Source organism: Cibotium barometz, chromosome 3, assembly GCF_041138505.1.
Source record: "Cibotium barometz isolate CiBa-2024 chromosome 3, ASM4113850v1, whole genome shotgun sequence".
Classification (NCBI taxonomy): Eukaryota; Viridiplantae; Streptophyta; class Polypodiopsida; order Cyatheales; family Cibotiaceae; genus Cibotium; species Cibotium barometz.
This window is the reverse complement of record NC_141048.1, coordinates 55,956,051-56,017,687: the sequence shown is the minus strand read 5'-3', so window position 1 is coordinate 56,017,687 and position 61,637 is coordinate 55,956,051. Positions and strand designations below refer to the sequence as shown.

The 61,637-nt window shown below is 42.8% G+C and overlaps 1 protein-coding gene across 1 annotated transcript; it reads left to right on the top strand.

The window, feature by feature from the left end:
• The first annotated feature begins 908 nt into the window (after window positions 1-908).
• LOC147640283 (putative histidine kinase 6) lies at window positions 909-33,266 on the top strand. Its single transcript, XM_086778859.1, has 11 exons — window positions 909-2,211; window positions 3,020-3,256; window positions 3,355-3,524; window positions 27,530-27,742; window positions 27,848-28,034; window positions 28,169-28,220; window positions 29,757-29,986; window positions 30,100-30,198; window positions 30,393-31,105; window positions 31,707-32,207; window positions 32,613-33,266. The coding sequence occupies exons 1-11, from the start codon at window positions 1,753-1,755 to the stop codon at window positions 32,842-32,844; spliced, it is 3,093 nt and encodes a 1,030-aa protein (XP_086634985.1). The 5' UTR covers window positions 909-1,752; the 3' UTR covers window positions 32,845-33,266.
• The last annotated feature ends 28,371 nt before the right edge of the window (window positions 33,267-61,637 follow it).

Sequence of the window (61,637 nt, the reverse complement as noted above, 5' to 3'; positions counted from 1 at the left end):
ATAACCTGGGACCGAGGAGGGGAGGCCGTAAAGAAGACGTCTCTGCCCGAATTGAAGGAGGCGACTCTGCAGGAGCGGTGGCGGACCTGCAACTTGCGACAGATATTGCATGGAGTGAAGGAGGCGGGGCACCCTCAAAAACTTCTGACACATGGCGGGGGCTTTTTAGCCGTGTTAAAGATTAAATAGATGTGGTTGAGAAATAGAATAATGAATAATAATTGTTTTTTCATTTATGGAAAACGATTAAAAATTACAAATATGGTTGTATGAAGGTTGTCACCACCGCAATTGAGAAGGGGACGTGGCCAGAGGCCACCTAGGAAAAAGAGCGACGCAATAGATGTCCAAAGCGGGGACCACAGGCTTCGTAGTCCAGTAATTTAATTATTTATTAGTTTCCAGGAATCTTTTATCCATAGTTTTTCCACAAATTTTAATTTAGGCTTTCTGCTGCATTCTTCTTCTGTATAGCTTTGAGTAAAAACCCTAACTAATTTGAAGGTACTGTTTTTTCCTGTAATGGAATCCCTGGGAACCCTAATTTCTGCTTTCCTGCACCGGTGAACCCTAATAACTGCTTTCCTGCACTGGAAACTGTAAGCCTGGAAATTCTAATCTCTGCTCTCCTGGGACCTGCACTCTGTGTGCTTGCGTGCGTGTGAAATCTGCATTTGTTTGGCACAGGGGGGACCCTTCCCTCTCTCTCTGCGACGCAGTGTCGCTTGTCTCCCACACACCGTAGTCCGGCCGCACGTGGAGGCTTTCTCCTTTGTACAGGCGCACTTTGCCTGTAAAGCAAGCACGTCATGTTGAAGTCTGTACACAGAAAGGAACTCAATAACCAGAATCTCTTATGTCCAGAGCAGAACGCCTATAAAGAACCTTCTTCAGCATGACTCTTGAATGTACGAGCATTACCTCGAAAACACCCCACCTTTGCCTTCTTCAGCTCTCTCTCTCTCTCTCTCTCTCTCTCTCCCCCCCTCCCCCTCCCCACCCCCCCCAGCAGAGACTCTTTAGCACAGTGGGGTTTGGCTGTTTGAATTATTCTCTGCCCACAAGACGTCACTGAACATTGGTCCACACCATTTATGTACCTCAGGCGTTGAAAGAACGAATCCAAACCTCGCATGCTAAGAAGGCACCTTCATAGTAAGTTAAGGCTGCAATACAGAGGTTCTGCACATACAGTCGAGAAAGAAAGGGTTTCTACGATATCTGCACAGTGTGCTGATAAGGCTAGAGTTTCTGCAACAGTAAGCTGAGCAGGCAAGGTTTCTAGAATTTCTGCTCAGAAATCTGAGAAGCAAGAAATTCTAGGGTTTCTGCATCAATAAGTTAAGAAGGCTAGGGTTTCTGCTTGTTCACAATCACCTCTTTCATGGGAAGGTTCATTGGGCCTGTCAAAAATGACATCTATCATCACAAATGCTGTCTGCCATCTTGCAAATACAGATTCATGTCATCCTTATTTGCGTATTGTGACTCTCATCATGTGATCTTCTAGTTTACATTCCCGGCCCATGGAGCCACATTTAGTATCTTTGACATTTGCAATGAAGAGGGGCATCCGAGCAGATAGGCTCTAACAGTGTACCAGATTACCACTTTATGCTCACCTTAATGATCTCCAGCAAGTTCTAAACTTGAAGAAGGCCTCATGTCTTCTTTGTGAGGAAGGAAGGGGTATTTGTTATGATGTCTTGTTGAGCAGTGACATACAAGCTCACAATCTTCTTCAGGGCTCCCATGATGTGTAAAGAACCATATAGACATGCCTCCATAAGAACTATGAAGTATCTGATCAATGGTGCACCCATGGAACAAAACACTCAAACAAGGAATGAAAATGGATGCAGAAGCACTCACCGCACGACCCATGGAAAATTGGGAGTACGATGGTGGGGCTGTTCCGCGAATTCAAATCACATGCTGTCTCTGCCTTCCAAGGCCAAGTATTGGGGCTCATTCAACATGATGACATTAGTGTGGCTTCTTGCCGCTGCTGGTGTAGTTGTGGCCTTGATTGTGTATGAATTTTTCAGCAGGCAACATTATCAACACTATGAGGTTGTGCTGGCAAACATGTGTGATGAGCGAGCAAGGATGCTACAGCATCAATTCTCAGTGAGCATGAATCATGTCCATGCGCTTGCAATTCTAGTCTCCACTTTTCACCTTGGAAGGCATCCAACAGCACTTGATCAGGTGAAAATTTGTTCTCTGTTCTCCGTGTGTTCATGATTTTCAAGCGGGCATGGGAATGCACACCCTGGGGTAGTATGTTCTTATTATCAACTCCTTTTCTGTAGCTAGCATTGAGACTTACACATGCAGTAACATCTAGCTCATCTTATTATCACAAGTGTTGCATCTATGTAGCATAACTAGCGTGCTTTTCTGCACCTCCCATACCATGATCTGCTACCTGCACAATTGTCATCATACACTCTCTTGCATACGAGACATGAGATTTGAGTGGTTCTGCTGCTTTCCCTTTCTAACTTCCCTTCTTGCAATGCCCTTTGTAACAGTGTTTACATAGAGTTACAAGGCAACTGTGGATACATTTAATTGTTGCTGTGTTTGTACTTTTCTGCTTTTGATTTGGGTTCCTTGTAGCCACTAGATGAAATTAATTTCATTCACTACTGTGCGGGTAAGTGTTTAAGCATGGAATATTGAGGCATGGTCACTGCCTTCTGGAGTTGTCTAGGAAGACTTCCCACTGTTCAAGGGTCTTACAAGGATAGCACAAGTGCTTGAGTCATGTTGAGTATGCATTGTCCCCTGTGATGTATGGTCTGATGACTTTCTCTGGAGCTTTTGAAGTAATTCCATCAACAGTATCCAATGCAGATTAGCCTTGTTCCTCAGTTTTCTGCTGCTCCAGCATGCCTAGGCAATGTAAAGTACTTACGATCTCCATCAGAATATCCTTTTTTGATGCAGAGGAAATGCCGTGAACAAAGTCTAGGAAAAGTATAAAGTTCTCTATGTTTCTTGTTGGCTGCAGGACATATTTGCGGAATACACGGCAAGAACTGCTTTTGAGAGACCTTTGATGACTGGAGTAGCATATGCACACAGGGTTTTTCACAATGAAAGGGAAGCCTTTGAGAGAGAACAAGGTTGGACCATCAAAACTATGCATTCGAAAGAACCAAGTCCGGTGCATGATGAGTATGCTCCAACCATATTCTCTCAGGAAACCATCGGCTACATTGTTTCGCTGGATATGATGTCTGGAGAGGTAACACGCTTAATTTTCATAGTTCTAGGTCCTTGTTAGTAGTTGCAGGAAGGGTTTTTGTTGTATGGCTCTTTCTAAAGTGCTTCTTTCCCATGCAGGAGGATTGTGATAACATTTTACGAGCTAGGGCCTCTGGCAAGGGTGTCTTGACAGGTCCATTCAGGCTTCTCAAGTCCAACCATCTTGGTGTTGTTTTGACATTTGCCGTGTACAAGAAAGAAGTTCCTCCAGATGCCACGGTTGAAGAGAGAATTGATGCAGCTGTCGGGTCTGTTTCTTTTTTGCTATTCTGTATATAGATTGTACTAGTAAAGGTAGTTTGAGCCAGCCGGCTGCCCTTGCAAGCCCCTTCCATCTCCTCCTCTTCTCCTACCTCTTCCTCTCCTTCCTTCCTTGCCCTCACTCCTTACTCCCTTCTCCTTCTCCCACTTCTTCCCCTTTTCCCCTCTTCTCCCTTCTTCTCCTTCTTCCACTTCCTCCCCTTTCCCCCCTCTCCTTCTCCTCCTTCCCTTGTTCCACTTTTCCCCTTTTCTTCTCCTTCCTCCCTTCTGCCACTTCCTCTCCTTTTCCCCTTTAATCCCATAAATCTTAGATTCTAATTTAAAATTGCACAATGTCTTGCCACTGCTGACACCATATTCATCCGTAAGTATGGGATCTCGGGCACCAAATGTGTAGTGTGCAAGTATTGTGGAGATGCCTTGCGGGGTAGTAGCACCCGCACAAGAGCTTATTTCACATGGAAGGCAAGCAAAGATCACATGGATGTTGTCCTGTGAGTGAGGCCTTTTTTCTTGCTCATGGTGGTTGTCGTTTTATCTTTTAAGTTCTTCTTAAATTGTGTGTGTGTAGAACACTTGCGTGCATGTGCTAGGGTTTTCCAGAGATATAAAGAAGAGTGCAATGGAATCACACATACAACAGACATCGAATCCTATGTATTATGTACAAGAAAGAAGTAATACAACTTAAATTCAAGTACAAGATGTGGCTGAGAATGAAGACGTCAAATCACAGCCCTATGACCTACTGTACACTCCTAGCTAGCACTGAAATGCTCTATGAGGTCCGACATTGAGCAAAGCAAAAAAATACGACGATTTGGCTATCCACATATATATATATATATATATATATATATATATATATATATATACATATATATATGTATATATATATATATATATATACATATATATATATACATATATATATGTATATATATATATATATATATATATACATATATATATGTATATACATATATATATATATATATACATATATATATGTATACATATATATATGTATATATATATATATACATATACATATATATATGTATATATATATATATATATATATATACATATATATATGTATATATATATATATATGTATATATATATATATATATATATATATGTATACATATATATATGTATATATATATATATATATATATATATATATATATATATGTATATGTATATATATATATATACATATATATATGTATATATATATATATATATATATATATATATATATAGTGCACCAATGCTCCTAGTATGTGAATCCATGACAAATACCTAGTGGTCAAGGACCGGGTGGGGGGTTTCAGCCCTACACGATGAGGTAAGGTTTGGTGGGGCAAGAAAGCATAATATACCCCAATTAACCCAGGTACAATGAAGAGGACCCAAATATTCACTTTACCCAACCTGAACTTGTGCCATGACTGGTGTAATCAGCATTAAATGCTGAATTATGCATGGGCCTTGCCTTGTCTAATGGTTGACTACAGTTTGGGCCTGGACGACTGCTGCCCAAGCCCTCACAATGGCTGCCAATTGGGTATAGATGGTGGCGAAGGTATTTAATACCTTTTTCAAGGCTGACCCTCCTTGGGTAGGCCTTGGGGCTGGCCTTAGGGCTGGCCCCTACTACATGGATGCAGCTATAATGCTTCTGATGCAATCTACTCCTAAGGCTGACATCTACATGTGCCTACATGAAGACTACTTGCTGAATTCTCCAATGTGGGTTAAAAGGACTGACCTGACAAACTTCTATGGTTCGGAGACTGACCTACATAGCTCATGCCTTACATGTCCCAGACTGGGGCTCACAAAGGGGTCACAACATACGACAAAATATCCTAAGAAGGTACTACTTTTGTACATGTTTCTTGCACTGTTGATGAGCCAATTTGTGACCATGTACCACAGTGCATGGCCCTCCTGCTTAGCTTGGCGGAAGATTCATGGCTTTGAGGTAGTCCGCCAATAACTGTGGATACCCAAGGAAGAATTCTTCATCCAGCCAAACAGCTTCATGGGTCTCTCAATCTTTGAGCTTGCTATAAAATTGGCGAAGTCATTGTCTAGAGCTGTGCTTCCAACGATATAGAAGGATCTACTCGAGCTCTCACTTTTGCTTCATCAACCATTTTTGGTTGCTGCTCTTTTGGAACATTCTGTAATGAAAGTCCAATATAAGAAGGCTTTAACCAAGAGACGTGGAAGACATTCTGCATCGTCCAACTGTCTCGCAATCTGAGTTGCATGGCGACATCACTGAACTTCTTGATGATGGGAAAAGGACCAAAACTCCTGAATGACAACTTTGGACAATGCTTGTCCACTTGCTTGAGTCTTTGCTTCATGATCCTTAAGTATACCCGATCGCCCTCTTTGAAGTTGACGTCTCTCCTTGACTTGTTTGCCCGTCTCGTATAAGCCTCTTGAGCTTTGGTAAGACGTTCTTTGACTGACTCAATGATGGCTGAAAATGTTCCTGATGTCTTGTTGGCTTCCAAGGAGGGAGACATCATCTGCGTGAGAAGGGATGAAAATCTTCGACCAAAGGCTGCCTCATAAGGGGTTTTGCCAACACTGGATGAGTGTGTGTCATTGAGAATCACCTGCATCAATGGGAGATAAAGCTCCCACTTTGACTGTTGATCATGGTAGTTGCAATATTGCTGGTGCTTCGGAAGTCGCTTTTTGCAGAGCAAAGAACGCCTCTAAAGCCTTTCCTGACTGAAACTTTTTGTCTTCTAGTCTTCTCTCCCTTGAGCAAATCTGTCAATTGTGCTGCAAGGTTAGAAAACCTATCTATTTATGAGCTATATGCTTGGCAAAGGCCCACGAAGGGTTGTATCTCTTGGGTTGTCTTTGAAACGGCCCAATCGAGGATTGCCTTTATCTTCTCAGGGTTAAGGCAAATTCCGTCGGAACCGATCACGTAGCCCAGGTACTGGACTTCTTGAACTCCAAATATGCTCTTCTTCACATTGATGTAGAGTTTGTTATCTCGCAAAATCTGCAATACCTTCTACACATCCTTCTCGTACTGTTATGCAATGGTTGAAAAAATAAGAATGTCATCCAAAAAAATGCGAGGCATCATCTTGTTGACGGTCGCTGGTGCATTGGTCAAACCAAAAGGCATGATGACCTCATTCTGTTCGAAAGGTTGTCTTCAGGATATTGGCTTCGAAAATTTTGACTTGATGATAGCTACTTTTAAGGTCGATCTTGGTGAAATACTCAGCACCGTTGAGTCTTTCGAGGATGTACTCTATCCTTGGCATGGGGAATCTTGATTGTCAACTTGTTCAAGGCTCGGTAATCCACACAGAGACGTGTGGTCTTATCTTTCTTCTGCACAAAAAGAATCGGTGCAACAAATGGAGAGGATGAAGGCCTGATGAAACCAGACCTAAGCAACTGTGCTAGGTGCCTCTCCAACTCAGCTTTGAACGCCTTGGAAAGACGATACGGAAACTTACTGGGTGACTGATGTCACCAATTGGCCGACCATTTGGTCCATTCCTAGTTTTTGCGTCTCGTTCACTTGAGGCCAGGCCGGTGTCTCGTGTGAAGAGGCCAGTATTTTGCTGACATGGACGGGAGCCAGACTGGTGCCACCCGTGTGTTAGCAGGATGGTGTCGTATGGACGGGAGCCAGACCAGTGCCACCCGTGTATGACCTGGACTGTGTTCGATCCATGGGACTGTCACGCCATGGAAGAGCCAGTATTCGTGCCGTGTTTTACCTATGGGACTGTCACACCATAGGGAAACTCGTGCCTGGAACTGTGTCTTACCTATGGGACTGTCACTCCATAGGAAGACCAGGATTTTATGTTTTTATGTCGTGCCAGTTTTGTGCCGACAGATATTTTGTACATGTTCCATGAACGGGAGATATGTCCATGTTATTATTTGCACATGCACACATGATTTGTATGCTTGAAACTGTTTTCGCATGATATGTATTCGTGTGTTTGCCTGCCTGACGTGTTACTTACTGAGCGGGGACGCCTGCCAGTGAGTCGTGAAGTCTGCCCTGTATTCTGACAAGTTTCAGTGCATGTGAACAGGTGGTAAGTATATGGTACATGTTGTTTTAATATTTTATCTCTAACCCCTTTGTTTTATAAGGTGAAGTGTTCACATTCATTTAAATGTGGGCACCACTTTGGGCACCCACTTTGGGGCCAAGGTGGGGAGCCCCATTTAAGTGAGTGTGGGGGTGGGCAAAGGCACCTACCCAAACTCCCCCACCCTCATGCAAGCGTGGAGTTAAACTCCACATTAATTTTATTAAAAGAAAGGGCCCCCTTCAAGCGTAGGAGGAATCGCTTCCTTCTGGCGTGGATTTCCCATCAACCGGCGATCATCCTCTCTGGCGCCTGATTTTCCCCAGCCGGCTGGCTGCAACTGTTTCTGTACCCTCTGTACTGCAGGCTGTACCCTCTGTACTGCAGGCTGCGTACTTTCTATATTGCAGGTTGTGTACAACATCTCTCCCTTAAGCTGGCGGCTGTCTATCTTTACAGGCGACTGCACCTGTGGATGCTGGCTGCGTTTTTCTGAATAACCAGGCGGCTATCTCATCTAGCTACGCTGCTTACCACAGCAGGCAGCTGTACGATCATCACCAGTAACTGTACCTCAACAGTTCAGGCGGCTGTATTGGTGGCTGCGCATGTTCTCTCCTGCACCCTGCTCTTCCGCCTCACAGGCTGCTGCCCCTCTCATGCAAGCAGCAACAGGCAGCTGTACACAGAGTGTGTGTGCTCTCCCGCAAATGATGCGCTACAGGCCGGTGGCTGCAAGCTGTTTTCTCTTCTCCATGTAGCCTGGCAACCATACAGGCTGTGTGTCTCTCGTACACGAGACTACTCCTTCTTCAACAAGGGTGGTTTCAACCTCAGCAAACCACAAGTATTGGTTTCCTATCAACCATCTACAAGTAAGTGATTTTCAGATTTGAGTAAAGAGTTATATGTTTAAATCTGATAAAAAGATTCGTCCCGCTCGGCCTACACCCGTTCGGTGCCGGGTTGTCCAAGCTGTATTGGCGAACCTCGGTCCAAAGGTGCTGAGATCGGGAGAGCCAGGCGTTAGTACGAGAGCGCCTGTCTGTGCGTGGTCTCGGAACACCAGTGTGGTGCTCTCCGCGGAGTCCAGTGAAAGCACAGGACCGTAGCGATTGGACCACACCAGTGGTCGATCTGCTTCGAGTTTCTTCATCGAAATCCGAGCCTACTTGTTTGGTACTGTTTTCATATGTACATGGACATTATCTGGTTCTCAGAACCCATGGAGCATTGTATTCATTAAATACTCCCAATAAATATATCATATATTGAGGGGGGGGTCGGCCCGTTCCGGCCCCAGTGCTGGTGTCCATTTTTCCATTTCTGTTCATTTAAATTCAAGTTGTTTTAAAGTTGTCCATTTCAAATTTGTGGTTTTTTAAAGTTGTGCTTTTAAGCGTGTGGGTGTCCAACGGAGTCTTTCCCACTTGACGGGATCGGTTTCATTGGTATCAGAGCACGGTTGTTTCTCTCTTCCTAGTGGGGAAACGAACCTGTGTACTGGACATCCCGCTTTTAGCAAACTTAAAACACAATGGACAGCCAAGGAAACCCTTTGGAAGTACCAAATTCGAGGGGTCCATCTAGTGCTTCTCGTGGGTCTGATGCCCTGCGTGGTAGGCACAAGCCCCTTGAAAGGGTTATGGATAGTGAATCCAAAGGTCAACTGTCTCCAGGAAAGACAGTTATGCTTGAACAAGACCCTGATGCTATGAGAGCTGAAATGGAACATATGAGAAAACTTTTGCAGGCTCAAGAGCAAGAATTAAAGTTTTTGCATGAAGATCCTCATCTACAAAGTGCTATTGAAGCCAGGAAGGCTGATGCTATGGTTGATGTAACCTTTGAATCAATGGCTCGTGAAGTGGGCAAGAAACCAAGGGAGTTGGCACTTGCCTATCTCCTTCGCAAAGGTGATATCAAAGAGGGGGATGACGGGGAGCTGATTTTCAGAAATCCACCTCGTTTGAAGCATGGAGATCCCGCATCCCAGAGGCTGAAATCTTATATGCAAAAGGAAGAGGTGACTGTCACCTCTCGACATGCATCCTCTCCCCAAGGCACTAAGCCTGACAAATATATGTATGCCAGTGCTCATGGAGGGCACGAAAGTCACATGCATGCAAGATATGTATCTCATGGTGACAGGTCTGCTTCCAGAAAAATTTTGCCTTCTGAGTTGTCTCATGGAGAGACAATGCCATATGCAGGTAAGTCACATGCATCTGAGCTTCGAGTTCGTGGAGCACATGCCACCGTGCCCCATGAAGCTTCTATGACGGCCCATGGAGCCCATGCAGACAGGGCTACCCCGTTGGATAAGGGGAAAAGAAAAAGAGAGGACCATGAGCCTCATGCCAGGAAGCTCAAGGAGTTCAAAGCAGGTGATAAATCTGTCAAATTTGATGTCTTTCATGGTGAACATGATGCTTCTAAGGTGTTAGCGTTTGTCGCACAGTTCGACATTGCTTTTAGCGATGAGGACTTTACAGAAAAGTCGAAGGTGCGCCATGCTAGCATGTTTCTGAAAGGCACTGCTGCCCATTGGTGGATCACCGAAAAGATCACCAAGGATCCCATCTCTACTTGGAAGGAATTCAAAGATAGATTTTATGCTCAGTTCTTGCCACCCAATGCGGAGCAAACTCTCACTCAAAAGTGGGACAGGCTAGAACAAAAAGATAATGAGAGTGTGCAACAGTATGTTAACAAATTTTGGAAAGTGTTGCTGGAAGTGACTCCCTTCATGCTAATCTCTGAGGAGGAAAGAAAGAGGAAGTTTCGTTCTGGATTGCAACCTGCATATAGATCGGGTATTGAATTGCACCCAAAACATACGTTGCAGCAACTCACAGCTTCTGCCCTTGCTACGGAGCAATTGGTGCTCAAGATCAAGCAGGATCAAGGAGGTTCCAAGGCGAAGGACAAGGCTGCCCCAAATCAGCAAAAGGGCGGACAGCCATCTAAAAAGAACTTCCGGGAGTCCTACAAGGGTGGTAAAGCTGAAAATAAAGAACAGGGCCCAAGAAAGAACAAATTTGGCTTAACCCCGGAGCAAAAAGAGCAATTTGCTAAGGATGGAAAATGCTTTTCTTGTGGTAGCAAAGACCACATGTTTCGGCAATGCCCAGATCGCAAACCAAAGCACGAGGATAAGCACACCAAAGCAAATGTTCATGCAGTTCCTGATGTGCAAGGTAATACAGGTCATGATGCAAAAGAGCGTATGGTTTGCAAGGCTTGGGGGCAAATCAAGGATCAGCCCGCACTATTCATGTTTGATGACTGTGCAACTGACAATTTCATCTCTATGCAAATGGCAGCTGCATTGGGAATTGAGGTTGAAAGCATGGAACCTCAGATTGAAGCCGAAGCTGCATTTATTGGTAAAGAGGTGCAGGTTACCCCTTTGATTGGGAAGTTGCGTATTCATATACAGGGCTATCTTGATAATGAGCATTTCTTAGTTGCTCCTTTGAATGGATGTGATGTATTGTTGGGCAAGCCGTGGCACCATAGGCTTGAGCCCCGCAAAGACTACAAGTCCAATATGATTTCTTTTATGCATAAAGGCCGCATGCACTTTATTGATGCTGGCAAAGAAGGGGATTCTATCCCAGTTGTATCACACATCCAAATTAATAAAGCAATGAAAAAGAGTCTTTCAGCGTACTTGATTTTTGTGCGTGATAGTCTTGTGCCAAATCATCAAAATGTGGATGCTATGTCTAATGATAGGCTGAATTTTCTCAATGCATTCAACGACTGTTTTGCTGACTCATTGCCAGGTGAATTACCTCCCCAAAGGCCCGAAGATCACCGTATAGATCTTGTGCCAGGTAGTTCTCCACCTAACAAACCCGCATACCGAGTGAGTGCTGCACAACAAGAAGAAATTATGAAGCAGGTAAATGAGCTTTTAGAGAAAGGTTTGGTTCAGCCCAGTTCCTCACCTTACTGCTCTCCCGTGCTTCTAGTTCAAAAGAAGGACGGATCATTCCGTATGTGTGTGGACTACAGAGCTTTGAACAAGCTTACCATCAAGAACAGATTTCCTATTCCACGTATTGATGATATCTTGGATAAGCTTGATGGTTCAGCTTGCTTTAGCAGACTTGATTTGAAGAGTGATTATCACCAGATACGCGTGGTGCCACAAGATGTCCATAAGACTGCATTCAGGACAGCCTTCGGATTATATGAATTCTTGGTAATGCCTTTTGGTCTCACCAATGCTCCTGCTACTTTTAATCGTATGATGGATAGGATATTCCGACCCCATCGCAAGTTTACAGGAGTCTTCTTTGATGATATCTTGGTTTTCTCCAAGAATGAGCAGGAACACAGAATTCATTTGGTCACAGTGTTCGAAGAGTTGCGGAAGCACAAACTTTTCGTCAATGCCAAGAAAAGTGAGTTTTTCCTTTCAGAGATTCATTATCTGGGACATATTGTATCCAAGGATGGAGTTACAATGGATCCTGCAAAGATAGAGACTATTCGGAATTGGCCCGAATTACAAAACGTACATCAAGTACGTAGTTTTCTGGGATTATGTTCGTACTACAGGCGTTTCATAAGGCATTTTGCTATGATTGCCACTCCTCTACATGATCTCACGAAGAAGAAAACTGTTTTCAAATGGACTTCAAAGGAACAGGATGCTTTCTCGCAGCTCAAGCATGCGATCATATGTGGTCCAGTATTGATTGTTCCTGACTTGCACAAGTCATTCGTGGTCGAATGTGATGCTTGTGGTGATTGCATAGGAGCTGTCCTAAATCAGGAAGGGCATGCAGTTGCATACGAGAGCCGTCGTTTGCATGATGCTGAGCTTCATATGGATATCTATGAGAAAGAGCTCTTGGCTGTAATTCACGCCTTAAAGATTTGGAAACATTACCTTCTTGGGGCTGAATTTGTAGTCAAGACAGATCATCAAAGCTTGAGATACTTTCTATCTCAAACCAAGCTTTCAGAGAAGCAAATGAGAATGGCAAATTTTCTTTCCATGTTTCATTTTCAGATTGTGCATACTCCAGGAAAGAAAAATGTGGTAGCCGATGCACTATCTAGGAGGCCTTATATTGCTGCAGTCTCAGTGGCCTCTCATGGAGATCTATCTGCTATGAGAGATTTGTATCATTTGGATGCTGATTTTTGCCATATATGGACTGATTTGATGGCTGGTCATTCACATGCCTCTTATGTTATCAATGAGGGTTATCTCATGAAGGATAATTGCCTATGTGTGGTGAAGGATTTGCGTCCAAAGGTTATGGACGAATGTCACGCTCCACCTTATGCTGGTCATAGAGGTATTATTGATTGGGTATTGCTGAAATTTGAGAAGGCTAGGCTTCGGGAGAGGCCAGGACGAGAAGGATCATATCCTAAGCTTTCTCCTCGCTATTATGGACCCTTCAAAGTGATTCACAAAATCAATGAAGTATCCTACAGACTTGCTTTACCTAATCATTGGAAGATTCACAATGCTTTTCATGTGAGTCTATTTCGGAAATATGTGGGGCCAGATCCTGATGAGCCTGTCACAGAAGATCCGCCAGAGATTGAAGAGCTTGAGGAGATCCTCCAGCCAGAACAGATTGTTTTTCACAAGGAGAGAAAGCTACCTGCAGGAAAGCTTTCCAGGAGATACCTTGTGAAGTTTAAAAATTATTTGCCTATTGATGCCAAATGGGTAAATGAGGATTACTTTGCAGATTATCCGCAATTGTTGCAGGTATATCTTGAGGCTTTTAAGTTGAGGTCAACTCTTTAGAAGCCCGGGGGGATGTCACCAATTGGCCGACCATTTGGTCCATTCCTAGTTTTTGCGTCTCGTTCACTTGAGGCCAGGCCGGTGTCTCGTGTGAAGAGGCCAGTATTTTGCTGACATGGACGGGAGCCAGACTGGTGCCACCCGTGTGTTAGCAGGATGGTGTCGTATGGACGGGAGCCAGACCAGTGCCACCCGTGTATGACCTGGACTGTGTTCGATCCATGGGACTGTCACGCCATGGAAGAGCCAGTATTCGTGCCGTGTTTTACCTATGGGACTGTCACACCATAGGGAAACTCGTGCCTGGAACTGTGTCTTACCTATGGGACTGTCACTCCATAGGAAGACCAGGATTTTATGTTTTTATGTCGTGCCAGTTTTGTGCCGACAGATATTTTGTACATGTTCCATGAACGGGAGATATGTCCATGTTATTATTTGCACATGCACACATGATTTGTATGCTTGAAACTGTTTTCGCATGATATGTATTCGTGTGTTTGCCTGCCTGACGTGTTACTTACTGAGCGGGGACGCCTGCCAGTGAGTCGTGAAGTCTGCCCTGTATTCTGACAAGTTTCAGTGCATGTGAACAGGTGGTAAGTATATGGTACATGTTGTTTTAATATTTTATCTCTAACCCCTTTGTTTTATAAGGTGAAGTGTTCACATTCATTTAAATGTGGGCACCACTTTGGGCACCCACTTTGGGGCCAAGGTGGGGAGCTCCATTTAAGTGAGTGTGGGGGTGGGCAAAGGCACCTACCCAAACTCCCCCACCCTCATGCAAGCGTGGAGTTAAACTCCACATTAATTTTATTAAAAGAAAGGGCCCCCTTCAAGCGTAGGAGGAATCGCTTCCTTCTGGCGTGGATTTCCCATCAACCGGCGATCATCCTCTCTGGCGCCTGATTTTCCCCAGCCGGCTGGCTGCAACTGTTTCTGTACCCTCTGTACTGCAGGCTGTACCCTCTGTACTGCAGGCTGCGTACTTTCTATATTGCAGGTTGTGTACAACATCTCTCCCTTAAGCTGGCGGCTGTCTATCTTTACAGGCGACTGCACCTGTGGATGCTGGCTGCGTTTTTCTGAATAACCAGGCGGCTATCTCATCTAGCTACGCTGCTTACCACAGCAGGCAGCTGTACGATCATCACCAGTAACTGTACCTCAACAGTTCAGGCGGCTGTATTGGTGGCTGCGCATGTTCTCTCCTGCACCCTGCTCTTCCGCCTCACAGGCTGCTGCCCCTCTCATGCAAGCAGCAACAGGCAGCTGTACACAGAGTGTGTGTGCTCTCCCGCAAATGATGCGCTACAGGCCGGTGGCTGCAAGCTGTTTTCTCTTCTCCATGTAGCCTGGCAACCATACAGGCTGTGTGTCTCTCGTACACGAGACTACTCCTTCTTCAACAAGGGTGGTTTCAACCTCAGCAAACCACAAGTATTGGTTTCCTATCAACCATCTACAAGTAAGTGATTTTCAGATTTGAGTAAAGAGTTATATGTTTAAATCTGATAAAAAGATTCGTCCCGCTCGGCCTACACCCGTTCGGTGCCGGGTTGTCCAAGCTGTATTGGCGAACCTCGGTCCAAAGGTGCTGAGATCGGGAGAGCCAGGCGTTAGTACGAGAGCGCCTGTCTGTGCGTGGTCTCGGAACACCAGTGTGGTGCTCTCCGCGGAGTCCAGTGAAAGCACAGGACCGTAGCGATTGGACCACACCAGTGGTCGATCTGCTTCGAGTTTCTTCATCGAAATCCGAGCCTACTTGTTTGGTACTGTTTTCATATGTACATGGACATTATCTGGTTCTCAGAACCCATGGAGCATTGTATTCATTAAATACTCCCAATAAATATATCATATATTGAGGGGGGGGGTCGGCCCGTTCCGGCCCCAGTGCTGGTGTCCATTTTTCCATTTCTGTTCATTTAAATTCAAGTTGTTTTAAAGTTGTCCATTTCAAATTTGTGGTTTTTTAAAGTTGTGCTTTTAAGCGTGTGGGTGTCCAACGGAGTCTTTCCCACTTGACGGGATCGGTTTCATACTGAGCTCCAGGTACCAAATCAATACGATGCTCTTCAGGATGAGAGGGTGGGGATCTGGGTGGGAGATAATCCCACAACATGATGTCTTGAAATTGTTGGAGTCATCCTGTCATTTGTGGCTCTAATGGAGCTGCTGTGGATGTCGATAGCTGTTATGGGTTGACATAGATCATTGCACACTCAGCTCCCTTTCTGATAGCTCTACTAGCCTGGAGGTGAGAAATGAGTGGAATACCCTGAATGCCCCGATCCTTGTGGATGATAGTAGGCTTCGACACGATCGTGAAGGTGTCCTACGTCCAATCAGGAATAGGCGCATACTGGCGGAACCATTGAATCCCATGTTAGGAAAGTGAATGCTGCGAGAATCAAGAGAGAGAGAGATGCACACAGATAAGACACGGGTGAGGCAACAGCAACTGTACTCAACAGGGGAAGGCTACAAGGATGGGCGTCCAGGAATCAATCCCAAAAGGTAAGAACAACTGAAGAGGGAGTGGCCTATAAATAGGCCTCAGTCAAGGAGGTCGGCCCTGAGCAGATGGCCGACCAGATCTGGTCGGCCCCTTACTGAAGGGTGGCCGACTGGTCCTAGCCCTGGCCCAAAAAAACCGTCTGGAAACAGCCTCCAGAATGGCCCTAAATCTCATAGAAACGGAACCAACTGTGGACCTCTCACTGGCCGGGCACAGCCACAAATAAGCCCTCTCTCAAATAGAAAACCATGAGATGCCCTAAATCTTAACACCCTCTCTGCAGCTCATGGTGAGCAACACATCTGAATACACCATCCGATGAAGATGCCGCCATGAACGCCAAAGAAGAAGGGTACACACAACTCTTTCCCAAGCTGATGATGTAGGTCCCTGCCTGGAGAATGTTGGCTGGAACACACCAAAGCCAAAATCCTCCCAGAGAACTCATCCCATAGCGGAACCTCTGACTTCGAACGCTAGACTCACTAGGTCCATAGTCGATGCACAATCAAGCAATGAACGCAAACACGACTGGTCCATAACGCAAAAAAACTGTCGCTGCTGCCTGCCAGAATGTCAACTGATAAGGGTCAGAAGCAACCCATCACCCTGCCTCCCACTTGCCCTCTCTGGCTGTGACATCGTGGAAGGGGGAACCTGCCCTAGAATGGGGCAACAGGTGCCAATTCAGCCCTCAAGGAACGGCCACCCTTTGCGGAAAGGTCGGCCTCGGAATCAGATGACGAGCCAGCATCCTTCTTGGTTTTGCTATCTCTCGCCAAGTGTCCTCGTTTCCCACACTTGTAACACCTGCTTCTGCTCTTCACGTTGTCCGGCAACGGCACGTCCTGCGCCACCAGTTGTCCTCCAACACAACCCACATGACTGCAGACAATATACAGCGCCACCATCGCCACCGCTACTGCCTTCAGTAAATCGCCTCTTTCAAGTGCCCTCACTGAATCCCGAGCCAACCTGGCTCTGATACCATGTTAGGAAAGTGAATGCTGCGAGAATCAAGAGAGAGAGATGCACACAGATAAGACACGGGTGAGGCAACAGCAACTGTACTCAACAGGGGAAGGCTACAAGGATGGGCGTCCAGGAATCAATCCCAAAAGGTAAGAACAACTGAAGAGGGGGTGGCCTATAAATAGGCCTCAGTCAAGGAGGTCGGCCCTGAGCAGATGGCCGACCAGATCTGGTCGGCCCCTTACTGAAGGGTGGCCGACTGGTCCTAGCCCTGGCCCAAAAAAACCGTCTGGAAACAGCCTCCAGAATGGCCCTAAATCTCATAGAAACGGAACCAACTGTGGACCTCTCACTGGCCGGGCACAGCCACAAATAAGCCCTCTCTCAAATAGAAAACCATGAGATGCCCTAAATCTTAACATCCCAAGGATCATGTTGCACCCAAGAAGGGGTGAGACAATGAAATCCCTCTGAAATTAGGCCTTCTGGACTATGAAGGCAAACTGTTGAGCTTTTTGGGTGATATGGGTACGCAGGCCGGGAGTGAACCTGTCGACGTCCAAATAATAAGACACTAGGGCACCTCTCATCTTGGTCGCCAAGTGTGGAGAGATGGCATCTTTTGAACTGCCCATGTCGAAGAGGACAACAAATTGTTGCCCCTTCGCTGTGCCATAAGCTCTGATAAGACCTTTTTGAAGCTCCTCAACTCCGCCCTCTTGCTTATCATTGAATACTAGTGCAGGTACTGCATTCCAAAGCAGGCAAGAGCTGAACAACATTGGTGGTTGAGGGCAGGGATGGAGGATGTCAAATCCCCACGGATCTCCTTGTGATCCTTCCTTGTACGAGACTCGAATCCTGCAAACAAACGAATAAACAACAAGGGGTGCAGGCTTGACTCACCTCCCAACCATGACAATCGCGGGCAAGCCCACAGTCTTGGCTGTCCCCACCGAGCCACGAGCTGAGCTAACTAGGTTGACGTACCGACCAATCTCCTCCTCGCGACGTCCCATACCGCCACGAAGCTGCCCTCGCGGGCCTCGAGATTGCTGCCGGCCTCGTCTGCATAAAGCAGGTGCATCCAGGCTCCAAGACCATAGAGCTCTCACAAACTCGCGAGACTCTCTATATCCCAATAACTAACATTGGCCACCCTTTGATAGGCTCTTGGCCGGTCGAGTCAATGTCTCCCATGTAGCGTCCTCCTCAACACGATCCTTCCACTTGATCTTGTATTCCGTGATAAGCGTATTACGCAATCTTCTTTCACGAAATCCAAGAATCTTTTCAGGTTCGTGCGGAACAAATGTCATGTCCTCGACATCTATGATTTCTTGAGGAGTAACTAACTGATCTGTTCCACCCAATACTTCCTTAAGTCTACTGACATGAAATACAGGATGAACTTTCACATGAGAAGGCAAATCCAATTCATATGCAACTGAACCAATCCGTCGTGTAATACGAAATGGTCCACAGTATCTAGGGGATAATTTCGGAGATCGAACTGCCCGTAAAGTCTCGGAATCTTTCGGAACTCGCAAATACACCATCGTTCCTTTAGAGAACTCTCTGGGTGAACGATGTCTATTAGAATAAAACCTGTCTCGGTCTTGAGCACTTCTAATAGATTCCTTCGCAACTTGTAACATTTCTTGCATATCTTACAAAAAATTAGGTGTTGCATCATGTTGAAGTCTTGAGAATCCTACTGTAACAGGTGATCTGGTTGAAAACCATACATAAGCATGAAAGGACTAAAACCTGTACTCGTATGTTTAGTACTGTTATATGCAGATTCTAACATAGGAAGATAATCCTCCCATGAACTCTGTCTTTTGGATACATATGCTTAAAGCATATCCTCCAAAATCTGATTCACTCTTTCAGTCTGGCTATCAGATTGAGGATGATCAGAGGAACTCAAATTCAAAGTTGTTTCCAACTTCTCAAAAACAAGTTTTCAAAAATCACTCGTAAACTTAGAGTCCCTATCACTGACTATGTCCTCGCGGTAATCCGTGCAGTCTAAACAATTGCTCAATAAACTGCCGTGCTAATTGCGTAGCTGTAATAGTCTTCTGGGTCGGTAAAAATTTAACCATTTTTGTCAAGTGATCCACCACAACCCAAATAGAATCGTGGCCTTGATGTGTTCTTGGCAATCCGGTAATAAAATCCATGGAAATACTTTCCCATTTATTGCTTGGGATTTGCAAAGGATGCAACAACCCAGCCTGTCTAAAGCGTTCAGCTTCATTTGCTTGACAAATCTGACACTTGAGAACATAATCTTCTACATATCCTTTCATCTTTGGCCAATAAAAAGTGTGTTTCACTAACGATAGTGTCCTGTGTACCCCAGGGTGCCCAGCAGAAGGGGCGTTGTGACACTCCTTAAGAATCTTGGACCTAATGTCCGGGATCTGTGGTACACAAATTTTGTCATTACGGAATAGTAAACCATTCCGAATCATCCACTGGCCTCCTGCAGCCTGAATGGTAGACTGCTCAGTCATGGAGTCTTGGTCAATCAATGAGCTCCCGTCCTGGATCTTCTGCCAAAATAGACCAAAATAACTATCAGTCCTGCAAAGCCCTCTCAATGACTGAAATAAGTCAGTAGAAATCTCGGTGAACGACAAAGTATTCACCTCTCTAATTCGACTAAGCGCATCTGCAACACTATTCATGGACCCTTTCCGATAACGGATCTCAAAATCAAAATCTTGCATTAACTCCTCCCAACAAGCTTTCCTTCCTCTCAAATCATCCGCATCACGCACATACTTGATTGACTGATGATCAGTCAATACCACAAACTTGGAGCCATATAAATAATGTCTCCAAACCTTGAGAGCATGAATCACAATATAAAGCTCCTTCTCAAGGGTTGGCCAACGAGATTGAGTGTCGTCTAGCTTTTTACTTTCAAAAGCAACCGGTCTACCATCTTGAAATAGAGCAACCCCGATAGCATAGTCACTGGCATCAGTTTCAAGAACATAGGGCCGACCTTTATCTTTCAAAAGTCTGAAGGCCATATCCAAATCGTTATTCCAAGTGATAGGCTAATTTGATTTACGTCCACGACCTTTCAATAAGTCGGTCATCGGTAGTGTGAGCTGAGAGTACTCCCGTACAGATTTCCGAAGAAAAACAACAAAACCGAGAGAAGAACGAAGTTGTTTCACTGTTCGCGGTATAGGTTAGTCCAGAACCTTCTGAACTCGGTCATAGTCAATGCTCAATCCATCATTAGTGATCTTGTGTCCCAAGTAAATGATTTCGGTCATAAAGAACTCACATTTACTTAACTTAGCATATAGTCGATTCTGTCTTAAAATAGATAAGACAATCGTGAGGTGTCTGACATGATCCTCAAGAGTACGACTATATATCAAAATATCATCCAGGAACACCACCTCAAATTTTCCCAAATGTTCACGAAAAAGATCGTTCATCATTTGCTGGAAAGTGGCTGGAGCATTGGTTAACCCAAAAGGTAATACGAGAAACTCGTAATGGCCATACCTAGTCCGAAAGGCGGTTCTTTCGACATGCCTTTCATGAATACTTATCTGGTGATAGCCAGTACGTAAATCTATCTTCGTGAAATATTTCGCTCCTGCTAACCGGTCAATCAGGTCATCTGATCTAGGGAGAGGATAATGGTTCTTAATGGTCAGCTTGTCAATCTCTTGTAATCTATACATATTCTCCAGGTTTTGTCCTTCTTTCTCCTAAGCAACATAGGTGCATCCCAAGGTGATTTACTTGGACGGATCTGGCCCATCCTTGAATAATCTTCGAGTTGTTTAGCCAACTCATCTTCCTCAGCTTGGCTCATCGTGTAAGGTGGAATACTGACAGGATGGGCACCAGGGATCAAGTCAATATGATGATCTACTGCCCGTTCAGGTGGTAAACCCGATGGCAGTTTCTTAGGAAATACGTCTTGAAACGAATCAAGTATCTTCTGTAATTCTTTGCTTTCAAACACACTTAATTCATTTACATCCATGGAAGGTATGAGAAATGAAGAAAGTGGAATCAATACACAATGGAAAGCGGTATACAAAGAAGAATCCATTATATTTCCAAAATCAATTGTATTTACAAGAGGTCCCTGAGAGGGATGAATACAATCACCTAAAATACTATACTGGGTGTCCCTATGCTGAAAAAAAAAATGACTAGACCAATCTATCTGGACCTGAAGAGTCTTAAACCACTCAATCCCTAATAACAAGTCTACATTCTCTAGGTGCATTACATAGCATTCTAGAGTATCTTTGTAGTCCTGAATCTGGATTGGAAGCATCTCGACCTTTCGATCCCAAACTTATCTTCCCGCATGTAGGCGTACCTCATAGGTATGATCGCTGGTTGTCGTATCAAGACTCAATTTCTGCACAAGTTTGTAGTTAATAAAGTTGTGTGAGCTGCCAGGGTCTAGAAGAATGTGAATCTTATGGCCATTCACTTCTCCATAAACTCGGAGAAGATCATGCAAGCCAAATACTTTAGAATTGAAGAGATAATCAAAACAAGTACTAGGGCGAGAAAGTACAGTAATTGACGTACCTATCAAAGACAACTGATTAGCTGCCTTTGGCTTGGGTCTTGCGTTTGTCTCTGCACCCTTTTGCTTCGGGCACTCGTTACACATGTGTCCTTTTTCTTCGCAGATAAAACAACGTCCTTCCTTCTTGAGGTTTAAAGCCCTAAGGAGTCGTTTCATCTTCGCTGGTGTCGAACTTGAATTCCTGAAGGTTGGTCCAAAGACTTTCCTTTTGTCGTGTTAGCCATAGGTGCGGAGAACTTTTGTTTACACTTGTTCCCCTACTCGGTAACGGGTTTCGACTTGGAAGAGACCATTGTATCATCATAGATACGAGCTGAATGAATGGCCTCGTCCAATGTTTTACATTTGTTATTTTTAACCTGTAAACGGTATGAGTCTGGTAAACCAGCTACGAAAAACCCCAAAAGAGTAGTGGGATCCATCTTTGTAGCTTTCATCTGCAAGTCTCGAAACTTTTGGAGGTAGACCTCATAGGTGAGGTGCTGCGAGGTCATGGTCAAAGCTGAAAACCGGGCAACAACATCATAATCATCCTCTTTCTTGAGGAATTCTTTCTTGAAGACATCTTCGAATTGTGCCCAAGTCGTTGGCTTAGGGTTGAGTTCCTTCCACCAAAACAAAGCTTTGCCGGACAGGAAACCTGCTGCTAACTGAATCTTTTTCCCGTCATCATATGGATGAAACTGAAAGTGAACTTGCCACTTACGTAGCCACGTGTCCACGATCTCCTTGGTGCGCTGCTTTTGCTCGCCCCCGAACGATTCTGGAGTAATGTTGGGGCCTAACTTAGAGGCCAAGGTATCCATACCCGATAGAGTAGAGAGGGTAGTGGTCAATAGGGCGATGGAGTTCTGCAAAGCTTGCATTTGGGCTGCGATTTGTGCCTGTCGTTCCGACGAAGAAGCTTCGAGAGCTACTTTGAACTCTTGGAAATCTGATTTTAACACAAAATCGTCAAAAAGATCGGCATCGGTACCTTCCGTAGCCGACAAGCCTTCGCGTTCCACAAGGGGCTCCAACTCCGATTCTTGGGTCGACATCGTGAAGAGGGTAAGTGGAGAGAAAATTCGATCTTTGCACAATAAAAGTGCGAGTGAACTTGAGAGCTTGAGAGCTTGAAAACTTGAGAGATGTGTGGCAAGAAGCCCACTTAAGGGGTTTATAAAGGTTTCCACAAAAACTAAAAGCCTCCCAAAAGCTATCTTTAGCTTTTGCTTTGGTGTTTTTTTTTTCTATATATATATATATATTCTATTTTCTTAAAAAAAATAAAACACCTTGAAACCTTAGAGGAGGGGTTTTTAAACTTTAAAATAATTAAAAAAACGAATGCCCATTAAAAAAACGAGTACTTTTCTTGTTTTTTTTTATTCGCATCCCTCCTGGATTAGAGCTGCTGGCATCACCCACCGGTTACAGGCGTGTGCTTTTCCTTGCCGTCGGCCACCTCGCCTGTCGGCTGCTGTCGTCACGTGTGCAGCACCTTCCGCTAGCTTTCCTGCCGGTGCCTTCGCGCCAGTCTGCGCCTGCGAGCGACAGCCCCTTGTAGGCCTAGCCACAAAGCCACGTGGGCCTGGGCGCCTGCCTGGGCTGGCCTGGGCGTCTGCCCGCCTGGCCTAGGCTCCTGGGTGGGCCTGGCCTGGGCACCAGCCTGCCTGGCCGAAGCGCTGTGTGGGCTTGGCTGCCTGGCCCCCTGGTTACTCAAGCCCATGCGCCCGCCTGCAGGGTCGCCTACAGAGGCCTGGCCGGCTACCAGCCTCCGATAGCCAAACGCTACACCCGCTAGCGCCTCCTCTCACACGCTTGCTCTTCTTCTCTCGCTCTCGTTCGCGTTCAACCAAAAGCAATGAAGATGCTTTTTTTTTTTGTTGATTTCTCTCTCTACGTTCATGCGACCGCACCAACGAAACTCTCCTCTTCTTTGCAAAGCAACGACCCTACTTAGACTACCACCTCCCATCAACATGGGTTTCTTTGATGAAGAAAAACACATATTGAATCTGAAAACAGCAGTATGCACAGAAAAAACAGCAAGCTTTTTGAACACATACCTTTCTTCGACCTCATCTTCTCTACCTACCGACTTGCTTGTTCACGGGGTATGCTCTGATACCACTGTCAAATCCCCACGGATCTCCTCGTGATCGTTCCTTGTATGAGACTCGAATCCTGCAAACAAACGAATAAACAACAAGGGGGTACAGGCTTGACTCACCTCCCAACCATGATAGTCGTGGGCAAGCCCACAGTCTTAGCTGTCCCCCACTGAGCCACGAGCTGAGCTAACTAGGTTGACGTACCGACCAATCTCCTCCTCGCGACGTCCCATACTGCCACGAAGCTGCCCTGGCGGGCCTCAAGATTGCTGCCGACCTCGGCTGCATAAAGCAGGTGCACGTCTGCACTAGATCCAGGCTCCAAGACCATAGAGCTCTCACAAACTTGCGAGACTCTCTATATCCCAATAACTAACCTTGGCCACCCTTTTATAGGCTCTTGGCCGGTCATCGGGCATCCACACTTGGGCGCTCGCCCGTCCATACTTGGGTGCCCACCCGTTAGTCTATCCCTAACTCAACTCGTCAATCAGCCTGCCTAGCTCCAAGCTTCCCCAAGTCTCGAAACTAGTCTTGCGTGCGTGTAGCACACGGTAGATACTGTTGGATAGGTGTCATCTCCAGATGGTGTCACGCTAGTGGCACACTCTTTAGCCTCTAGGCATTTTTGGGATTTATAGCATTCATTTCCATTTTTTCCTATTTACACACATTTTTGGGTGGAGGAAAGGGTGGAGGAACTTTCCTATATATATGAGGCATTGTAGTTTATTTCTAATGAAGTTGGCTAGTGGTTCATTGATGAGTTCTTGAGTACATTGTCTCTTCTCTCATCTCTTCTTTCTCACATGGTATCAGAGCAAGGTGGTGGCGCACATAGAGCCTCCTTATCCTTCTTCCTCTCTACCTCTAGTCCTCTTCAACAACCCCGCTTTCAATGACGTTTTTTCATTTTTTGATTTTCTACTAAACGAATGCGTTTTTGAGGATTGTGCCCGCGAGACCTACTGGAATCATCGTGGTCTACGACTTAGCAGAAGAAAGTTTTCGCAAATTCCTCACCGTTTTGAGTTATTCTCCGCAGATTGCCCGCATGCAGAATTTCTGCTTGCTTTTTTTGCAGAAGCCCTTACTCATCATCCTTGCACTCATTCAATGATGGAAGAGGCTTCGAACCAGTCTCTTACCATCCTCTACAAGTGTGTTTTTAAAGCACTTCAATCCGAGTCCTACAACTCTACTTGCGGTGAAAACATTGCCAACTAGTTTTTCCTACATGCGGTAGCGTTTTTTTGGAGGCTTCTTATGGAGAGATTTGTAGCTACGTTTTCATCATCAACTTCAACCCTCTTCATGGTGTTTTGAGGTACATATTCATCCTCTTTTCTACACCTTTCTACCGACTGAAAATTTCACTTTGCTACACACTTTGTGTTTGCGTTTTCTTGGACAATCAACTCCTTCATACTCCTTCTACCTATGGCTACATTCTCAGCCCTCTTTTGGTGGTTTCTACGGAGTCTATTGGTTCATATATCGGCTGCGTTTTGTGGCTGCGTTTTTGCACTATGTTTGTGCATATTTTGGAGATACTTCCTTGGTGGACAGCCCATCTATTGGCTGCGTTTTTGGAGGTATGACACTTCTTCCCTTGTGTTTTCCCACCCTCCTCTCCCTACGGGATCTCGGAAGTCCTCTACTCCAGAAGACAAAGGCAAACTTGAAGATACTATGGATCCTACATCTCCTACGAAGACGGTTGAACCGGCAACTACTACAACGGAAGTTGGTGCAATTCCTTCTTCGGTAGGTGCTTCTACTTTCTCTTTTCCGTCATATCCATTACCTTCTACGGATCTTTCTCTCTTTCTTCTTTGTCCTTTATGTCTTCCTATCCACATACTTCTATGTCCTCTATGGTATATCTCCCTACATCATCTATGTCTTTTATGGCAACTTCATCTACTATGATTCCTCCTTCTACTACTTCCACTACTACTCCTCTCCCCACTCCATCATATCAGCCCTTTAACCCATTCACTCAATCTTTGAGCCTTCCAAGCCTTTTCGATTCACAAAAGCTTACCCCAAACAACTACCACACTTGGTCCTTGTTTATGCAACTTCTTTTGGAAAGCATCGGGATGTGGTCTATAATCACTTCTCCTCATATGGTGCCTTCTCAATATCAAGCATATATGGATGCACGGGCCAAAGCTTTACTTGTGCATGGCATGTCTACATCGGTTGTGTCTCAATTTCTTTCTACAAGGAGTACGGCTCAACAATTATGGCACGCTATACAAATGCAATATGGAAGACTTTCAACGGTTAAGATGGCTAAGTTGGAAGAAGATTTGGATAAGCTTTCTATCTTCGAATCCGACAACATAGTGGAGAAGCTTGGAGAATTCAATTGAATCAAGCGGCAACTTGAAGAGTTTGGTACATTGGTAAGCAATCCGGTCCACAAGCTACTTGGTAAATTGCCTTCTTCTTTTGAATCGTTCAAAGATAACATCTTTCTTCAAGTTCCTTTTCCTTCCTTTGAAGAGACTATGGGTCTTCTTCATGATAAGTGCCTTACTCGTCGCAAGCAAAACAAAAAGGACTCGGCTTTTGTAAGCCAAGGCAAGGGCAAAGGCAAAGGCAAGGAGAATGATCAACGCAAAGGCTCTAATTCCGATGCTAAAGATTCTTCAACCAAAGGCGACAAGAACAAATCAAAGGATTCGTCCAAGGAGTGCACTTTCTGTGGTCGTAGTGGCCATACGGAGGATCGTTGTTTTGCTAAGAAGGCGGGATCCAAGAAGGTAAAAGCTGAACTTGTATCCAAATCTAAGGGTTCTTATACATCAACATCTTCTCACGACAAAGACAAAGACAAGAAGGAAGACGGTAACGCCAAGGTTGCATATGTTGCTATGTCTTCTACTTCTTCATGTGACACATCACTTGTGGTAATCAAAGATCTTGATACGCATACTGCGGATGAGTGAATTGCCGACAGGGGTACTACCTCTCACATGACGAATAGTTCTTTCTTATTGGAAAACTATAAGTCTATCTCTTCATCAGTACACATTGGTGATGCTTCGTCTCTCCCTGTGATTGGTATTGGTGATGTTTCTTTTGGAGATGCTATCTTACATGATGTTTTGCATGTGCCTAAGATGTCTGCCAACTTATTATCTATCTCTAAGGCTACTTCTAAAGGTCTTGGGGTTTACTTTGATGATGAAGTGATTGAAATCATTGATAGACAGTCACTTTCTTGTGTGGCACATGGTTATCAAAATGCTGGGCTTTATCATATAAGCTCTTTTACAGCACAGTTGCCACCACATGAGTCTCATCTTCATCAATTATTTGCTTCTCCTAAAGCACTTGTTTCTAATGAAGATAGTGATCTATGGCATTTCCGCTTTGGCCATGTTCCTCTTGCTACTTTGCAACATCTTGTCTCACGTATATATATTGGTCGCCTTGTACTACCTCTGTCAGCCTATTCTACCTACCTGTCACATGTCTCTACCACATCATCGCCACCATGTTATCACTGCCACGTGGCACCTACACTGTGTGACCCTGCCCAAGGCTGGCGACCTGTATAATAGGTGAGGTGTGTCACAAGGAGTGTATTTGTGCACACTACATGCTCAGCAGGCTGCAAAAAAGACCAAGCATAAGCCATCCTGTAGACCCTTAATAAAATAGTGGGGTTCTCTAGAGCACACACAACAACAGATCTCTACTTTTTGTACCCAGTGATTTGAAGAATATCACCGTATTCCTTTGACAATTTGGCCTTCTTACTGATCTGGTAGTAAAAATGGTATCTGAAATTGCATACCGCTTTTGATTATAAGATAATATATTGAACATCCTCTGGTATTGAATATCTTTTTGTGTTGCAAATGCTACTGTGTAACTAGTACTTGCATGTGGCAGATACCTGGGTGGAGCTTTTGATGTGGAATCCCTTGTTGACAACCTTCTCATACAGCTCGCCAAGAGTGAAGATATTATTGTGAATGTTCATGACATAACCAACCTTTCAAGGCCACTTTTAATGTATGGCGCAGAAGTATCTGACGATGGCCTCTCCCATGTTAGCTCTTTGGATTTCGGAGATCCTTTCAGGAAGCATCAGATGCGTTGCAGGTGAATTTTTAGCTGTGAGGAGCTGTACTTTTCATTACCAACTCAGTGCCTGTTTAGTAAAGCTCACTTCGTATTTTGGTTTATTTTGGTCCATGTATGTTATAGGCTAGCAAGCGAAATTCCGCGTCCAACACTTGCTTTGGGGTTTGCTAGCGGTGTGTTAGCATTTGTTGGCCTTATCTGTGCCATGGTGTACAATGCGCATAAACATGTCAAGAAGGTAGAAGAAGACTATCGGAAGATGGAAGAGCTCAAAGTACAAGCAGAAGCAGCCGATATAGCCAAGTCTCAGGTTATGTGTTTGCTTCCAAATCATAAGATTTAACCACTATATCAGTCCTTGTAATTAAGATTTCTTTTCCTTTTAGATTTCAAAAGAAAGTTTCTCTGCCGAATTACTTCTGATGTTACTTGGATGCATTACAGTTTTTGGCGACCGTCTCCCATGAGATAAGAACTCCAATGAATGGTGTGCTTGGTAAGTCATTTAAAACTCTTGTTTAGATGCAAGCAGAGCAAGGCGCTAGGGTATATTAAGTAGGCTGCTTTATTTTGGGAGGTGGGACATCATATAGAAAACAGAAAGTTGCATTTATGTGGCTCTCGAGCAGCTGCCAATTATGATGGTTAGTTCTGTAGCCTACTGAGGATGGGATAGCATGCTAAATTTTGTAGGGTAGGGGTTAGTCAGTCATTCATTGTCATCGAATCTTTCTGGACCAGGGTGCTCAAGTCTCAAGACACCTTTGCTTTGTGATCATCTCCATTGTGCGTGTATGAGATTATTCAATTGCCTACATTCCTTGGGGGACAGTGGGCCGTAAACAATAATTCTCTTTAGTAGGTGGTGCTGTGAGGATATGCATACCTTCATATCTTCATTTTGGACAAGTATTCTTTCATGTTTGTGGCTTCAAATGAAGCTTGAAGCTTCTTTTTGTCCAAGAAATTGGCGCGTTGAAAGCCTCTCTTGTTTCAACGCCTCTCTTGTATCTTACTGCGCTTCTCTTGTTTGCCTCTCTTGTATCTTACTGCGCGTTGAAAGCCTCTCTTGTTTCAACGCTTCATGCATGACCTCTAGTGTCTTATACATATGCTATCAATTTGTCTTGTGGATGACTACCATGAGGTTAAACATTGCACTTTCTTATAAGGTGAATTTGGGCATGTTCCCGGATTCATCTAGGTATATCTTTATGCTGGATTAGCGGACATGCAAATTTCACATTGTGAAGTTTTCGTCCAAGTTGCAGCCAATTGATATTGTGTTAATTCTTTCTATCTTTAGTGGTGTATATGCCCTTTCAACTACCTTTTTGTTGTAATAATTCTTTCTATTCGTCATGATCCTTAGTGCTAGGCTTCATTATGGCTGAGTCTGCCCTGTATCTCCAGAGCTTTGACAGAAACTCAGTACACAGATCTTTGTATAAATGTATGCTCTTGTGTGTGTGTGTGTGTGTGTGTGTGTGTGCGCGCGCGCGCGCGCGTGCGTGGTGTGTGTGTGTGTTGGAGCATATATTAATACCAAGTTCTACACCCACTATTGGGCACTGATGACGTTAGTGGGGATGTTGTAGTATCTAGTATACTATGCGTGATAGAGTTGATGGTTTATTTTCTTGTGGATGACTACCATGAGGTTATAAATTACACTTTCTTATAAGGTGAATTTGGGCATGTTCCCGGATTCATCTAGGTATATCAATTTGTCTTCATCCAGGGCAGGGTTTCAAAGTGATCAAGATTAATAAAATCTACATGGATGAGAAATGCTATATTGAGTGCATGATGCCTCGAAAGATCAATATACTGGAGTTGTGATATTGGAAACCTCTAGTTGTTTTGTGCATGTATGTGAGCGTGTGCATGTGTTGTTGGTGGGCGCGGGCTGGGGCTGGGGCTGGGGGGAATTTAACTTATTTTGGCATTATTATTCCATGAAGTCCTGATTTGTGAGAGGAGAACTTGTTGCAGTTTAATTTCATTAAGTCTCAATGGTTCAAATTCCCAGGAATGCTGCAAATGCTTCTTGACACTCAGCTTGATGCAACCCAACAAGATTTTGCTAGAACTGCACAAGCAAGTGGAAAAGCATTGATTACACTTATAAATGAGGTTCTAGATCAAGCGAAAATTGAGTCAGGCCGCATGGAACTAGAGGTGGTACCTTTTGACCTCCGGGCTATTCTGGATGATGTCCTTTCACTTTTCTCTGGAAAAACCAGGGGGGAGGGCATTGAGGTACAAATATGTGTAGCCTTTCAACTCAAAGGGGTGGTTGTTTTGAGCTTGAGCTGCCACAGATGGATTCCTATGATACAATAATGTGTGCTTTGTTTTCGAATATGGTGTAGCTAGCTGTATATGTCTCCGAAAGGGTACCGCCTATTCTCATTGGAGATCCTGGTCGGATACGGCAAATCATCACCAATCTTGTGGGAAACTCTGTGAAAGTAAGCTTTGGCATTGATTTGGTTGACCTAATCACAGCAAAATATCTGCTCCATAGGCCTTTATAAAACCACTCAATGCATGCCACTGTGATGCTTTTAAGCTTGAGTGTTTCTGGATATATACATAGAAGTGAACAGGATATATGATCATTCCTTAGTTGTTTACCCAGCTCTTACCTTGTGTGTTCTTGCAGTTCACTGAGAAGGGTCACATTTTTGTGTGCGTGCACCTGTGGGACGACATTGAGTCTGTTCAGATGGTGGATTCCGAAACCATGTCAAAGGCGATTATAGAATGCAGGCTAGCCAAGAGCAGTAACACTGTTCCATCTGCCACGTTGAGTGGCCATACGGCTGCAAATAGACAAAGTAGCTGGGATATCTTCAAACTCTTAATTGCAAAAGAGAGACAGAGGTCTACAGAAAGAGAAACATCTGAGGTAAAGCTTTTTATCAGTGTCGAGGATACAGGAGTTGGAATCCCTTCACAAGCGCAACAACGGATTTTTATGCCATTCATGCAAGCTGATAGCTCGACTTCGCGCACCTACGGAGGCACTGGGATAGGCTTGAGCATCAGCAGATGTCTGGTTGAACTAATGAAGGGAGAGATGCATTTTGTGAGCAAAGAGAATGTGGGATCAACTTTCACATGCAGCCTCGTGCTCAGAAGAGGTGATGATACAAGTCTAGGAGAAGACAAACGGTCTCTGAGTGAGAGGATGCTTCCAACCAAGTTCAAGGGCATGAAAGTTCTGATCATTGACGGGGGACTTGTACGGTCCGAGGTCACACGGCATCATTTACAGAGACTGGGTTTGCAAGTAACGTCAGTTTCCGACTTGGAACTTGCCCTCAAGTTTTTGTCGGACGGACCTAATGCGGCCTCGAATGGCTACTCTTCAAGGTTCGATTTCATGTGGCCACCCCAGTAATGTACTTCCAGGCTTTTCGCAGCCCAATTATCTGGGCCAGGGATGAGCTTTTTGCTTTAAATGCCCACCAAAAAACTGGCCCATTCTCATGAATTGAAGGACACAGTTTGTGAGCTTTCTCCCAACTGTGCCCATTTTAGCACAGTTGGGAAACCCATGGCACAGTCAACTGAAACATTTTTGGCACAGTTAACTGTGCCATGTTGGGAAGACATTGGTAGCCTCAAATTTGAATGCTGTGAAGCAGTTGCAGCCTCAAATTTGAAGCCCTCGGAACCCTTCTTGAGGCATCTTACCCTTCACATAAGGGCAGGAAAAATTGAACCCTTCAAAAGAAAAGCTAAATTTTGAAAAGTTTTTCAACGTACCCTTCTCAACTAAAAGCAAAGAAATGTGGTTATGGATTGTGCCCTTCGAATGAAATAATAGGATCACACTTCAAATTTGAGGCACTTCAAGACACTGTTAATAGTTTTAGGGATTTGAGCATGTTAATAGTTTTCGGGATTTGAACAGTGATATTTTTCTTTTAAAACGAAATGGAGAAATAATATCATGTTTTGGTCTTCTCAGCACAACAGGAGAGGTTGATCTGGTGCTTGTGGACAAAGATGCTTGGGGGCTTTCGACTGGTTTGAATTTTCCGTCTCTCTTACAGAAAGTAAGACAGAATACTACAAGGGACATCAATTGTCCGAAGATGATTCTTATGGCAACCTCTATGACGAGCGCCGAATGTGAAACAGCCAAAAGTATAGGGTATGTAGACACAATCATCATGAAACCCCTTCGAGCAAGCATGATTGCCGCCTGTTTGCAGCAAGTGCTCGGGATGGGGAACAAAAGTCAGCAAGGAAGGGAAGAACCTGGCAACCTGTGCAATCTCTTGTGTGGGAAGAAAATATTGGTGGTGGATGACAATAAGGTTAACCGCATTGTGGCTGCGGGTGCATTGAAGAAATATGGTGCCCTTGTTGAATGTGCAGATAGTGGCAAGGCTGCAATCGCAAAGCTGGAGCCACCCCATATATTTGATGCATGTTTCATGGACATCCAAATGCCTGAGATGGATGGGTATTCACACAAAGCCAAGAGTCTTTAAAATGCTTTCCTTCTGCCTTATTCATATATCAAGTGAAACAAGTACACAAGAAGCAAACAATTACTATCAAATGATATAGTTACTCTACTACAAGTAAAAACATGCACACATACCTTGTTACAGCTCACACACAGACATGCACGCATGCATCTTTTACAAAGTGGTAGTTTGTAAAAGGAGTGGCATGCAGGTTGGTAAATGGATGCATGCATGCATATGCATACATACATACATACACGCATACATCTTTTATAAAGTGATAGTTTGTAAACAGAGAGGCACAGTTGGTAATGCAACCTTTTGGCTGCTGCTTCATTAGCCCTATGGTTGATTCTTTGTGACATCTGAAATCACTGATGTAATCTCTCTCACAATAGGTTCGAAGCAACCCGGAACATTCGGAAGGTTGAGGAGTTGGTTAATACACAGGATAGATTGACAGAGGATTCTGGCAAAGTTTGGCATGTGCCAATATTGGCCATGACCGCTGATGTTATCCAGGCGACTTATGATGCGTGTGTCCGATGCGAAATGGATGGTTATGTCTCCAAACCCTTTGAGGAAGAGCAGCTATACATGGCAGTCAGTCAAGTCTTAACCATGACATGAGGATCACAAAACCATGGAGCTGGCTGGTGGTGCATAATTAGCGAATTGTGATGAGTTCTCACAACATGAGTTATCTGATGATGTGTTTTCTGGAGACCATGACATGGGTGTCTGATAATGTGTTCTTCATGCAGAATGATCTTTTATAGGCTTTTCTGAGGTCCAAGCGTTGCCAGATATCTGTATGAGGTGGAACTATCTATCTGGGGGTGGTTACAGTCTGGCATTTCTGCAGCCGGACACTGGTGCTCACAATTTTGCAAATCAGTGCTGATTTTGCCAACCTGGTTGATGGCATATGACTGCTGGTTTGACCCCCCTGATGGTCTTGCGACAGCTCCTCTTCAAAAACCTGTATGTGTTACATAACGTAAGAGTTTCACAAGCCGTGTTGCAGTGTAATATATTGTGCTAGTGAATTATCCGGCTTAATTCTATCTTAAACTAATCCCCTTACTAATCATTTACTCTCCAAATCGCTAATTCTATCTTAAACTTATCCCCTTACCAATCATTTTCTAAGAGTTAAGGTAGAGCAAAGAAAATCACAATAACGATGAGACTAATTAAGAAAGATAATAGCACACTTAATTTTGATTGAAGCCTTACAGAATACCAAAAATTTGCCAATTTTAGTGCTAATCGAGTTTCACAGACAACCTTAATAGCTACAAGATAGAATTAACACTTTTTGCATTCCATTACATAACTCATCTGCCTAGGATAACATGTGGCTAGAAATTTTCATGTGCCTCATAAAGATACCTTTATATTCACCAATAACGTTTGATAATTAGCCTTAGATCAGTACTATACAATCTAGCATTACTATTTAAGCCAATTCTTAACATTGTATTTGCATTTTTGGTATTGCACAATATGAGTTTTAACTTTTGTGTTGTGAAAGATTCTACTTGTGAGTGTTATTTACATACACACACTCCCTCACATGTTGTATCTCCTTATAAATATTTTGGTAATTTTAAGATTTTGTGAGTGTTATTCGCCTGCATACACTCCCCTGCGTGGTAATTTTAAGATTTTTAATAGAGGTTGAAAAGTGAAAGAATCAATATACATGGAATCCCTAAATCATGAACATTGGAACATCATATTAATTGGATTTTTCAAATGCAAAGACATCACCTAAGGTTTATGCTCAGATTTTGTTGCGAAAAAGTTAGATCTTTGGTATCTTTAAATAAAAATTTTACTATTTAACATATAAAGTTGAACAACCTACATAAGGCTATCTCTTAACAAAAAATCCATATAAGTCAATTTCTCTCTTTACTTTAATAGCATTATACAAGGATTATCTATGTTGGGAATCATCCTTACCATGTTAAAGTGAAAATACATCTTGAAAAGGAGTATTTTTTATAAATTTTCTTAGCTAAGAGAATATTGAAAAAAAAACTTAAGGTTTTGAGGTTTAGGTAAGTATGATAAATCATGGAATGTGCTAGTTAAGCATGCTAAAGTACTGGCACCTCTTTAGAAGGACTTGCCAAAGGCTTCTAAGAATAACCACAAAAATATGCATGCAAATGTATTGCGATTGTATTGTAGGAGAATTAATGTCAAGATTGATATATATAATATGTGGCAATGAGCGTATATTTATGTTAGAGATTGGAGACATGCCAAGTAAGACACAAAGTGGTTTGTAGATTTTGTTCCTTAGGAGGTGTGAGTATTGGGAATGATCCTCCCACTAACTATCATAGAAAATATGTACATTTTAAAAAATTGTAACTCATGAGTAGGAATTATGAGGGCTTTGGACCTCCTTTACCAATGACTACCAAAGTAAGTTGATAATAAACCATTTAAGTCATGCCACTAACGCGGTCAAAGAATGCTATAGGGGCCATAACAAATGTTGATGTGCTGAAGCTTTGACTTGTATCTCTTTAGATGTTGATGCATTAGATGTGGTGACTTGTTGCATATCCTTTATTTTTCATAGTGCAAGCAAGTTCTTGTGGCTTCTCCATTTTTGGGAGAGGGTTCTTTGCAGTCTGCTTGGTCCGTACCATTTGGGATGTGAGTGTGCTTCTTCTTGACACACAGAAATTGGTGGTGATTATATTCTTTCTTTGATAGCTTTGAGTGCCTAGATGGTGGAATTACCATCATAATAGCCTAGAACAATGACAAGATGTGTAGGCACTCATTTTTTTATGAACTTTATGATGTGGGGATTGGTGCCTTTGTTGTTGAGGTTGCTTCCTTATGCAAGTTGAGGGAATCTTGTGGATTTCTTTGGGATTCACACATTTTCATTACCTTCATCGAATCTTTGTGCTTGCAATAATTTCTTCAAAACCCATAACTGATGAGTTGGAAGAAGATATTATCGGGTTTTTTTTTGGGGTTTCTGCTTCTGCAGAAGAGGTCTGATTTTTCTAGGCACTTGAGATTTATGTTGTGGGCATTATGTGAGTGTTGTCTCGATTGGTGAGGTAGCCAAATAAGAATGCCACTTTCATAGTATCCTTGAGCTACTAATAACTACTTTTCTACCTACCTTTTGACACCATGAACATATCTTGACATTTACTTATGTGGTGGATATACCTTCTTTTGTGGAACTGAAGGTTTGGTACCTTTCTTGGCATTTGCTTGCAATGAAATATTGTCATTTGTTAGTTTTGGGTAGCCCCATCGATGATGAGGCTTGGGTCTTCATGAGAGGGGTTTCCGACTATGGTGAAGTCACTTGGATGGATTCACCTTTGTCAGAGTACCAGTGATGATGACCTTCGATGTTGTCCTCGTTGTGCTGATAACTTAGGATTGTTTCCAAAAGGGGCTATCAATGGGGAGGTTTTTATGATGGAAGCCTGTGACTCCTTTGGCAAGGTTGGTTGAAGAGGGGCTCTTAGAGTAAAAGCTTTATATCATGAGGTACTGCCGATGTATAGGGAGTAGGTCTTTATTATTAATGGTACTAGAGAGGCTATTTGCTTAGATAAAGGGTCTATTGACGCTGAGGGTTGTGGAAGGTTACCCTTGCGAAAGTAAGATTCAATTTGTGGTATTGGTGTCGACAAGGTATAAGAAGGGACAAATTCAAGAGTGGCTATGGAATCTGAGGTTGTGAAGTTAGAGGTAGAAGCCTGTTCTTTTGATGGTGAGGATAGAGCTGTAGAGATAGAGACTTTGTCAAAAAGGGATTTTGATGGAGATGGTAAGTTTTCAGTTGATGAGGAGATTTCTGGGAGGAACCTTGTAGCCTTCTATGCTCAACATCATATAGAACTTTCAATTTTTGGATCCTCTCTATCTCAAAAAATGGGTAGGGGTGCCTTGCACACACTTGGAAAGTCTGATCACCACCGAACATGATTTGATCATGACAGGATCGAGAAAACATATATTTTGTGTGTTTGGAAAAATCTACGCACAAAATGTAAGATGGAGAACTATATATAGCCTAAAAGACATCTGATGGTGACCAAACTTTGGAAGCATGTAGAGAGAGGTACCCCACATATACTTTCAAAGGTGTTATGGGCTACCACACCTCCAAGAGGGAACTCTACACATTCACCTAAAGGATGAGCAATAGATCACAACTTCGTAGAGCACTTACCAATGCTTTGAACTTGAGTCCCTTGAGGCTTCCAAGCTCACTTGTTAAGCTCCACCTCCACACTGTCACCGTAGAGTCGCTCGCACTCGCAATCCACAAGGCAATCACTCTCTCTCTCTCTCTCTCTCTCTCTCTCTCTCTCTCTCTCTCTCTCTCTCTCTCTCTCTCTCTCTCTCTCTCTCTCTCACACACACACACACACACACAAGCATGAATCACACAAGCATACAAGAGGAACAATGCTAGAATGCTCTCTCTCTCCTTCAATCTCTCTCAAGACACAAGGGAGAGTTCTCTATAGCACAAAGGGGATTGTGTCTTTTCATTATGAGAAAAGGCCTTATATACATTTGACCCTTATTCACACTTGGGCGCCCAAAACTTACTTACTTACTAGGCCTTGGGTGGCCAATATCTCATAATGTACAACTTTTATAGTGCTATTTCATGACACTTATTAATGTCCTCAATTGGAGGATCATGTTTGTTAATCCAAAATGGGACTAACATCCCCCCTTCCTAATGTAGGTTATGTCCACAGAACCTATTACCAAGGTCTTAAGACTTGGTCATCGACTCATGTCGGTAGAAGTTCCTCCTGGATTGGAGCTTCTTGAGTGTGCATTGGAATGCTGAATGTGATCTCTAGAATCCTATATCCACCATGTCTTCGAAAGTGATATGCATGTAGCCTAGAAGACATCGCGGGAGTCGATGGTAGTAAAGCATGATTCCCCTATCTAATGGCCCTTGGGTCATGTCGAACTTCAGGTGTTCTGCTTCATAGCCATCATAGGGCTCCTTTGGTTAGTCTATTAGCACCACCACCAATTTCAAAAATCTGACGCTAGCTACAATAGCGGGGTTTGGAATTCTGCATCATGCCTTGATCCATGTAAGTATCTGCTGTCTTTGTTCCTGAATGTTTGCAAATGTTGCTAGTATAAAAATGGGGAAGTTGTAGCACACATGTGAGTCGCGCCTCTTGGCTTCCTGAAATTCCAGTGGTGTCCATCTTCTTTTAACTGGCATGTATAATGGATCGACCCGCAGTGTTGGTGGTGTGCTCATATACACTTGGCTGTATTCCAGAATTGCTAGGTACTCCTTCCTCCAGTTTGGCTGTATTCCAAAATCTTTCTGGTGGCGTAGCCACCTCTATTGTGCACAGGATTTGCTTTCCTCCATCTTCTGAAATAATAGTTGATCATGAATGTAACAATCCGTATCTCGAGCAAATGAGCTAAGTGAGGATTTTCCAGCTTCATATGCTATGCCACATTTGCCCATAATGTATCCTCTCTGGCCAATGGAAGTAGTTCTTCTAAGTCAGGGCGTGAGGTGCGGAGAGGGTATGGTACATTATGTTGTTTTGTTGGAGTGATTTTTGAATATGCTTCTGGCATGATTCGGCATGTGGGCTCAAATGGAATGATCTGCATGAGTACCTTGAACATTAACTTTGGCTTCAAAAGACGATTGCCCACACGAATGAACCCTTTGTATTCTGCAGCAGTAGCTGACAAAGAATCCAAGATGGTATCATCAATAAATTCTTCAATATTATCGTGCGGGATGGTGTGTCGTACCTCTTGAGAGTGCCGTGTTAGAGATGGGTGAGGTGCTAGTACCTCCTTGGGGGCGAGAGTGTTAGTGGGAAAATCAATCTCAGGAGGATAGAAAGATGAGAAAATGCAGTCAGCTTGAGAGAGATGTTAGTAGGTGGCGTGTTAGGATATGGGTTAAGTAGCTTACTAGCGACATTAGAATAGACAGGGTAAGTTGATTTTGAAAATGAAGAAGAAGATTCTTCTTGACCGTGACCTGTGCGCTAGGGGGTGAGTGGCTAGGCTTAGGAGACTTAATAAAGTCTTGTAAGTCTAGAATTTCTTCGGCATTGATAGTGGGATATTCTATGTGGGTAGCATCAAAATTGTATTGCACATTGGTTAGCATGGCTTCTAAATGTTTGTAAATATTAGTGTGGAGTTTTAAAATGCCAAAAGGATGATATAGAGTGGACTCACATAGATTTAGATATTGGTGAGTGCTATATACCTCTAGCCACCCATGACTTATAACCCATTGTAGTAACCATGTGCTACTACCTCATAGTTGGCGGGCATCTCTGGAATGTCATCTGGGACAAACAGGTGTAATTTTTTGACACTGTTGTCCAGAATTTCTGAGTTTTGGAGAACGTGACACCAACTACGAAGGTTTAGCACGATAGGATATAGAGGGTAGAAAAAGATGTCTTGGGGATTAGTTAATACTAAGTCTCTCCTCAAAATTCCCATGATTACGGTAGGATCAACGTCTCTTTCAATATTTTGTTTGATTAATGTTAGTTCTCTTAGGCCTATATCTTCAAATAGATTTATATCATACTAAAGTAGAGAGAGTGTTAGTGTAGACAAAAACAAGGAAAGAGTTTGAGGAGGGGCCCGAGGAGTTACTGGCAGCAGAGCTGACCCAACTCGAAGGTGCGCTTAAGGAGGAGATGGAGATCATCGCTAGGGTCCGATCGTCGCTGACTTCTTTCTTGGATCACCAGCTGGCGCTTGAGCTCTTGTAGGTGGGCATCTGTGTTGCTAATAAGGAGGTTTGAAATTGATGTTTCACTAACCATCCTTGCAACATCTAAATCTTCGAATCTTCTTGTTGCATTTTCTTGGGCCCACTGGGCGGTTGCTTCCCTTTCCTGAGCTTTGGTAATCTGTTGGAGTCTATGGGCTGCTAGCCTCTGCGTGTCTTGTAGTTGTTGTGTAAGCTGCATCACTATCTCTTGGTGTGCCAACTCTTTTCTGTGTGCTTCTGCCTGGCCCGTACTTATTGTTTCATTAAGAGCTCTAATCTTTTCTGCATGAGCCTTGTTGGTTTGTTCCCTTGCATTTTGTAGATGGTTTGCCCTCTCCTCCTCTGCTTTGAGCTATGCTGTTAGCTACGTGATTTGGTATTGCAATGCTTCTTCCTTAGCCCTGGCATTGGCTTGGAACTCATGTACTTGTTGTGCATGTAGTGTCATGAGTTCCTTTGTGTGGGTGACTTCTTTCTGGAGCTGTTCCTTCACTTATTCCAATTTGGCGTTGAGGTCAACATTCTCCTTGATCCTTTGTACTATTGTTTGGCTTAATACCATGTTATTATTCTCCAGGGTGTTGTACCTTTTCTCCTGCTCCTCTGTAGCTTTCAGACTCTTTATGTGACATCTTTGTGGGGGTAACCTCACTTGCTTCCAAGTTTTCTTTTAACCGTTGTACTTGTGTAGATGCTTCTTTTACCTGCTTCTAGAGGGTGGTGTTACGGTCGTGGAGAATATGTGTTGTCAGGAGGTGGCACTGCCAAACCTTTTGTTCTTGCACCCACATTGCATTTGTGCTTGAGTCTGTCTCCAGCCCAGTCTGTGGTGGTTGGTTGAGCAGTTCGTCAAGTCCTTCCATGGTCTCCTGCAAGAATTGTTGATAGTCGATGTTTTGCAGTCAGGGAGGCTAACTGGGGTAGTCTTTCTTCATCTTCCAATCTTCTCCTCTTGCTTGGACTTGATGGATCTGGAGTTCTTTGTCTTTTACTTGCTTCCATGGGGGGCCTCTGGTTCCTGTATTGGGGCTGTGGTTGCCTCCACATCTTGTCTTTCCTCAGCTTGTATTAGCGTTTCTTGTTTTGGAGCTGTCTCTCTTGGTGTGTCTGCCAGACTTGATTCTTTGAGAGGAGATAGGTCTATAAATATGAGTTGTGCTGGGCTTGTTGGAGGAGTGATTTGTTGCCGGGGTTCTTGTGTAGTATGGCTACGAATATTCTCTTGAAATGCCTCTTGGTAAGTGTGGATTTCTGTGTGGCCACTTCCTCCTCTAGTCTTTGTGACTCAGCAGCAACATCTGTAAGCACTCCCTTCATCTTCTTAGTTGTTTTCTTCTTGCGCCCTTTCTTGATCTGCTTTATGATCTCCGTGGTGTCCATCAAGATAGCTTGCCCTTCTTACACAACTTTAGTTGTTAATTTGGGCTGGTTTGGTAATAGTGCCAACTGTATTTGCTCCTCTGGTTCGGGCTCCTTGAGAGGCCTTTTTGCTACATGATTGAGAACCTGTGTGAGGAGGTATGGGTTACATATCTTCGATTGGTGGGATTTCAAGCAATTCTCCATCTCCTTATGTAGATAGTATGCCCAATCGTCCTCTTTCTCCTCATGTAATTTTGTAATCCGATTGAGAATGACTCTGTTGTATCTGTCCACACTAGCTTTACTTGCATCATCAAAGACATGGCCCTACAAGCTTTCTCTATAGCCTCATCTTGGATATTCTTGTACTCGGCACCATTCCAATTGTATGAATTCTTCTTGAGCATGGCCTCCAGAGGCATCTGTCAATGATGTGTTGGTGGACCCTGATTGCGTTTGGAAGTTGCAGAGCCTCCCTAATGAGTTCCTCTGTGATGAGGAGTTGCTCCGTGTAGTGCCGTCTGCTTTGGTGATTTGTCCTCTTTTGATCCCCTTGTCGTATGTCTTTATGTACCCCGTGCAGGAGTTCTATGTCGATACTTCGTGGGAGTACCTATGCCATCTTACCTAGACCGACTTTGTCCAGTTTTTCTTTAACTTCAGCCTCTTCCAGTATTTGTAGACATTCCAGGCTACCTCTCCATGGGCTATGTGCTGATGATGGTCCCATGGAAGGTTTGGGCATAAGGACCCAAGAGCGTTCATCTTCGGTCGCTATGTTGTCCTTCTTCTCTGACTAGTTGGGGATCCAGTAGTAGCACTGCTGGTTTGAGTTGTAGATGGGTTCTCGTGGGCTTCGGACTCCGAGGTTGACATCTGTATTAGGCACATAGGATTAGTCTAACGATTGGTGGGGTTGATATCATCTTTCTTCTTTTTCTTTTCTTTTTTTTTCTTTTAAAAAAATGGGGAATAGGTCAGTTTAATTGAAGAGTTCGTTAGTGTAGGAGCAATCCTCTGGTATGTTAATAGGCAGTTCATGGCGTAGAGGAGCAAGGTAGGAGTGAGTACGTGAATGTACAGTTCATGGCGTAGAGGAGCAAGGTAGGAGTGAGTACGTGAATGTGCAGGTCGTGAAAAGGTCAGTTTTCGTGAAAGGTCTATGGTCGTGAAAAGGTGCGACCGTGAAAAGTGTGGCCATGAAAAGGTGCGAGCGTGAAAAGGTCGAGCGTGAAAGGGTTAGTGTCCGTGAAAAGGTCGGGCGTTAAAGTGTATGGTTGTGAAAAGGTATGGCAGGTGCGACCGCCGTGAAAAGGTCGGGCGTGAAAGGGTCAGTGTTCATGAAAAGGTCAGGCATGAAAGTGTATGGCTGTGAAAAGGTGTGGCCATGAAAAGGTGCATGAAAAGGTCGGGCGTGAAAGGATTAGTGTCCGTGAAAAGATCAAGCATGAAAGCGTATGGCCGTGAAAGGATCAGTGTCCGTGAAAAGATCAAGCATGAAAGTGTATGGCCGTGAAAAGGTGCAACTGTGAAAAGGTCGGGCATGAAAGGGTCAGTGTTCGTGAAAGGTGTATGGCCGTGAAAAGGTCACGCGTGAAATTGTATGGCCATGAAAAGGTGTGACCGCCGTGAATAAGTCAGGCGTGAAAATGCAGCTTTCGTGAAAACGCAGCTTTCGTGAAACTACAGGCCGTATTTTTAATTGTTTAGTGTATGATTGTTAACTTTATTGAATGATGCATATGTGAAGGGCTACAAGTCATTTGTTTTACCAATTAATGTGTATATTCTCAAGATGTCACGATTCTTTGAAAGAATACAAAACAAAACAAAAACAAAAAAAGAAAAGAAAAGAAAAGTAGAGGATCAAGCTCCAACCTCGACGGGGATAGTCGAGAAGGTTGTAGGGAGAAGGTGAGCTCGGGAGATGCACGTTGAAGCGAATCGAACATGATTAGACAACGCCGCACACAATGCAAAATGACGAAAAGAGGAAAGAAAATCGAATTTATAATGCAGCCGTCCGACAGGGCGGTTATCTTAATGAAGAATGCTATGTGGCACTGCGTGATTGGCCCGTGAAAATTTATCGTTTCATGGTGTGAACTTTTTTGAACTTTTTCATGGCGTGAACCTTTGTAATTTTGTTCACGGCATAAATGGTTTTGGATTTTGTTCATGGCGTGAACGTTTTTCTGTAGTTTCACATGGAATGCATAGGATCGGATTCTTTTCACTTTTTCCTATATGTTCAAGCAGCAGTCAAACATGCACATGATGAGTAAATGATACTTTGCTTACCTCGTACCCATTTGTGCAATTATTGGATACCTTTTGTTTTATTGCCATGAGAACCAAGGGGTCACCTAGGCACTTTTGGGCATTTGTTGATGCAATTGTTTTAGTTCCATGTGGGAGTTTTTTATTGTGCCTTCTACCCAATTGAACAATGTTGTCACTGGCCTTGTTGTGTAGGGCTTCTATCTGCATCTCCTTGCTGAACTTCTTTGTTTTTACCTTTAGGTTCCTTGTTCAGTCTTGTAGCCAGAGTGGGTAATTTCGTTGCTTTGGCAATTCCCAAACATTTGGCTGAGTTTTCTTCTTTTTCCACACAAGGGTTGGCGTGGTTCTTGCCCGGTTAGGAGTTGATGTTGCACGCTCGTACCACCCTCTTTTTGATGATTCGAACTGTTTGTGGTATTGGCCACTGAGTGGGGTTTGGGTACCCATATTGCCGTATTGCCTTGATAGTATCCTTGTGCTCACAAGTAAGTCCCTTTGAACCCATTGCTTATGGAATCCTTGAGGTCTCTTCAGATGCTTGGAGTCCTGCCAATCGGTTCGAGTCAGCAAAGTCTGACTTTTGAATTGTTTGTAGGTTCTTCTTGGGGTCTTTATATCATTCATGGTGTCCTTCTTGTCTGGTTGATCTTTAAGTTGATTCTTGGGTACCCACTTCTGTGTACCCTTAGAAGTTGGGTATTGTGGGGAAAAGCTTCTCTCGAAACGGATGCTGGTTTTGTTCTCTGAGGTGTTGCCACTGCACTCATTGTTTGTTTATCATTTATGATGTTCTTTCCTTTGTTTGTCAATTTTCATAAGGGTATGGACATAACCTTCTCGCCTGTGCTGCTTAGCAATTCTATTCTTTCTTCCCATTGGATATTGCATTTACTGGCACAGATCCAAGATCGTCCTAGAATCATCTCTTCTTCCATGGAACCTGTAGGCATGACAAACACCTTCCCGACCAAGGAATTATTTCTAATGGAAATGTTGACATTTTAATATCCCTCGGCTTTTGTGGCTATCAAGTGAACACTACAAACTTGGGCATCAGTGGGTTCAAGGTGTGGTTTATCTAATGCTACCTAGGTTTCATACATGATCAAGTTATGACTTGATCCCGTATCTATTAATGCAATGTTTGTTGCATGGCCTTTAGTTGTAGTAAGTCCCACCTTGAGTTGTGCTGGCTCAATGTTTAGTTCCCCTTCGTCCAAAAGGGTCACAAAAGCCATGTTGACATGTATCAGTCTTTTGTGCAGCAGCAGTAATTGTTTGGCTTTGGCCTCCCTAGCCTTAGCCTCTTCTTGTGCTTGTTGGATTTTTTCTTTTGCAAGTTTTTTTTGTTGTTTTAAGAGATGTTCTTGCAAAAGAATCTCTTGGGTCAGTGGTCCAAAATATGTTTTTAATTTACTTCCATTGACATAACCCTCCATTTGGATGCCGTCAATTGTCTCAATTTGAACAGACCCCTGAGGTGTGATTTTCAATGCTCGGAACGGTCCCAGGCCTCAGTATTTGAGTTTCTTTTTCTTGGTGTTTCCCACACCATACATGAGGACAAGGTCCCCCATTTCTAGTTCTTTTTACTTAAGGTTTTTTTCAAACCAATTTTTTCTGCGTAGTTTTTCGACCATGCGTCCATGTGATACTATCAGTCTGGTCTCATCCAGTTTCTCCAAGTCAATTAACCTTTCAGCTAATGCATTCTCCGTGAGATGCTCTTGTACGGCAATCCTTAAGCTTGGGACAATATATTCTATGGGCATAACTACTTCAACACCATAAGCTAGATGGAAGGGAGTATATCCCGTCATCGCTACCTTATATGATGTGCGATGGGCCTAGAGGGCTGCTGCTGTCAGCTTATGTTCCCAATCTGTTTGATTTGCTTCCAAGGTTTTTGTCAAGATAGTACACAAAATCTTGTTTGTATTTTCTGCTTGACCATTGGCCTCCTGTGGGTAATAAGGTGATGATTTTCGATGGATCACTAAGAATCCTGCAAGTAAATGATCAATCACCTCATTGATAAAATGTGAGCCGCAATCATTAACCAATTCTAATGGGCAGCCGAACCTCGAGATGATTTGCTCGTATAAAAATTTTGCTATTGTTCATGCATCAGCTCTCTTTGAGGCTCTAGCTTCTTCCCATTTTGTGAAATAGTCCGTGGCCACGATCATGTATCGGGCTTGGGATGGATGTGCCACTGGACTAATAGGTCCCACAAAATCTATCTCCCATTTCTCGAACGGTTGTCTCACAATAATAGGGGTGAGTGGCATCTTGTCCTTTTATTGTGGAATAGCAAAATGTTGACATTCTTTGCATCTTTTGACAAATTCTATGGCGTTTCTAAAGAACATAGGCCACCATAGTCCTGCTTGAAGCAGTTTTCGAGTTGTGATTTCTCCAGCAAAATGGCCACCTGCTATCCCTAAATGAGCTTCTTCCAATATGGTGACAAACTCATCTTCTCTAACACATCTTCTGAGCACATTATCTTTTCCTAGCTTATATAGTTCTCCCACAATCAATTGATAAGGTGCAGGAAGCTTGAGAAGCCATCACATTTTATCTTTGGCAAAGGTATTTCCTGCAAAAAACCATAAGCTAGATACTCTGAGATTTCCTCTCTCCATTTGGGTACCATGTCCAACTTGAATAAACAAGCATCGAGGAGATTATCATCAACACTAGTTGTTGGTTCCCCATTTCGAATTCTTGACATATGGTCAGCCAACACATGTTATGTTCCCTTTCTTACCGTGAGACTGTAAAGTTCCAACAACAATAGCAACCATCATGTGATTCTCCCTATGGTGCAAGGTTTATTCACCAGATATAGTAAGGCTTGATGGTCCATGAAAAATAAAAATTTGTTGGCCAAGAGGTAATGTCGATATTTCTTGACGGCGTAAACCATGGCCAATCCTTCTCTCTCTGTTATGGTGTAGTTCACCTTTGCATCATTTAGCTGATAACTAGCGAAGTAGACTGGATAGTCCAATTTGAACTCACCAGGCTGGGCTAGTACACAACCAATAGCAAAATTTGATGCATCAATATGCATGTGAACTATGAGATCCCAATTGGGTGGTCGTAGAATTGGCGTGCTTACCAATGCTTGCTTCAGTCGATCATATGCTTCCTGACACTCCTCAGTCCACTCAAAGACAATGAGGAGCTTATACAAGGGTCTGGCTATTTTAGCATAAAAAATTATGAAGCGGCGATAGTACCCCACATGGCCCATAAATCTTTGCACACCCTTGTAGTTGGTAGGCTGTGGCAACTCCAATATCAGCTTGACCTTGCTTTCGTTCGTGGATATACCATTCTTTCAGACAATGTGTATCACACCATGCTTGACCCAAAACTGACACTTCAAGGGGTTCAGGGATATACGATATAATCGACATAGCTCGAACACTTTCCTCAAGCAGGCCAGATGGTCTACCTCATCGAGAGTGTGCACACAGATCGTCAATGAACACCTCCAACCACTTTTGTAAGTGAAAGCTTTTCACATCAACTGTTGAAAGGTTGCTGGGGTATTGGTGAGGCCAAACGGCATAACCTTGTATGCAAATGTCTCCCACATTATTGAAAGCTATCTTGTGTTGGTCCTCTAGTGCTATGGACACCTGATTGTAACCGAAGAATCCATCCAAGAAGCTGTAAGCTTCTCTCCCAACCACTCTTTCCAAAACATGTTTTGTATAAGGCAGTGGATAATGGTCTTTCCTAGTGGCTGCGTTGAACTTTTTAAGATCAACACATACCCTAAGTTTCCTATTCTTTTTTGGCACTATCACGATTGGTGATAACCAATCCGTATGTTCGATTTCATAGATAAAATCACAGCAGCGAGTTTGTCAATTTCCTCCTTTACAATTGCCGCATACTTAGGATTTGAAAAATCCTTGCCCCCTCCGTACAAAAAATTCAGGGTTGCTCTAACAGCGGAAGTAGCACTTCTTGCGCAAGGCAAAGCCTCTCACTCGGGGCCTCGTCCACCACGGATATCCGGACAAGAGACTAATCCCTTGGTTCTTCCAAAAACGAACCCGAAAAAACTTCCCTCGCCTAGAAAGCACGGGCGATTCCTCCAAGATATTTTTATTCTAACGTAGTCAAGGTCATCACTAACCAAACTGATCAAACCAAACCCGTAAGTCACATGGTCAAATCAAGGAAAAGACTTGCACGTGGATCATAGAGACCAACGCTTTTTTCCTCATCCTCCAGAGAGGCATAGCCGTTGATTCTTTTCCATAGAACAAGGACTGTCCAGGATTTACTTCATTTATTGTACCATAACAGAATTGAGTCTCATTTTAGGGATCCATTAGTCCAGCCTAACCCCGTCCCATGGGTTAGCCAACTGCCCACCAACCATTGTAATGATAGGATCCATTTAGGAATTTGGTTATGTTTTGTCTCGAGTACCATGGAAAAGAGTTCCCAAGTCCCCTATAGCTGGCCTTTCATGCAAACTTCAAGATAGTCACACCACTTACACACCCAATATGAAATTACCTTTTTCACACATTCGGTTGTCTTTTAAACAATCTTTTAATGAAACCATAGTATCACTGATCATAATCCTCCAAAATATCCGGTTGAATTCTAATTTCCAATCATTCCTTCATCGGTGTACCTATGGCATCATTTGGCAACAACCAGAACGCTCACCACCTGTCCACTCAGGGGTCTTTTCAATAGTTCCTAGCTCATAGTACCCGGAAATATATTCACTTATAAAAATCTAGATGGACTCTCCGTTGAAGATCAACAAGATCAACCAACAGATCCATATAAAAGAGCCATGGACTCATCCGTTGAGGACCAGCAAGGTCAATCAACCAGATCCATGCCCGGTTTCATAAAACAACTCTAACTCCTTGTTCCATTTTCTTCCTCGACGCATGCGTGGGTATCTTCGGCGACCCAGAGCCCAAGCATCGTATGGTCAGCACCCTCTAGGATGCTTCGTAGGTCACCTAGTGCTTCACTCATAGGCTGCTTCCTTGGTCCCTCATCCACCGTACATCGGAAGCTCACCATTTAAATCGAACCAAGGCTGGTCAAGACCTCGGCCGACCTTGCTATGCGAGATGTCTTCCATTGACTCTCCGTCAGCTGTTGCAACTTTATCACTTAGGTCTCCATGACCTCATTCACAAGAGGATCAAAATGCTTCCCGAGCATTCTTGACATAAAACAATTATTTAAAAACAAGTCATAAATACAGTTTCTATAACGAACTCTCGTCTTTCCACATTGTTTCACGTCAATCTACATTTCTTAATCCACGTGCAATCATATGTATTCCCATCGTCCTTCATCCATTCTCATCCAATCACATCATATTACATTCTCATCCAATCACATCATATTCCATTCTTATTCATTCTCATCCAATCACATCATATTCCATTCTCATCCATTCTCATCCAATCACATCATATTCCATCTCATCACATTTATCCTTATCACATGTCATTCATTCGCATCTACCCATGTCCACATCTCATCACATGACAATAATGCTCAAAATTCCACTTTTGATAAATATTCATAAATTGAATTATTCTAAAAATTTCTCTTTTTTCCATTTAATTTCTTGGATCTCAAATATCATGGGAATTCCTCTTTTTACATTTAATTGATTGAATTCTAAATGTCATGGGAATTCCTCTTTTATCATCAAATAAATTTATCTAAAATTCCTCTTTTCTTTAATAAAAATATCCATTAATTCAATATGCCAAGAATTCCACTTTTTCCATTTAAATGATTGAATTCCAAATGTCATGGGAATTCCTCTTTTATCATTTAAATAAAATTACCATAATTTTCTCTTTTCTTAATTATTTAATTATGCATAAACCTTAAAAATTAGTTTTCCATTGAATGTGATGAAAATCATTCTTTTAGCATAGGATGACCAATCCTAGAATATGATAGGAAGTCCTCTTTTCATGTTATGCATAAGAATAAGTTATGTATCAATTTCTTAAAAATTTTACCATAGCTCCGTTGCTATTACTGATAATTTTTAATATTTTTGAAAAGAATAAACTTAATAATACAATTATGATAGTATAACTATCATCTAAACTTAAATCCAATTTATGGATTTAAATCATAAAATTATCATAATTTTAAAATCATAAAAGCATAAAAAGCCACTTTCTTAACCTCTAGCTTCACAAGCCTAGAGTTTGATTTGTGAATTGAGAATTTATCAATGGGAAGCATCATTTGAATAGAGAATTGGTCATAGGAATGACTATTCTTTTGGGGAGAGAGAGATAAACATAAAAAGTATCCTAATTAAACATAAATGTAAACTTTTCTTAATTATTTATTACAACTCTTAAGAAAATCTTGATTTGCATTATAAACACTTAATTTAGAAATTTCTCAAGCTTAAGAGGAGTTGAGAAGTGAAAACATTGAGAATAGTAGAGAAAAACCATAAAATTACACTTTACCTCTTGTTTTTGCTTGCTTCTCTATCTTAGAAGAATCCCCCACCAATCAATTGGTTAGTGTGTTGAGAGGAAAGCTCCAAGGAAGGTTGAAGAGAGAGAGAAGCTCCAATCTCTCTAAAATGTAGAGGATTTTTAAAGGATAATAGAAAATATCATTATTTTAATGTAATACTAGCATGGTATAGTTCACAGATGAGAATACAAAAGAATGAGGGTGTCTATTTATAGGTGAGGGAAGCCACTAATTGAGTCCAATTAAGTTCTACAATTTTCTAGCTTCAGTTTGGCTGAATTTGGACAAGATTTGGATCAGTTTGGCTCCCTTTTTTATTTGGTTTGATCCAGGAGAGAGGAGAGATAAAAATATCACAATTTTTATGAATTTAAAACTCATCCACATGTGTGAAATAGGCGCCTCCTTAAAGTCTCTCCCTCTCCTTACCAAGGTATCAAAAATGTATCATTATACCAAAATATCTCATTTTTTTAGTAATATCTCATAGTTTTTAACTAATAAACCTTGTACTCAGTCAACTCTTCATCTTATGTGAGCATATTTTTATTTTTGGGTATTTTCTTTTATTCTTTGGATTTATCTCAACCCCACACTTGGATTAATCCAATTGGTCCATAGGAACCTTAATTGGACCATAATTGAGAAATTTCTGAAAATCTTGGCCCTTAGGCTAAGGTCCTTTATACACATTTTCAATTAATTCCAAATGCACATTGGAAAGTTCTTTTTGAAATTTTGTTTCAGGGGAAACCGTTTTAGACACTAAGAGGATTTTTACATCCAAAAATATCTCAATTTTGGATTATCTCTCTCTAGATATTTTCTCTCTCCAAGTCAAAACAAGGTAAAACAATATCTTTCTTTTATTCCAGAGAGGGGAATAATTTCAAGAACAGAAGGGGAGGTTCTTACGCCTTTACACCTCAAAAGCTAGAGGGAGGAATCTTACATCCTACCCCACTTAAAAAACGCGAGATGTCCTCATCTCGCAGAAGCAGCAGCTAGAGGACAACTCTTTCCCTTAAGATCCAGCTGGAGGACAACTCTCGCAGCAGCTAGAGGACAACTCTTTTCCTTAAGATCCAACTGATTTTGGGGTTCCTTATAGTCTAGTCAACCCAACATAATCTTGGGATAAAGATCTCTTCTACAAGAAGAACATATAGAACTCATTATCAGATAGCAATTCATTCAGAATATATCATTCATATCCTTAACATAATAATAGTCTACTAGACCAAAAATTCCATTTGATTCCTCCAGGGGAATTAGAGTTATGCAGGTTTTTAATTTGTCATCCCTTAACTTGATCCACTGGGTCAAGTGTTCATAGCAGCAATTTATCAGCACAATCCACTAATCTCATAGTGATTTGTTGAAGTCCTTATCACCATTCTAGTTATTAACATCATTACTGGGTATCATCCCCCATTCATCCTCATTGTGGTTTTGTTCAACTTATCTTCTTTCAACTAAAATTCAGGGATCATCATCTTTCAATTAAAATCCAAATCAACTCATCAATTCTCAACCAGAATTTTAAAATCATATCAACCAGCATTCGAATTCATCATATGGATAGCATTTTTGCTTATAATTTCAAGGTCTTAGATTTACTCGTATATACTGCCAGTAAAGAGCTGCAGTTATACCCTCGGTATATACGGGTAGTCACGGTCCTTGGAATTATAAGGTAAATACCATCATGTCTAGGCCTCAAGCAAGTCAAGGATTCCATACAATTGCGGTACTTCCATCTAAAGACCCAATTACCTATTTATGAATCTTCATTGTGAATATCAATTTGTATGAATTTCATCACACAATTTTCAACTAGAATTCAGGAATCGTCATCTTTCAATCAGAATCCAAATCAACTCATCAATTCTCAACCACAGTTTTAAAATCATATCAACTAGCATTCGAATTCATCATCTGGATAGCATTTTTGCTTATAATTTCAAGGTCTTAGATTTACTCGTATATACTGCCAGTAAAGAGCTGCAGTTATACCCTCGGTATATACAGGTAGTCATGGTCCTTGGAATTATAACGTAAATACCATCATGTCTAGGCCTCAAGCAAGTCAGGGATACCATACAGTTGCGGTACTTCCATCTAAAGACCCAATTACCTATTTATGAATCTTCATTCTAAATATCAATTTGTATGAATTTCATCACACAATTATAATCTTTTACTGGTACTTCATAAATTTTTGACATTTCTGGCATCTCGGTTGTTCCACTTTAGCCAATTCGCTCTGATACCGAGCTGAAAGATCCCTACCCCCTCCGCGCAACGAATTCGGGGTTGCTAACAGCGGAAGTAGCACTTCTTGTGCAAGGCAGAGCCTCTCACTTGGGGCCTCGCCCACCACGGATATCCGGACAAGAGACTAATCCCTCCGTTCTTCTAAAACTCGAAAAAACTTCCCTCGCCCAGAAAGCACGAGCAATTCCTCCAGGATATTTTTATTCTAACGTAGTCAAGGTCATCACTAACCAAACTGATCCGACCGAACCCATAAGTCACATGGTCAGATCAAGGAAAAGACTTGCACTTGGATCATAGAGACTAACGCTTTTTTCCTTATCGAGAGGCACAGCCGTTGATTCTTTTTCATAGAACAAGAACTGTCCGAGATTTACTTCATCTATCGTACCATAAGAGAATTGACTCTCATTTTAGGGATCCATCAGTTCAGCCTAACCCCATCCAGTCCCATGGGTTAGCCAACTGCCCAACCACTGTAGTGATAGGATCCATTTAGGAATTTGGTTATGTTTTGTCCCGGGTACCAGGGAAAAGAGTTCCTAGGCCCCCTAACCGGCGCTTCATGCAAACTTCAAGATAGTCACACCACTTACACACCCCCAATATGAAATTGCCTTTTTCACAGATTCAGCTGTCTTTAAAACAATCTTTTAATGAAACCATACTATCACTGATCATAATCCTCATTAATATCCCATTGAATTCTAATTTCCAATCATTCCTTCATCGATGTACCTATGGCATCATTGGCAACCAGAACGCTCACCACCGTCCACTCAGGGGCCTTTTCAATAGTTCCTAGCTCATAGTACCTAAAAATATATTCACTTATAAAAATCCAAATGGACTCTCTATTGAAGATCAGCAAGATCAACCAACAGATCCATATAAAAGAGCCATGGACTCATCCGTTTGAGGACCAGCAAGGTTAATCAACCAGATCCATGCTCGGTTTCAGAAAACAACTCTAACTCCTTGTTCCATTTTCTTCCTTGTCGACACATGCGTGGGTATCTTCGGTGATGATCCAGAGCCCGAGCATCACCCTCTAGGATGCTTTGCAAGTCACCTAGCGCTTCACTCATAGGTCGCTTCCTTGGTCCCTCATCCACCGTACACCGGAAGCTCACCATTTAAATCAAACCGAGGTTGGTCAAGACCTCAGCTGACCTTGCTACGCGAGATGTCCTCCATTGAGTCTCCGTCAGATGTTGCAACTTTATCACTTAGGTCTCCACGACCTCATTCACAAGACGATCAAAATGCTTCCCTAGCATTCTTGACATAAAACAATCATTTAAAAACAAGTCATAGATACAGTTTCTATAACGAACTCTCATCTTTCCACATTGTTTCACATCAATCTACATTTCTTAATCCACGTCCAATCATATGTATTCCCATCGTCCTTCATCCATTCTCATCAAATCACATCATATTCAATCTCATCGCATCTATCCACATTTATCCTTATCACATCTCATCCATTCGCATCTACCCATGTCCACATCTCATCACATTACATTCATTCATATCTCATCCATTCATATCTACCCATGTCCACATCTCATCACATTATATTCATTCACATCTCATCCATTCATATCTACCCATGTCCACATCTCATCACATTACATTCATTCACATCTCATCCATTCATATCTACCCCGATCCACATCACATCATATCCATTTCACATAACATCTCATCCATTCACATCTATCCCAATTCACATCACATCTCCTCCATTCACATCTATCCTGATTCACATCACATCCATTTCACATCACATCTCATCCATTCACATCTATCCCGTCGATTCACATCACATCACATCCATTTTTCACATCACATCTCATCCATTCACATCTATCCGGATTCACATCACATCACATCACATCTCATCCATTCACATATGTCCCGATTCACATCACATCCATTTCACATCACATCTCATCCATTTACATCTGTCTCGATTCACATCACATCTGTCCCGATTCACATCACATCATTCACATCTATCCCGATTCACATCACATCACATCCATTCACATTCATCACATCACATCCATTCATATCCATCATATTCTAACGCGCCCGAAACGCGTTTTAGACCGGAAAAAGTTTTATCCAATAGGACAAAATAGTTACCCTATAGCTTTACTCCCGTGAAGAAAGCTCCTCAATCAGAGATCATTTGTCGGTGCCTCTCGTAGAGCTTCTGACAAGGGTATAGTTGCCAACACAAATAGGGAAGAGTAGATGAAGCTCTTACCCTCGTACTGCTTCCTGAAGTCCTTAGCATGAACCAGGCTGCTGCTCTGATATCCTCGTACCGTTTCCCATGCTTCTCTTGCTTTTGCAGCTCAGCCCTTAGCATGAACCAGGCTCTAATATACCATGAAAAGATGCAGGGGAGGAGAAGAGAGCTTGAGCTCTTGCAAGCACACACACACTCAGAAAACCCTAAAAGAGAACACACAAGGTGAGAGGCTGAAAATCTTCTTTTTCTTCACACAACACTCAACACACCATATACAAAGAGAAGAGTACACACAATATGAAAAGGTACTCAACCAAATACATACTAGGGTTCTCTATAGTGTGAACCCAACTAAATGAACTGGCACTATAACTATGCCAGTCTCTAGAATGGCTATCACACAACAGCCTGTCATCCCACTGGCCGCATATCACCCATGATCTCACCAACCATGCCAGTGGTGTAAGTGTGGGGCCTATCCCCCAGGCGGGTCATCAGTGTCCACTGCCTCACTAGATGAGCTCGATATCTCAACAAGGTGTCCAATGAGGGTTAACATGCCTCCCTTCCTGATGTAGATTTCGTCCTCAAAATATGTCGATGAATATTGGTCGAGGCTAATTGATGGATGTACGAAATGTCAGAGGTCCTGGAAGGTCTGCAAGGCAACATGGAACCACTAGTAAGGTGCATTTAAGCAAAATGCAAACAGCAATTATGCAGTTATTAGGAATGATATTTAATAACTGGTCAAATTTATAGCTAAGACAAGGGTACTATGAGGCTTGGTCCAAATTCAATCTAAGCTAAGAAGGAGAAAAAAGCATGTCTCAAGTTATGACCTTAGTCTTTGACACACTATCCTTTGGTGAAACCATGTCTAGCTAATACCTAGCCTCCTAAATGGAATTGCTAAGTGATGATTATAAGGTTTCTCTTTGATTTAAAAAATAGAAAAGTAGAGCACCACCGTGCAGGGACCCAAGCAATGGTTTAGAGACCTCATATAAGAGTATCTAAGAACTGCTAAGTACTTCCACAACGATGGTTTTTTTTTAAAGGCCCTTAATAGATTTTTAGCCACAAGGTCCCATCCCATGGAAATCAAGGCTACGGTCTCAAGGCTCCATCACTAAGAGCCAAAAGTCCCCTCCCTAGATTGCACATGGAAATGGTTATCTTCTTGCAGTTTTTTATTTTATTTTTGTTGTTGTTCTTTTTTTATTTTTTCTTCTTCTTTTTTTTTTCTAAATAAACTAGTGTCACTTTCACAATTCACCTAAAAGGCTCTATTCTAACTAAAGAGAGGACACACTAAGGAAGGTGGAGTACTCCTTTGGCATACTCTAAGGTCGATCTCAGGATAGATGGAACTAGGACCAAAGCCTAAATGTTACCAAGTAATAACTAGAAAATTGATAGACCAGATACCTAGCAAAGCATGCAAGCACTCAAACAAAAAGCAGATAGACCAGATACCTAGCAAAGCATGCAAGGACTCAAACAAAAAGTAAATGGAGAATCACAAACAGTAAACAAAAGGTGAGGATGGGTTAGAATACATCTGGGCAAGGAGGGAAATCCTATCCATATTGAGGTTGCACATCCACTGCATGTTGTAATTCTAGATCTGGTCTACATGACGCCACCTCAATAACATGTAATACATACTATCTAGCAAGCTCGTCATTAGATAACCAAATTTCATAAGGGGCTAGGCAATTTAATGGATGTTTGTAGAGGCGCTATGTGCTCCTCTCTGTGGCCCCTTCAACTTCCCCCACAAAGGCTTGTGCAGCAGGTCTAAGGTTCCCTTCTCGTCATTGTTGCAGTTTGGCTTGTGTTTCCCTTGCCTCGTCCTGGGTGTTGAAATTAGGGCATTGTGATGAGCTATGGTGGATCAAACACTAGAATCAACATCATTAACAAAGTGATTAGCAAATAATTAAGACGTAATTAGTGGGTAATTAGCAAATAGATTAAGATGTAATTAGTGGGTAATTAGCAAATAGATTAATGTAGGCATGGATACTCAAAAACCAGCAAATTCTCATTAGGGCAATGCCTCAATTTATAGAGTTTACATCAAGCATCAAATCCCATTGATTTCTCCTTGATTCTCTCCACCTCTTCACTTTTCCTAGAATATCTCCCAGAATATCTCCACACTTCCCAGAATATCTCCACACTTCCTAAATCTTCTCATGCTATCCTTTATTCTCTCCCAGTAGATTCTTCTCACCTTTTCACAGGTTCTTTCACATTTACTCATCCTCTTTTACAGCGGCTTGTTCCTGCACACACCCTATTCACTTGTATTTTCAACACCTCCCCTCAAGTGAATACTCCTAGTACACCTAGACCCTATACCAAGTTTGCCTCCCGTTACTTGATAGTCCGCGACTAGTGTCTACTCCTCCCCTCGTCATCTTAGCACATCTGGACCCTGTATCAAGTTTCTTTCTTACTTGACAGTCCGCGACCAGTGCCTCAAGTCCCTAAACTCCATAGTCCTTACACTCTCTCTCTCTCTATGTGTCCAAGGCTACTATAAGTGCTGACCTTGACTAAAGTGCTCACACATACATCTACCATGTGGCCTATATCATCGGTGGCTCAGAAATGGTTTTACTTTGTTGGGGCAGGTTACATTGGGTTGTGGGGTCTCTCTCTCTCTCTCTCTCTCTCTCTCTCTCTCTCTCTCTCTCTCTCTCTCTCTCTCTCTCTCTCTCTCTCTCTCTCTCTCTCTCTCTCTCTCTCTCTCTTAGAAAAGATGATCCGACTCCACTTCCTTTGGAGCCTCCATGAAGTTTGCCGATGTCATTCCTTCTCCACTGGGTTTGCTGTAGCAGTCTCTCGCCATGTGTCCTGGCTTTCCACATTTGTGGCAAGTGAAGGTCCTTCCTCCTACTCTGCCTCTTCCTCATCCTCGTCCTTGAGAGAATCCTCCTCGAGTGAAGAATGCCTTTTCTTCTCCTGCTGTTGAGTCGAGCCATTTCTTCTCTTTGCCTCTGCTCTCTTGCTCTAGTAGAGCTGCTTCTATCTCGTGTAGCTTCAATTCAGGTACATTCTTTAGTGTTGCTACAGTATTTTCATATTCACCTTTGTCCACACTCTTTAGAAGCACTACTAGTGCCTCATCATCTTCTACCTTTTTGCCAATAGTAGCTGGGTGCTTAATGCTTGTGATTAAAGGTTCACTTTCCTTCATGTCCAATTTGTAGAATTGCATTAACAGATTTATCTTTGAATTTTTTTGCTTGTGTGCCAAATAATTTATTGAGTTCATCCCATGCATCTTTTGCCCATTGTATCCCTGTGATGTGATGAATGATTTCATCAGCTGAGTGCAATAAGTCCCAATGCTTTTTCATTCCTGCTCTTCCACTCATTTTCTCCTCTCTTTGGGCATTCATCTCTTCCCTCAACTAGTCCCCACAGATTTTTCCTCATGAGCAAATACATGGTTTTTGTCTGCCATGTGTAAAATTGCTCCCCATTAAATTTAGCTATTTCCTATGCTGTACTCATGGTGATGTGAAGGGGGTCTTACCTCTTAATCCAATTTCAAGATTCAAGGGCAGTGTCTACCCTTTTACAACTCAATCTGGTGTTTAATAGATGATTACAACAAATTTATCAACATAAAATCACCAGAAATTACATTAAATCAAGGGTAACCAATTTGTACGGAATGGTTGGAGTATCAAACCAACTCCGAATTGAAATCTGAAGTTATAGGGATCTGTATCAGATACCTAATGGTTAATTTGAACCCTCAATTGCACCAAAATACAATGATTAGCACTGGTTAATCACTGATTAGCAAATTAATCCACTATTTTATGTGCAAAAAACAGAGTATGCGGGGAGTCCAGATCTGGTGCCTTAGATTTCAAATGAGCTCAAATGCTTTCAAAGGCATCAATAGCAATGAGTCTAGTAGAGGATTAAGCCAATAAACATAAGATTTGACCAAATATTGAAAGCTTAATCTCTGTTTTACCAAAGTCACCTGCAGATTTGATGAAGAGCTTGGATCTCACTGTAAACTTGATCAAATTGAATTCTGTCTTCACCAGCTTGTAGAGCATGCTTGAAAACACCTTGGACTAAGAGGAATTTGAGGCATTTGAGCTGACCAAGTAGAAATCTCAAATCCCCTTCAGAAAAACGGCGCCTGCTAAATCATTGATTTCTCCCTGCTCCATTGACGGTTTGCGCTTAGCTTGAAGAGCTATGGGTTGGCTACCATGTGCTAGAAGGGTTTGACCTAATTTTATGTGTCAAAGAAGAGGGAGCTCCTCCACTGGCTGGGGGTACAGAGCCTAGTTGAAAAAAGAGGAAAATTTGTAATTTTCTCCTAATCCTAAGCAAAATAATTAGCAAGATAATGAGCTCATAAAATGATGGATTCTAGGCATGGCTCTGATACCATGTTGAAATTAGGGCATTGTGATGAGCTATGGAGGATCAAACACTAGAATCAACATCATTAACAAAGTGATTAGCAAATAATTAAGATGTAATTAGTGGATAATTAGCAAATAGATTAATGTAAGCATGGATACTCAAAAACCAACAAATTCTCATTAGGGCAATGCCTCAATTTATAGAGTTTACATCAAGCATCAAATCCCACTGCTGATTCTCTCCACCTCTTCACTTTTCCCAGAATATCTCCACACTTTCCAAAATATCTCCACACTTCCTAAATCTTCTCATGCTATCCTTTATTCTCTCCTAGTAGATTGTTCTCACCTTTTCACAGGTTCTTTCACATTTACTCTCCTCTTTTACAGTCTCTAACCAAGGGCTTCTAACCAAGGGCTTGTTCCCGCACACACCCTATTCACTTGTATATTTCAACATTGGGCTTGGGTCTTCTTTTGATGAGCGGCCTTCTCTTGGTGGCTTTCTTGTCATGTGAAGCATGCAAGGATTCTTCAGTAAGAGGTCCATAGTATTTTTAAAACTTACTTCCATTAAGGAAACCAACAGTTTCAACTCCGTCAATGTAACGTACCCATCTTCACTAATAAAGAAATGTCCATGTAATTATGAGTTTTTATGGTATAAATATCAATGATTTTATTATTTGAGTCATTTCTAATTAGAATCTTCAAATTTTGAGCCCAAATTTGGAATCTGCGTGCGATTTTATCCTTATATAGGATTTTACAGTATCCAAAACGGACACCGGATCAAGCCTATATGCTAATTTCAAACATTTTAGTTAAAAAACGGCGACCTTTAAACCTTAATAAATGCACGACCGCACGTCCGATTGACGAACGGTCTGAACCCCTGTGACCAGGAGAACCTCCCGGACAAAAAAAAAAAAAATTCGCCCCCCGGGGCGGTCCGGCACGCAAATCGGGTGCCCCAAATTTAGGTACCCCGTCCCAAAAATTTGGTCCGTACACACTTACTAGGGTGCCCGTACAATGACCGCCCAAGAACCAAAGGACGACCGCCCATTGTATGGTCCACGCGCACCCTTACGTGGACACCCATGCTGCCCCAGACCAGATAAGGTACATGCGTACCACTCCTTTCCCAGACAACCGACACCGTACCTTTCCCCTAGACCCATGCAGGCCACTGATCCATAACCTTTGAAGGTACACCGTCCTTTCGTCCTTGCTTTGCGCAGCGCCCGTACCCTCACCCCTCAGCTATATAAACCCCCGGGGTGCTCCTCAGACGACACGCATTTTTGTGTAGCGTATGCCTTGTTGTGCCGCCGTCCGTACCGCCGTCCGTCCCTATGCAGCGTACTTGCTGCAAGTACAGCCGCCCTTGCAGCCACCCCTCTCACACCCCCTCATTTGGCTCTTTTCAGATAAGCCAATTTTCCTTCATCCCCCTCTTGCTAGGAGCCAGTGTCCTTAACTCTTCCCCCCCCCCCCCCCCCCCGGCCGTGTGAATAGACTTACAGAGAGGCTTGCAGCCACCCTCCCAGCCCTCTCCACGTTTTTGCCTTTGCCCTTAAGGACATCTCACAATCCCCCCCCCCATTTGCGTAGACTTTAGTAAGGGTTTTTTTGACTCAAGCAAGGGTTCGTGCGCCATATTCTTTTGCTCATACAGTGGGCAAACGAGCTTGGAATTCAGATCCGACTGAAGCATTTCGATCGCAGCAGCGAGCTCTACAAGGCAATGCCTAAGATGGCCTCATCTCGGAGATGATAAAATATTGCCTCAAGAGGGACACGTAACAACGAGATGGGAGGAGATGCGCCCAATGCGGCTCCAGTCCTCCCTTTTCAAGCCCCTCAAGGAAACGGTGGCCAGGTTAGCTTGGTTAATTTTCAAAAGAAGAGATTTTTTCTTAAATTAGTATTAATGAATGGTGTCTTTTCCTTTTAAAATGACGACATAAAAATTATATGAAGTTACGACTTATGTGATGTTGTATTCGATAAATTGCGCTGAAATTGTTATCTTCATGAATTATGAATGCTATATTTAGAAAATTGCATTGAAGTTGTTATCTTTAGAATTCAAGATTTTTTGGCTTCAACGCTAACTCCGTTCCGTGCTTGTGTAGCCGGGCGGTGTCGTTAGCAAAGCCCGCGAATGGCCCAAGGTATCCCTCATACCTTTGGGAGAATAAGGATCGCCGATTGAGGCGAGAGATTATGAGGCTGCCTAGTTCTGAGGGCCCAGGCTAGTGCGGTAAATAAGCCCACCCTAGTGTGCAGACATCCCTCTGAGGGGCGGGAGGATCGAGCGATGGAGCCTGAGAGGGCGATAGGCTGGCTTGAGTCCTCGCCAGCAGCCGACGATGAGGTGTATGGTCCCGTAGGGTTTTGCCTAGCATGTATAGGCTGGAAGGCCGAATTCTAGATCATCGACAGAATAAGAATAAGAGAGCCGGTTTGGCTTGTATGGAAATGGAATCATGTATAAACTTTTTATATAATTACATCTTGTCTTTGATATGATTGTATTGTGTAAGAAGGCTTTTTTAACGAACCTTGTGAAGAAGGGCCCTAATTAAGGAATATGTTTATTTATGTCAAACAATGTGGTAGTATTAATTAGAAAACAAATTGATGCGTGAGTAGGGTGGAAAGTGGGAGGATGGAATGCCCTGACGGCACCATCCTACGGATGGGTGGACCCAATTAGTCGGGTAGCTTTCCAATAGATTAAGTGAAAGCCCTACGTTAGATAGTTAGGTTCTTGGGCAACTCTATTCTAGAAGACTAGGCCAGCAGCTGTGCCTTGCATAAGATGAGGAAAAAAGCATTGTCTCTAGAAATCAAGTCTAGTAGTTGCCCAATTTTTGATCAATTGCCCTATGGGTGATTTGATGTTTAGAAAATCATGCTCCCCCTGCGAGATAGAGCTAGGTCATACCTATGAATCGTATCCTTGAATCTCTACAGGATCAAGGTGTCGATGAATAGGAAATTTTTCCCAAGATAAGACTTAGCGGACTATCTTAAGTGTTTCTCCCATTTTTAAAGGGAGGAACCTTAGAGTCAAGAGTCTCAACACGTGTAATACCTTGTGGAGTAACTTCACAAACCCTAAATGGCCCCTTTCCGGTATATTCAAGATTTTTCTTTTCATTGCGGACCTCATACATGAGTACAAGATCTCCTACCTCGATCTCCTTGTCCTTGAGATTTATGTCAAACCACTGCTTTTGTCAACCCTTTTCTGCTAGCATGTTTTGCACTGCAATTTGTCTCCCTTTGATGATTGTTCTAACATAAATAGTCGGTTAGCCAATTTATTACTATCAAGCTTTTCACTTACGGCTACCCTTAAGCTAGGGATCATGAACTCCCAAGGCATTGTTGCCTCAAGTCCATACACCATCTTAAAAGGCGTGCTATTAATTTGTATGATGTGTGATAGGCCCATAAAGCTAGACTCCCAAAATCA

Bases quoted from the DNA above. Each gene is read 5' to 3' on its own strand.
- LOC147640283 (XM_086778859.1), top strand. From the start codon at position 1,753: ATGATGTGTAAAGAACCATATAGACATGCCTCCATAAGAACTATGAAG. The intron at 27,743-27,847 runs GTGAATTTTTAG...TGTATGTTATAG, and splicing joins AAGCATCAGATGCGTTGCAG to GCTAGCAAGCGAAATTCCGC. The intron at 28,221-29,756 runs GTAAGTCATTTA...TCAAATTCCCAG, and splicing joins TCCAATGAATGGTGTGCTTG to GAATGCTGCAAATGCTTCTT.